This window comes from Sciurus carolinensis, chromosome 2, assembly GCF_902686445.1.
Source record: "Sciurus carolinensis chromosome 2, mSciCar1.2, whole genome shotgun sequence".
NCBI classification, from domain to species: Eukaryota; Metazoa; Chordata; class Mammalia; order Rodentia; family Sciuridae; genus Sciurus; species Sciurus carolinensis.
In genome coordinates, this window is record NC_062214.1 from 6,103,916 (window position 1) to 6,175,749 (window position 71,834).

Sequence of the window (71,834 nt, forward strand, 5' to 3'; positions counted from 1 at the left end):
CTTAACGGACATATATAGAATATACCATCCAACAAAGAACGAATACACTTTCTTCTCAGCAGCACATGGATCCTTTTCTAAAATAGACCATATTTTATGCCACAAAGCTACTGTTAGCAAATACAAGAAGATAGAGATACTACCTTGTACTCTATCAGATCATAATGGATTGAAATTAGAAATAAATGACAGAATAAAAAACAGAAACTTCTCCAATACCTGGAGATTAAATAATACACTATTATATGATGAATGGATAACAGAAGACATCAGGAGGGAAATAAAAAAATTCTTAGAAGTAAACGAGAACAAAGACACATCATATCAAAATCTCTGGGACACTATGAAAGCAGTACTTAGAGGAAGATTTATTTCATGGGGTGCATTCAAAAAAAGAAGTAGAAATCAACAAATAAACGACTTAACACTGCAGCTCAAAGCGCTAGAAAAAGAAGAGCAGACCAATACCAAAAGTAGTAGAAGACAGGAAATAGTTAAAATCAGAGCCGAAATCAACGAAATCGAAACAAAAGAAACAATTGGAAAAATTAACAAAATAAATAGTTGGTTCTTTGAAAAAATAAACAAAATTGACAAACCCTTAGCCACACTAACAAAGAGAAAGAGGGAGAAAACTCAAATTACTAAAATTCGGAATGAACAAGGAAACATCACAACAGACACGACTGAAATACAAAACATAATTAGAAGCTATTTCGAAAATCTATACTCCAACAAAACAGAAAACCTCGAAGACATCAACAAATTTCTAGAGACATATGAATTACCTAAACTGAACGAGGAGGACATACACAACTTAAATAAACCAATTACAAGCAATGAAATAGAAGAGGTCATCAAAAGCCTACCAACAAAGAAAAGTCCAGGACCAGATGGGTTCTCAGCCGAGTTCTACAAAACCTTTAAAGAAGAGCTCATTCCAATACTCCTCAAACTATTCCATGAAATAGAAGAGGAGGGAACCCTCCCAAACTCGTTCTATGAAGCCAATATCACCCTGATACCTAAACCAGACAGAGACACATCGAGGAAAGAAAATTTCAGACCAATATCCTTAATGAACATCGACGCAAAAATTCTCAACAAAATTTTAGCAAATCGCATACAAATATATATTAAAAAGATAGTGCACCACGATCAAGTGGGTTTTATCCCAGGGATGCAAGGTTGGTTCAACATTCGGAAATCAATAAATGTCATTCACCATATCAACAGACTTAAAGTTAAGAATCACATGATTATTTCAATAGATGCAGAAAAAGCATTTGATAAAATACAGCATCCCTTCATGCTCAAAACACTAGAAAAAATTGGGGTAGTGGGAACATTCCTTAACATTATAAAGGCAATCTACGCTAAGCCCATGGCTAATATCATTCTAAATGGTGAAAAACTGAAAGCGTTCCCCCTAAAAACTGGAACAAGGCAGGGATGCCCTCTTTCACCGCTTCTATTCAACATTGTCCTTGAGACTCTAGCCAGAGCAATCAGACAAACCAAAGAAATTAAAGGGATACGAATAGGAAAAGAAGAACTCAAACTATCCCTGTTTGCTGATGACATGATTATATATTTAGAGGAACCTGGAAATTCCACCAGAAAACTTTTAGAACTCATAAGTGAATTCAGTAAAGTAGCAGGTTACAAGATCAATGCTCATAAATCCAATGCATTTTTATACATAAGTGATGAATCTTCAGAAAGAGAAATTAGGAAAACTACCCCATTCACAATAGCATCGAAAAAAATAAATACTTGGGAATCAATCTCACAAAAGAGGTGAAAGACCTCTACAATGAGAACTACAGAACACTAAAGAAAGAAATTAAAGAAAATCTTAGAAGATGGAAAGATCTCCCATGTTCCTGGATAGGCAGAATTAATATTGTCAAAATGGCTATACTACCTAAAGTGCTATACAGATTCAATGCAATTCCAATTAAAATCCCAATGATGTACCTTGCAGAAATAGAGCAAGCAATTATGAAATTCATCTGGAAGAATAAAAAACCTAGAATAGCTAAAGCAATCCTCAGTAGCAAGAGTGAAGCAGGGGGTATTGCAATACCAGATCTTCAACTCTACTACAAAGCAATAGTAACAAAAACGGCATGGTATTGGTACCAAAATAGACAGGTAGATCAATGGTACAGAATAGAGGACATGGACACAAACCCAAATAAATACAATTTTCTCATACTAGACAAAGGTTCCAAAAATATGCAATGGAGAAAAGATAGCCTCTTCAACAAATGGTGCTGGGAAAACTGGAAAACCATATGCAATAGAATGAAATTAAACCCCTATCTCTCACCCTACACAAAACTCAACTCAAAATGGATCAAGGACCTCGGAATCAGACCAGAGACCCTGCATCTTATAGAAGAAAAAGTAGGTCCAAATCTTCAACTTGTTGGCTTAGGATCAGACTTCCTTAACAGGACTCCCATAGCACAAGAAATAAAAGCAAGAATCAACAACTGGGATAGATTCAAACTAAAAAGCTTTCTCTCAGCAAAGGAAAACTATCAGCAATGTGAAGAGAGAGCCTACAGAGTGGGAGAATATCTTTGCCAACCATACCTCAGATAGAGCGCTAGTTTCCAGAAAACTCTACACAAAGAATACAAATAATCCAATCAACAAGTGTGCTAAGGAAATGAACAGACACTTCACAGAAGAAGATGTACAAGTAATCAACAGATATATGAAAAAATGTTCAACATCCCTAGTAATAAGGGAAATGCAAATCAAAACTACCCTAAGATTTCATCTCACCCCAATTAGAATGGCGATTATCAAAAATACAAGCAACAATAGGTGTTGGCGAGGATGTGGTGAGAAAGGAACACTCATACATTGCTGGTGGGGTTGCAAATTAGTGCAGCCACTCTGGAAAGCAGTGTGGAGATTCCTCAGAAAGCTTGGAATGGAAACACCATTTGACCCAGCTATCCCACTCCTTGGCCTATACCCAAAGGACTTAAAATCAGCATACTACAGAGATACAGCCACATCAATGTTCATTGCTGCTCAATTCACCATAGCCAGATTGTGGAACCAACCTAGATGCCCTTAAGTTGATGAATGGATAAAGAAATTGTGGCATATATATACAATGGAATATTACTCCTCAATGAAGAATGATAAAATTATGGCATTTGTAGGCAAATGGACGAAATTGGAGAATATCATGCTAAGTGAGATAAGCCAATCTCAAAAAACTAAAGGACAAATGATCTCGCTGATAAGCGGATGAGGACATATAATGGGAGGTGGGAGGGGTTAGCATTAGGTTTAGGGTTAGGTTTAGGGTTAGGGATAAGGAGAGTGGTAAGAATGAAGGAAAGAAGGACTGTATAGAGGGAAAAGAGGGGTGGGTGGGGTGGGGGGGAAGGGAAAAAAAATAAACATCATTGCCCTATGTAAACGTATGATTACACAAATGGTATGCCTTGACTCTATGTACAAATAGAGAAACAACATGTATCCCATTTGTATACAATAAAAAAATAATAATAATAGATAAATAAAATTTTGTAACAAAAAAAAAAAAAACGCGGAATCTAGACAGAAATTTCACTCAGTGTGAAGTGGGTTCTTCAAAGTTGGAGGGGTGGAGATTGTCGCTGGTCCTGGTGTGTTGGCGCCATCTGGTGGACCTTGAAGACAGTGCGACAACAAAAAGCCATTTGAGCCCCGTTAACAGGCCAGCCTCAGCCCGGAGGTCACTGACCCAGCCTCCCACTATTCTCCTGGCCTCCATGCCTTCACTTCCTAATCCCATCATGCACGTTGCCACCAGAATGACGGTTCTGAGTGGGTCTGTATCTGTTCAGAGCCCTCCCATGGCTCATGATTGTGATGAAATGTCGCCCCTTCTCCTGGCTCGCATCTTTCTAACTCAGGAGCCGGCACATTCTCACTGTGAAGGGTCAGGTGACAAGCGGTCTTTTGGGCTCACAGCGCTGTGGCTATTCCGCTCCACCACAGGCAGCACCTGACCCCTAGACTGGCAGGACCCTACAGCATGCAGAGGCAGGGCTGCTTCCCACACCTCGAGGTCTGGGGTGCCGCTGTGCCTCTGAGCCTGGCCTCCGCACCCCTAATCCCTTTCCGCCTGGCCCTCGCCTCACCTCCAGTTCAGACGTCTTCCATTAAGCCTTCCCTGTCCCTCCTCTCCCCACCCCCACGTTTCCTGCCCTGCTTCTCAATCTCAGCTGTGGAAAATAAACTGCCAACTGCAATTAATGAGGGTGTGTTTTGAGAATCGCCTGTTAAATTCTCTTCTCTGTGAGGACAGGACCCCCTTCAGTGTTTTCCTTCCATGTCTTTTGCTCAATGCATAGTAGGTACTCAGCAAAAGCAGGTGGAATTACTCAATGAAGAGATGAATGGATATGTACATCACATAACTTGGTTCTTTCTAGAAGATTCCGTAGAGAGAAAAACCCCTCATTTTTGCATTCCTGGTTAGAGCCCTTTTAGGGATGCAAATGTGATGTTCTGCTGATTCTGCAGGCATTTGGCCCCTCTGGGTTCTGTTCCTGACACCACTGAGGATGGAAGTCTCTAGCACCCGAGTTTCCTCCCTGAGTGATAGGTGATGGACCATCTCCCTCGACTGTGTCCAGTTCCCTGGGGTGGAGGTCAGTGCCCACATACTGGGTGACTCTCGGCAGCAGGAGCTTGCCGTCCCACAGTTCTGGGGTTGGAAGTGTGGGATGAAGGTGTTGCGGGCTGCGCTCTCTCCGAGGTGTAGGGGAGGTGCCTTCCTGCCTGTCCAGCTCTGGCATCCCCAAAGTGATCGGGGCCGCATTGCCCCAACCCCTCCACCTTCGCTTGTCCGCGTCTCCTCTTACATGTCTTCTGTCCCCTATGAGGACATTAAGGTCCAACCAGATAGTGGAGGATGACCTCCATTAATATCTGAAACTTAATTAAATCTGCAGAGACCCTTTTCTGATAGAGTCACATTACTGGATTCTAGGCAGTGGGATGCAGGCATGTCTTCTTGGGGGGCCGTCACTCAACCCACTACAGACTGGATTTCAAATCTTCTCCTCCTGTTTCTCTTCCTCCTCCTGAACGCTGCTCACCACTGGGAGCTCTGACTGTGCGCCAGCTGCCGCAAGTTGCTTTTCACAAGGACCGGCACCCTGGGTTTCCTAGCCTGGCCGACAGGTGGCACCACGTCTCACCCTCTCACTGAGTTGGCTGAGCTTCCCCCACAGGGTCTCCAGCTGGAGCTCTACACCCCAGGGACACCTCTCCTGCTGCTGTCAGGGAGCCCCAGCAACTCCTGCCTGGGCTGCAGATCCACACTGTCTGCTGCCCTGGTTGCTTTTAGCGGCTGCTTGACTTCACGGCTGACCACGGTTCTGCGGCAGCTTGGAGGGTGCGCTGTGGACGGTGCCCTTGCAGTTGGCATCCCTGCTGCCTCAAAGTGCCCAGATTAGACTCCCAAGTTGGTGGGCTCATCAGGACCACTGAGGCTGGAGGAATGGCCAGCATGAGCCACACAGCCATAGTAGAGCCACCAACCCGCAAGCTCTTGGTAGACCATGAGTTACGCTGGTGTCGTCTCAGTCACCAGGGAACAGAGCCGAGATCCCGCTCCTGCAGTTCTGGAAGAGGGCAACACGCACAAGAGCAGGTAAATACCAGGGCCGCTGGGAAGCGCCGCTCATTACAGAGAGTAAGACAGCGTAACAGGGTGCGGGCGGCTGGGGTGCGGCCCGGAGAAGAGAGGACAGTCACAGGCAAGAGTGGGCGAATCATTCGACCGAGTGGAGACTTGAGGTGGGTGAAGGGTGCTGTGCAGGTGCTCTGGGGGACACAGTGCAGAGACCGTCAGACGGGAGGGCACCCAGCATGTCCCAGGGTCAGCAGGAATGCCAGGAGTCTAGAGCGAAAAGTGCAAAGGCAAGTTGGAATTGGGGGCCAAGGAACTGGGGAGAAGGGCCAGATCAAGTGGGGTCTTCAGGCTACTGTGAAGACTGGCATTCACTCTTTGAGATGGAGGGTGACGTGGTGGCATAGTGTGACTTGGGCCTTAAAAACACCGCTCTTGTGGTTTTGAGAGCAGACTGAAAGGCAGGCAAAGGCAGAGAGCCAGAGAGGAGGCCCGTGCGTCATCCAGTGGCGACCGTGATGGTGCCTCGGGCCTCGAGGCTGGCTGGTGTCCGGGCAGGTCCTGGTGCCGGACCTTAGAGTGGCGTCCACTCCTTATGCCACAGTTCTGTGGCTCAGAGGCCAGCACGGCACAGCTCAGGATCTCGGCCTAGAGTCTCAAGAGGCCAAAACAAGGTGTTGGCAGGGCCACTTCAGAATTCTGGAGGCTCTGGGGGAAGAGCGTTCTTCCAGACTGACTCAGGTGGTTGGCAAATGCGCCCGTGGCTGTGGGCCCAAGACCCCTGCTTCCACGCTGGCTGCCAGGGGAAGCCCCTCAGGTCCTAGAGGGCACCAGCACCCCTTGCCCTGTTTCTCTCCTAAGACGCAGCAGCGTGCAAACCGTCCTCTGTTTCAGATCCCTCTGACTTGGGCACACAGCTTTCCTTCCAGCTGGAGAAAGTTGCCTCTTTCAAGGGCTCTCCCACCTGGATACGCCAGGAAACTGTCTGTGCTAAGGTCCCAACCTTAACTCTATCTGAACATCCCTGTTTTCAGGTGATGTTACATAGGCCCAGGGACTGCATGGGGACACCTTTGAGGACCATTGCTCTGCTGATCACAGAAAAGACTGGACTCGGGGCACATGGGTCAAGCTTCCATTGCTTCCAGAGGATCCCAACTCTCATGTGGAACACCTTCTCTTCCCAGGGAACAGACCTGACTGTTTGGCATCTCAGGAAATGGTGGCCTTGAACTAGCCTCTAAAGATCCTGCTCCTCCCTGTTTCCAGAATACTTGCATCCACTCCCTGTTCGTCTGTGACTGACACAGTAGAAGATTCACCTTCTTCATTTATTCATGCAGTTGTCAAAACTACATTATTTAATTCTGAGATGCATTTTAATATTGTTCTCATTTAAAAGAAATGAACTGACTTGTTCCACACATTCATGGATCAAAAACATCAGATCTCTTTCATTCTTCCAGTTAACGGCAGCAGAATAATATGATCCCCATTTTAGGGAAAGCTGTGGGGAGGGAAGCTGAATAATCACGGTCAGATGTGTTGAGGTTGAACCCACATCCCTGACCTCAAAGCCTGTGTGCTTAACCACTAAAAAACAACCCCTCGGGTTGGGGATATAGCTCAGTTGGTAGAGTGACTGCCTTGCATGCACAAGGCCCTGGGTTCAATCCCCAGCACCACAAGCAAAACAAAACACCCCCTAGAAGCTTCTCTTGCTCCAGCACTTTCGCACGTGATCCTGAGTGACTGAGGTAGAGCTGGGGAGTAAATGAACTCTCCCTCACATCTGCAAGGAAGAGCCTGCAAGCGCATTGCTGGAAGATGAAGCCGAGGGTAGAAAATGAATCATATCACATTTAAACAATTGAGCGTTAGCCTCCAAAAGGCACATTGAGCTCAGCTTGCGTGGGTCTGGCGTCTATCAGAAGCACAGCAGGGGGATTCAGGTGGCTCTGAAGTGCAACAATAGGAAAGTCTTTGTTAAGAACATCGAATGGGAGGGAACAAAATGAGATTCCATCTTCGGGCACGAATGGCTTCTCCTTGTCTCGCCACCCTCTCTGTTCAATGTCATTGTGTGGCTCTGCTGCTCAGCTGCTCTGGAGTCAAAGCCCGAGACATTTCTAAAAGACCTCCAGGTGACTCTGGATTTTGATGAGCCCCACAGTGACCCATCATTATGGCCTTTGATGGGGCTTTGGTGCTTCCTCCCCTGATGATCTCGTGGGTAATCTGTGCAATGAAGGCAGCCGATGCGCCGGGAGGCAACGGGCCTGGATTCAGGGAGTTGGCAGCCCCCGCAGGGCCTTCCATAGGCTGCTCCTGTTTAGGAGGAGCCTGCTGGTGGGCAGATGTTGTAGCATCGATTGGCGCCTGTGTGTGGGACTGTCAGCATTCCTGAGCCGTTCGTCACCAGGAACCCTGAGAGGCTCCTGCTAGAGGTCTGTCTGGATATAAGAATGGAGCTCATGACACTCCCAAAGGCAAGCAGGTATGTCCATATGTGCTAAGTGGACTGAAGGACATGGGTCAGGATGGTTTGCTGTTAGGGGAGCACAGGCTTGGGCTCTCCGTGGCCGCTGGAGCCTGAAGCCTGTCCTGGGGTCCTGGGTTGGCTGCCGAGGCCATCAGCCCTGGATGGGACTCGCCTAGGGCTTGTTTTCTGAGAGCAGGATTATAGCCTCATCCTCTGGGCCTGCCCTTCCTCCTGCCTTAGCCGTGTGCAAACCCATCTCACCCCTCAGGTTAGTCAGCGTGAACCACAGTCCCAGATTCTCGTTTCCATAAGGGAAAGGTCTATGGCGTACACCGGGAGCCCGCGAGGTCCTGGTGCTGTTCAGGTGTGTGGAGGGCGCGCTGGCTAGGCTTCCTCGCCGCCCACTGCCGAGCGGTGCCGTGGGCTCCGTGCCTCTCCTGCAGGAGCAGGGCAGCCCCAGCTTCTCTCTAATGCCAGAGAGTTCCACGTTCCTCTGGATTTTGATGAGCACCACAGTGACCTGTTGTCATCATCACATGCAACACTGAACCCCGGAAGTCTGTTTGTGAAGATGGGGCAGCGAGGAGGATGCTGGGGTTCAGCTGGGTGGGCCACAGGGTTTGACTGGACAAGTTGGTCACATGGCTCCAAGTGTGTGGTGGCTACTGTTTCGGTTTTGACCTCTGATTGGGAGCCCAGATTTTCTGATTCAGAATCATCAGCCTGTTCTAAAGCACAGATTTTGCCATTTGCCTGAACCAGGGACAGAGGAGCAGCGACCTCTGCGTCTGGTCACTCTGCTATGACGGGAGTTGGCTGCGAGGTGGCTCTGACGCAGGGCAGGGTGTGTGGGGAGGGGACCGGGTCTTCTCCTTGACGCAGGGCATCCAGGGCTCAGGAGAGAACCCGGACGCCAGAGGCTGAGCCCGGAGCGGCCCCTGCAGTACCCGGGGCTGCTGGCCACCCTCTGGCCACTGCTCTTCCTCGGCGTCCCGTTCAGTTACTGGCAGAGGTGGGGAGGGCCAGGCTAAGGGTGGTAGAGCCCAGCTTCCTTTGGAGGCCTTAGGCTAGAAATGAAACAGCTCCTGGAACTCCAGCTTTCCCGGTCTTCTGCTCGCTTCCACGCAGACCCACTGGGACGTTTGTGGGGCTCGGGCCTTCGGGGCACACGGAGAAGCAAACACGAAACTGACAGTCAGTCACCAGAGCAGAAACCGAGTTTTTATGTGACCAGGTTAGAGTTACTGAAAAGGGCGGAATTTTATTTCGTGATTTTGGGTGTCTAGATAGTCTGGGGATCACATAATAAAGAAAAAGCAGATGAAATTGATACGTTGAGACCCACTTATTCCACAAAATTTTATTTTTGCCTTCTCTTCAGCCAAACTACTAATTATACCACTGGAATCAAGATCTTCACATGACTTATGTTTTAGTCACAGGAATGATTTACAGTGCTGTTCGAAGTGTGATCCTGTGGGTGTAGACCGAGGAGTGGGATAGCTGGGTCAAAGGGTGGGTCCTTGCCAAGTGTTCTGAGGAATCTCCACACTGCTTTCCAGAGTGGCTGCACCAATTTGCAACCCCACCAGCAATGTAGGAGTGTGTCTTTTCCCCCACATCCTCCCCAACACTTATTATTGCTCGTGTTCTTGATAATTGCCAGTCTGATTGAAGTGAGATGGAATTTCAGTGTAGTTTTAATTTGCATTTCTCTAATTACTAGAGATGATGAACATTTTTTCACATATTTTTTAACAATTCCTATTTCTTCTTCTGTGAAGTGTTTGTGTAGTTACTGATTGTGTTATTTATTTTTCTTGTTTTTTGGAGTTCTTTGTACACTCTGGAAATTAATGTCTTATCTGAGGTGCAGGTGGTAGGGATTTTCTCCTGTTCTGCAGACTCTCTGTTCGTATTCTGGTTGTTTCCTTTGTGAAGAGGCTTTTCAGTTTGATACCATCCCATTTATTGATTCTCGATTTTACTTCCTGTGCTTTAGGAGTCATATGGAGGAGTCACTTAGCTGACAAGATGGAGAGTTGGGCCTGTATTTTCTCCTGGTAGGCACAGGGTCTCTGGTCTAATGCCCAGGTCCTTGATCCACTTAGAGTTGAGTTTTGTGCAGGGTGAGAGATAGGGGTTCAATTTCATTCCATTATATATGGATTTTCACTTTTCCCACACCATTTGTTGAAGAGGCTATCTTTCTCCCATGTATGTTAATTGCACCTTTTTCTAGAATGAGAAAATTTAAAATCAGCATACTACAGTGATGCAGCCACTGTTTCTAGAAGCCCAACTCACAACAGCTAAACTATGGAACCAACCTAGATGTCCTTCAACAGATGAATGGATAAAGAAAATATGGTAAATATACACTATGGAATATTACTCAGCCATAAAGAAAACAAACTATGGCATTTACTGTTAAATAGATGAAACTGGAGACCATCATACTCAGTGAAATAAGTCAATCTGAAAAAAGTAAATGCTGAATGTTCTCTCTGATCTGTGGATACTAACTCAAAACGGGAGGTTGGGGAGGGGAATAACAGAAATCCACTGGATTAGACAAAGGGAAATGAAGAGAAGGGAGGAGGAAGAGGAATAGAAAAGACAGTAGAACTAATCTGATATAACTTTCCTAGCCTTGTATTTTTAAAAAAAATTTGTTATGATTAATTACACATGACAGTAGAATGCGTTTGGACACACTGTACACACGTGGAGCACAACTTCTCACAACTTCTCTGGCTGTATGTGGTGCAGCCACACCAGTAGTGTAATCATACATGCATATAGGGTAATAATGTATATAGGGTAGTCATGTCTGTCTCATTCCACTGTCCTTCCCATCCCCACTGCCCCACCCTTCCCCCTCCCCCTCCCCCCTGCACAATACGAAGTTACTCCATTCTTCCCTACTCTGACCTGCGCCCCGCTATGAATCAACATTCGCTTATCAGAGAAAACATTTGGCCTTTGGTTTTTTGGGATTCTAGCCTACTATTTGAATACACAACCAGGGGAAGTCTGTATCATGTACAACCACAAGAGTGGGATCCTAAATAGATGTACGTATAGTTTACTAAGATAGATTCTACTGCCATGTATAACTAAAAAGAACAAATTAAAAAAATGTAAAAAGAATAAAATTCTGATTGTTTTATCAGTTGACCTCAAAAAAAAAAAAAAAAAAAAAAAGTGTGGTCCTAGACGGCTAGAGGAAGAGACTTATCTCCAACCCATTTCTGGTGGGTGGGATGTCAGGTAAGATAAGTGCTCCCTCTTTGTTTCAGAGCCTACCTTCAACACCGCTTACCAACCACTCACACCCACCCACAGTGCAGGTGGCCTCAAGCCACACTTTGAGGAGCACAGAAAGGTTTAAGAATTTCTTATAAACCGAAGCCTGCAAAATCTGAATATGTTTCATAAAACAATGATGGAAACAAAAATTAAGAATTTCATGCATATTTTAAAAGTCATTTTTCTTCTTAAATATTAAAATTACTCAAAGCAAGAGCGAAATCAAAATCAAAATTATAATCAATGAATATGATAATTTTAAGCAAAATTATTTAAGTAAATTTGAGAATTTAATCTTAGATTTTTTTTATATAAGTACATTTTAAATAGGTATTTTATTTATTTTCATTTTTTGGTGCTGGAATTGGACCCAGGGTCCCCTTACCACTTAGTTATATCCCTAGCCCTTCATATTTTTTTTACTTTGAGACAGGGTCTCACTAAGTTGCTCAGGGCCTCACTAAGTTGCTGAGGTTGGCCTGGAACTTGGGATCCTCCCGCCTCAGCCTCCCAATTTCTGGAAGTATGTCACCACGCCCAGCTTAGATAAGTATTTTTAAACATCTCTTTGCAGTTCTTGGGTTCCATGTGCACCAGTTGCTTTATTAATGATGGTTCCTCACTCATGTTTTGTTTAGACACACACGAGTACACCGTGTACACACACCAGCTGGAGAGTCCTGAGAGTAACATCTTCCAGTAATGCCAGGTATTCTCCTGCCCCACGGGCAGCGCTCAGGCTGCCCTACCGGTTGATGGGGTGACGAGTTGCAAGGTGCCCAGAGAGCTAACGTAGATTCTGCACGTCTGGCAGGGTGTTTCTGGGAGAGGGGAGGCTTTGGATGGAGGACTGAGGGGAGCAGGTGGCAACCCCACTGCAGGTGGGCAGCGGCCAAGCCCGGAGGCCTCCGTGGGGCACAGGAGGAGGAAGGTGGAATTCCTCAAGTTCATTTCCAACGTCTCCCTCGGCTCCTCTACGATCAATTACATCTACCAGTAACGTGCTGTATCCGTGACCTCAGGTGTCGATCTTCGTGACAACCAGGGGGTTGCAGAGGTGACTGAGGCTCGGTCCCAGTGCCTCATGGCGTGGATGCACCGCACGCAAGGTTTGACCAGGCCGTGGAGTCCCCAGAAGCTATTCCTTGGAGAAATTCCCTGTGGCAAAAGACTTGAGGTTCTGGGACTCTCTGTGGGAGAGTCCGTCCCCAACCCATTTCTCGAGTCCCCGTCCCGTGCTCACTCCATCGCAAGCAGCGTCTTGTCCTTGACGTGGGAAGATGGCACACAAAGGGGCTGCGGGGGGCCTGACCCACCAGTCAGCTGTCTGCCACGGGGCCGATCACCGTCCTCGCCAGCCCCGGAGCTCTGTGGGCCAGCTGAGTGTTCCCTGGAGACCTTCAATTTGTTTTGCTCAGAGCAGCCTCACATATTTGACCAACTTTTCTTCTGAGCCTTGGGATTCCTCTTAAAGGCAGAAATATTCATAATGGAGTTTTCTGTTTGGATGAAACCCAGAGGTTTTAGAAAGGAATTTAATGTCTGGCTGAAACACAGCCTTTGGGTCGTCTCCTGGCTCAAGATGCTTCTCCTTGGGGGATGTGCTGTCTCACTGAGCCCACACAGGACGAGAGAATCCTCTGCCACCTCCCAGCCACCGCCGGGCCACTTGTCTGACCCTGGTAGTCGTCTGGAGCAATCCTGGGGATGACAGCCTTTTACTCACTCCCCAGGAGCCTGGGGTGGGCATGGAGGCAGTTGGTGGAGACGTCCACGCAGCGCTGGCCAGGCCCTGGCCAAGTGCGTTTACATCCGCAGGCGCGCTCCTTCCTTAAGAAGAGACTTTGCCAGAGGGGAAAATCCAAGCGCCTGCCTGTGATGCGCTTTCCGCCTCGAGCGGTGGCCTGGGGTTTTTTCAGACTTAGTTGTTCAGCCTCCAAAGGTTTCCTACCAAAAAATGGAGAAAGTATTTGTTGATCCTCTATCAGCAGAAGAGAGGAAATGAGTCTGTGGCATCCGAGGAGGTGCGGAGATAACTTTGTTTCCCGCATTCTAATAGCTCTGTGGTCGGGCTCCTCATTAGGATGTGGAAGCTGAGAGCGGTGGCTGGGGAGTTAATTACTGATCTGAGATAGCTTCAGAAAACATTGTAAGGAACTTGCCCAGCTACAGATAATGACAATAATTGATAGCTGGGAGAAGGTGATTTTGTACAATGGAAACGCTGGCTGTAAACAATAACATCCATCTATTTCCAGAAAGTGAAAGGATTCAGGAGACTTGGCATAGATTATTCTGTCACAGGCAGAAGTACCTCAAGGAGTCACACAGGGCCTCCAAGGGGAGGAGGGGACTTGAGCCAACACCCCACCTTAATCTTGGGTTACCCGAACGGGATAATTTAACCAATCTTTCAGTTCATCTTTCAGGTGTATGTATATACAATGTCAAGTATAATTAGAGCATTTAAAGAATTCTTTAAAATTTTTAAAAATCTTGGCAAGCAGGATCGTAAGGACTTATCTTGGAAAGCTCAGAGGATAAGCCCAGGGCTGCTGTGTCCAGGGGTGCAGGCTGTGTACCGTCCAGCTCCAGAGAGTACCATGCACATAATGAACATTCCCGATTTGTATTTGTTAGGACACATTTTCTGGCAAATGACAGTTAAATAGCTTTGGAAAAGGGGGCCTTTACTGAATTTTCACAAACATGACTTGAGTGCTAGGGGCCACCTTGGTTGTTTGTTTCATCTGCAAAGGGTGGATCTGCAGTGCATTTAAAAAAAAAAAATAAATGGGAAGCTGTGAATCATTTGCTAACATCTCAAAGCCAGACACATTTATGTTAAAACATTTAGATTTCTGGTTTCTGTCAGAAGAGAGGTTTTTGGGCATTTTATTTTGTGCATAAAAATCCATAGCTCCAGTTGGTGTTATAGCTTCCCTTTTTATGGGGACAGGGCTTTCCCGCTGGCCAAAATCCCACCGCACTCTCCTGTGTCCTTGGCAGCGAGGGCCCCTGTCAGTCATTATTTAATACGACACTTGTGCTTCATTTTTCTCATAGAAATAAAAGGAGAGTCATGCCATTCTCCATTCAGGTTTCCTTAAAAAGTTGGAGAACATGGGTGCAAGGGGAGGGCATAGATTCTCCAATAAAAACAAATGTTGAACATTTTTTTTTTTGAAAGTGGGGAACATCACTACGTGTTTACTATGCACAATGTATTGGTATGGAACGAGTAGTACCTGACCCTGGCCGGCATTTGAGCTTTAAACCTCTGCAGGGAGAATCGTGGAAACGGGTTTTAAGGGTCTGAGGGAACACGGGAGGAAGAGGAGAGCTCACCCCCACCGGGAAACGCCCCTCCCACAGCACTGCCAAGGCCACGCCCAGGGCACCAACCCAGGAGTATGGGGTCCAGCCTCCTGTCACGGAGTCCATGTCACTTTGTTTGATGGTGGCCTGCACTGTGACTGCAGGGGCGTTTGCAACGTGCTCTGATTGCCTGGTAGAGGACCTGGGAGCAGGACTTCATAAAAGTCACTGACTGGGCCATCTGCTGGTAACCTTCGCTGCCAGTAGAAGCAGGGACGTGGCCTTTGACAGTGCAGGATGAGGGCACAGGGTCTGCAGGAGAAGGGAACTGCATCACTTGGAATTGACCGGTTGTGAGCAGAGGGACCAGTCTTGGGTAACTTAAGCACAGAAGGAATGTGTTGACATTTTCTGGGGTATTCCTAGTCTAAAAGGAAAGGTGGGACTTTTCCTTTGGACAGCTTGGGCTGCAGGCAGCTCTGTCATCGGATGGCAGCTACGAGTGCTTTAGGACATTGGCTCTCAGGATCACGGGCTCCCACCTGTGTCTGCCTTTGTCACACGACTCAGGATTGGGAGAACTAGAGTCTGATTGGCTTAAGCTGGTGTCACTTACCTGCCTATTGTCCAGAGGAGGGCGGCAAAGCTTGACAGATAGTCTCTGCAGACCACATCACAGCTGGCAGGTGGGTTGGGGTGCCCAGCTGTTCCTCCCTGCTATGACAACCTTGGGGCCATTCTTTGCATCTCTGCAGTCATGCCCAGTAGGTACCTCCTGACTTGGACACAGGGGGAGTGTTCTGGGCAAGTCAGAATGTCCTACTGCTGAGAGATGGCAACCTTTGCTTGGCCCCCTCTGCTCTGTCCCAGTCAAGTCTCATCTTCCTAGTTTGGAAATAATCATTGGCTTTGGAAACCTGCCTTCAGGAATGAAAGAGTAATAATAATACTATTATTTATTGCTTAGTCTGAGCTGGGTACTGTGCTCAGCAGTTTGTATTATTTTGTTTGATCCCCACGTCTGACATAGACATTCTTGTTTTATGTATGGTGCAGGTTGCAACATGGACATTTCGAAGCTGAATAACCTCACATCATTAGCTGATAGAGCTAATCCAAATTCAAATTGGATTGGTCCAAAGCCATGTTCTTAACCCCCAAGGGCCTCCCTCCCACATACTGACTGACAGAGAAGCCTTAAAGCACTGAGCCACATCCCCAGCCATTTTTATTTTTTATTTTGAGACAGAGTCTCTCTAAATTTCTTAGGCCCTCACTAAATTGCTGAGGCTGGCTTTGGACTTGTGATCCTCCTGCCTCAGCCTCAAGAGCTGCTGGGACTAGAGGCGTGCCCCACGATGTCTGGTCACAAGAGGGTTTTTTGGATGCAGCTTGCCTGGGACATTCCAGTTCACTGGAGGCTCAGAATTTTGGTTCTCAAATATAATTATTTCTGTTAATCTACTGGGTGATGGTGTTCTTTTCATACCTGAATGATGAGGACCAAAAGTCTGACTTCTGCCCAACAATGTATCATATCCTCAGTCCTTGTCCTCAGTCCTTGTCCTCAGAAAAGTCTTGACTGCCAGGATTCTGTTGTTCTTCCAAAGCCACGTTTTTAATGAGTCATTCGGGTGGCAGGGTGTATTTTCATGAATCTTCTGTGTCTTCACAAAGACTTTCTCCATTTTGGGGTTATATCCATCCGTCTGTACTTTTGGTAAGATTTTTTGCAAAGATTGTGCTAATAAATAAAAATTTTTGGTTTTGCTTAACAAAAAGAGAAACTGATGCCATTTCCAACTATCTCCATGCTGTTTCCAGGGTTAAATGTTAATGGTTCATGAGGTGCCATCCTGTCTCACTTTGCCAATGGTAGAGAATATATGTGCACCTAGAAGCTGCCCCAATCCAAGAATGCAATGTGGAGTGAAATAAAATATCAGAAGGCTTTAGAATTAAGTAATCATCAGAGTAGGAAAGACGTTTCCTAGTTACTGCTTTATAGGACCAGATGTTTGTCTTCATCTTTGTCTTTCTGGTGGGATGATGAGGGGTCATGATTTCAGGTCATGCTTTCATGAGAATGGTTAGGAAGAGTTTCCCGTTATCTCCTGGGGTCACAGAATATAACATAACCTCAAATACAGTTCCTGCTAGAAATGTATAATAAATACTTAGTTTTCCCCATTAATTACAAATTTTGGGGTCCTTATCTCCAGTGACAACAGATGAGTTTAAATTTTGTCTGATTGGCCCTTTTCTTATGTACCAATCTATCCTTGTCCATTCTTATGTATTTGCCAGGTCTAGATCGCTCACGACCTCTACCCTTTTGGTGCTGTTTGTCTGAACTTTGGCTACTGGGCATCCCTTCTAGTTGCTCAGATGTCCTCTGGACAGGAACCTGTCATTCACTGAATATTTACTTGCTTTCTGGCAGCAGTATGACCTGGATTGAACTTGTCTTCTCTTGCACAAATGAAAATGACTGTCTAGAATGAATTCTGAAAATCAAAATTGTTGGGTCATATGCACCATATTTAATATTTTAGAATATTAAAAAACATCAAATTTCCCTCTGAATTATAGACCCAGTTTTCCGTCCCACTTGTACCACGGATACCAGGTCTTCCTTCATTTTCGTTAGCTCTTGAGATTCTTCAAGTCTAGCAACGTCTCCAGTCAGATGGTACTTAACTACTGTTTCATTTTCCTTTTCTCCAATTAGTAGTGACGTTCAACACATTTTAATATATGCATGCTTGCTACTTGAGGCTTTGATATTTTGTTTTGGTCTGTATTTTCTTTACTCACCTTTTAATGGGGGGCTCCCATCAGTTAAATAAATTCAAATGCGGAATTTGAATTTAGTAGGTTACAAAGCAGCTTGTTCTCCGCGGCGTCCACTGGGTGGCAGTGTTCACCCGCCTAGAGAAAGGGACCATGCCGGGAAGCCGGAAGTCTGCGGCTAATTTCCCAGCCCGCCTCCGGGCCTGCCTTCCCGGTAGCTTCGGCCAAGACATCACAAGATGACGTCATCCTGTAAGCCAGCCAATCTCCTGTGCGTACATATTTTTCTTCGATGAAACTTAAGATGAAAATCTAGCCGATTGCAGGTGCGCCCCTCCTGGTCCCTTTGAACTCCTGAAAATGGCATTTCCATTTTAAATGAGAACCGCGTGCTCCAGGAACTTGGGCGTGATCTGCCCTGGCTTGGACTCTCATCTTGCGGAGAGGAACCTGTCGAGGCTGGGATACAGCACGTGCTTGTCCTGTCTGGGGGCGTGGCAAGTGGTCTGATGTTTCTCTTTTCATCTGCAGGCTGCCTGACGTCAAACTGCCGGAGCTCGGATTTTTGCTCCTTTGATACTGGTTTTTAAAAAGTCACTGTTTTTCAAAGCCTAATCCTTCGTAGAAGTTATCTATTTTTTAAACCTCTTTGACCATAATATGCGTATAAAAGTGCCCACACCAGAGTACAGCTCTGAATTTTATATGTGGAAACACCAAGCAAACAAGCATGGGTGTCAGGACAGAGACCTTGGCCCGTGCCTGCTCCACCCAAAGCTCCCTTCATGCCATCTTGCGGGGCCCTGCTCTAGTCCCAACCAGAGCAGCCGCTGGCTGGCCTGGTGCAGCAGCAGGGCTGTGGCTGGCTCTGCAGTGGGTGATGCGACGCGCGGGGTCCGTGCTGGCTGAGCCTGGCCTCCCCGCCAGAGCCATGCTCCTGAGGTCCCCGAGCCGTCCAGTGGAGCTGTGAGAGATGATTCCCCCACGGCGCCGCTCCCTGGCCTGCGTGGGCAGCGCTTCCTTCCGTTACTCTGCACGTGGTTGGAATCCTAGGCAGAGTGGAGGCCCCAGGGCAGCTTTCCAAAGTGGTTGTGTCTGCAGGCGCTCTGCCCACCAGTCCTGTGGGCTCCAGGTGCTCTGAGTCCTCAGGACCACTTGGCACGTTTGGTCCTTTTCATCTTAATCCTTCTGTGTGCGTAATGTGTGAGGCGTAAAGTGTTTAGTAAGGTCGGTGTTTTGGTGTGGCGATGTTCAAGCTTCAGTTCACTGCCCACCTGCGAAATCAGAGACTCAGCATTTGAAAAAGACATCAGTGTGTGTGTGTGTGTGTGTGTGTGTGTGTGTCTGTCTGTCTGTGGGTGGGGGTGTGGGGGGGGGAGGAATGACTTGGGCATCAGAAGCCTGTTAGCCCAACACCACTGTTCCAGAAAAAGAATAAGTGAAAGTTCACTGAGTTGGAAGACATATTTTTTAAAGCCCCCATCCACATTAGTGAGAAGATAGAAAAGCAACTCTGTATTTTCTTTCCTTCTTAATGTCCAAGATAATTGCCTATTATACAGTGATGGGACCCTGAGACAGTGCATGACAGAGCAGCGTGATGGAGGGGTCAAGGCCACCATGGGGAAGACTCTTTCCAGCTGTCCCAGCTGCAGGGAGGGGCCTGGTGTCACCAGGATTCTCCTGGCTGTTTTCCTGGTTCGGTTGCTGAAGTGCGTGCCAGCTAGCAAGGAGATTCCTAATTCCTGGCAGAGCAGGCAGTCACCAAAGCCCAGAGCGTCCCTGGAGTCATTTCTACCAGAGCTGACTTCTGGCACCAGGTGGCGCCCGTGGCAGTCACAGCTTGGGGACTTGGACCCAAGCTGTGGAACTGCTGCTGCTGGGACCAGAGCAAAACCCCAGCCCACATTTTACGTGACTGGATTTTGCTCTCCCACTTAGTACATCGTGGTGGAGTCTTCAGAGTTCAATTAGAAATGTCATCTGAAGCCAGCGCCCCCGCTTGGCGCCCACAGAGCCTCTGCTGACCTCTAGACGGCATGTTCCAGAGTCCCCCTGAGCCGGGGGGGGGACTGTGTTCCAGAGCACACCTGCCTGGGCAGAGGCTGCTGTGCAAGGGGGCACTGGGGCTGCGCTGCCGAGCACTTGCTATGGTGGGAAGGGACCCAGCAGGGGCGAGGACAAGCAGGTCCTGCCTCTGGAGCTGGCGGGTCCTTGCGGATAGAGGGCACGCACAGAAGACGCAGGCAGGACTCAGCTCGTGGCTTCTGTGCTAACGCCTGGTTGCAGGGCCTGGGGAGCCGCCTGGAGGAGAGAGGCCTGAGCGGCTTGACCCTGCGTCTCAGATGCAGTGGGCGTCTGCTCCACTGGACCCGGGGTGGCCTGTCAGTCACACTGGAAGGAGCCACTTAAGGGCAGTCACACTGAACTCCCAGGGTTGGCTACAGTCCCCAGGAATAAAAAATGTCACCCCAATAAATGCCACATTCCCTCTGTGGACTCAGGCACAGGAATGGAATTGCAGAGGTATCATCCAGATCAAGTTAAGAGGAGACTCCAATTTGTAACTGTGAAAGATGGCTTTAATTTATGGCTCATGGCAAGACTTCTGGAACATTCTTTTGCTCCACTCTTCTCTCTGCTTCTTCCTTATGATCCCTCTGTGATTCTCAGGCCCCTCTCCCCACAACCCTGTCCAGGACCGCCAGCCTTGGTTTCTTTCTCCAACTCTGCTCTTGTCTTTCTGCAGATGTCCTTGAATCAATTCCCTTTGGAGTGGACAGGAGGAGTGAGGCAACGAGAACCGTCTTGGGAGAGATGTAAACGAAGAGTGAACTTGGAATTATTTACATGGACGCTGCACTCTGCTTCCTGAAGTTGACCTTGAAGAGAGACTGAACCCTGTCGGCCCCAAGACTCGTGAACTCTCTGCAGTCCCCCCAGGCTCCCTTCTGAAATCTCTGCACTGTTTCTCACCATCTCCCATCGCCCTTCATGCTCTCTAGGCCCTCAAGTGTCCTAAACATTATCTCTGAGAGAAAAGGGAGGACAAAAGAAGGGACAGGAATGAGGTCCGGTTCTTCCGGGCAGGAATCTAATGAGAACATGTTCTGATGAGGTCGAGTGTGGTCCACTCACTGAGACGTGGGCACAGATGAAGCGGGTTGTGCCTCTGGGGTCCGCTGACCCTTGCTGTCCATCCATGCACTGTAGGAAGAGCGGCCTGGAGATCAGGGGCCACACAGGCCCTCACCGAGTGTTGCTTTTGACATCTGCACCCGTCTCTCTTAGATCCTCGTTGGGTGGAAAAGCCTGTGAAAACAGACACGGCCTTTCCCTTCTGTCTCCTGTGAGCACAGAGTTCTTTCTAAGCCACCTCCAAATAATTGATGACCAATTAAATAGGATAAGGATCAAGCACAGCAGAGACCACCAAATAAGTCGGGAGTTACATGATCCAGATGATTCCTTCTACTCAGGCCACTAGAGAATGATCCACACAGGATATGGCAGTTGAGTAGGATTGAGAAAGAGGAGGTTTGGGGGTGGGGTGACATTGGAGTATGTGCAGAGTACGTGGTGAGCAGACCCTCTTGAAACACAACTGGAAAGATCATAGGAGAACGCTGAACTTGACCCTGAAGGCAAGGTGAGGACTGTGGACTTTGTCCCGAGGGCCATGGAGACCACCACTGTTTTATAGACAGAGGAGAGGCTTTGTCAGGATGCATTTCCTCCTGCTCTTCTCCCCAGCAGTAGGGGAAGGAGGAGGATGCTCAGGACTCTGGACCAAGGGCTCCACTCCAGGCTGCTGGGGCCCCACCCTGGCCTGAGCTGCTCTTGACAAGCAGAGCATGGCTGCCTTCTTATCCACAGTAGGGACCACTTTGAGAACCTACCTCAGAGTTGTGCAGATTAAGCCAACAAATCAGAAAATGGTAAACATTCTCTAAACATACAGCGCTTTGGACCGTGCCTGATGCAGGCTGTCTACTGACAACTGCTGTCTGCCATGTTTATTATTCCCAATGGACAAGGGAAGACAGCCTCTCTCCCTACCTCTCTCTCCTGCGCTGCGGCCCTCCTGTCTCGGGGCAGCTCTTGTTTTCTTCTTTCACTGTTGGATATTTCTCAGGTGCACTTCCTTCTCAGGCATGACCTTCGTTTTCTGCACCTCAATCAAAAGCACCTCATAAATAGGAAGTGCTGACAGTGTTGCTTCTGTTGCATGAGGTCCATAGGTGTTGATTTTTGTCTTGTCCAAGCTGTTCCTTTCTCCTTGGGCTGTAGGATGCCGATGACACCACTCCTTGGTGTTGTTCTGAGGGTTAAGCAAGAACATGTCTGCAGGTGCCTAATAAAACATCTGCAGCCAAGGCCTCCACAGAGGGTCAGACTCCCTGTCTCTCTGGCCCAGGGACTAAGGCCACCTGTCACACCTGTGGCGTCACTCTCCAGGTTGCTTCCACCTTCACCAGGAAATCACCAGCAGATAATCTCTGCGTGTGGATTGTTTCCTTCTTCTCTAGTCAATGTCTTCTTCCTTTAGCTTTTATTATCTCTGTATTAGTTTATTTGAGCTGCTGTAACAAATGCCATAGACTGGGTGGTGTAGACAACAGAAATTAATTTTCTCTTGGTTCTGGAGGTCAGAAGTCCAAGATCCGTTTATAGCAAGGCTGGCTTCCCCGGTGGCCTCTCTCCAGAGCTTGCAGTCTCGTCCTTCTCCCGGGTCGCTCGCATGTTCTTTCTCTGTGCGCACATCTTTGGTGTCTCTCCCTCTTTTTTTAAGGACACTAGTCCTGATGTATTAGGGCTCCTAATTTATGCCCAATTTAAACTTAAGACCATCTTGAAAGGTCCTGTTTCCAATTACAGTCACACTGGGGATTAGGGCTTCAACATGTGAACAAGTTAGTCCTTCCCAAATGCTCCTTTGATCCTCCCTTGCTCTGCAAATCATCTGTGTGCACATAAAGTACAACCACAGTGGCTGTGTGAGATTAGATGAGTATTTAGAAGACACAATTCTCTGTCTCCCTCCTCCATGGGTGGTCTCTTTCCCTGCCTCCTCTTTGTCTTTGGCATGTGACCTGATTTGACCAACGGGAAGTTAGCAGATGTGTGCTTCCAAGGCCAGAGTTGTCCTCTTAGCTGCCACCTTTCCCACAGGCACAACGTGCCCCAGGAGCTCCTCGTCCAAGGAGGGCGAGAGACCTGTGCCCTGCATCCTGAGCCCAGCCAGCAGAGCTCCAGCTGCCTCGCGTATGTGTGAGAGAGGTAAGTGCTCATTGTTAGTTGTCCCTGTGCTTGGGAGTGGCTGTTCTGCCACACTGGCAGCTGACTCATGCAGTCATACTTCCTGGAATCTTACCATCTCCTGGAACCAGTGCATTATCTCATTTAATTTTCATTAAGACTCCGAAGATGTAGATAGGCTCATTTTCTCATTTAATAGACAAGGAAATTGAGACTCCAGAGGTGTAGCAGCCTGCTCAGGGTCCTGCAGTCAGCCAGGCGGATCCCACCCAGGCCAGAGGGATGCCTGTACCGTGAGCTTCGGAGGACAGAGCGGTCCCTTCTTTTACAGCTGGGGCCAGGGTTTCCTGGTTTCTACCGATAGACTGCTCTACAACACAGACAGCCACTCTTTGGAGCATCTTCCTCCAAAAGCCCCGGGGGCAGGGACTAGGGATTCAGTGGCTCTTTTTTAATTGTCTGGACCGGGCTCCTCAGAATCGCTTTCACTGTGAGAGGAGGCGGCACGTGGCAAGCAGCCTGCGAGTGTATTGGTCCCTGGGTCCATGGGATGGTCCCCATCTCTCGCCACCCACCATCTTCGGCAGCTCTCCTGCGCTTGTCTTCTGCACCCAGCTGACCCTCCTCACCATACGGCACTTCTGTGTGTCTTCTCCCTCCTGCTTCCTCTCTCTTGGTCTTTTCCTACCTGTTTGGCTGATTCTTGGTTTGGGGGCATACGGCTGATCAATTAATAGAGGATCTGCAGAATCACAAGTGCAGTTAATACAGGACGGTGTAATTAACTTCTTCAGACTAATTGAAAATTTTCATTTAGAAAGAGCAGCCAAGTGCCTCCTTGCTTGAACGACTTTCTCTCATAAAACAGCCCTCACGAAAAGATTCTTTAATGTGTAGCCATAAACCCGAGACCTCCAAGGCTGCTGCAGAACTTTGGGGAAAGAATGAAGTCATTTCTGTTGTCTGTCTCTTCCCCTCCTGCCTCCCTTAAGCCATCCTTGGAGTTAGGAAACACCCGGCACTGTCTCGGGCTGCTTCTCAAGTACAGAGCAAGATCAGGAGAAGTGGACAGAGGAGAGAGGCTCCCACACCCTGTGCCCTATGATTGGCAGGGTGAAGAGTGCGGCTCTGGGGCGCTCACTTGGCCCCAGGGGGCTGCTTTTGGTGCTGGCCTTTCCTTCTGGGAGGCTCCCTCCCTGCCCTGCCCCTGCTCCTTCTAGGCCCTCCGGGAGGGGCTTCTCCATCCTGACTGCTCATGTGACCCAGATCTGTCCAATCCATGACTACTTCCTGGTCCCAGGATCTGATGGGTTCAGAGATTTGCATGTGGGTTTCCAATGGACCAGCTGAGATCTCTGCTAGAATTGGAGAGCGAGAAGCTCAGTGTCGGCAGGGCTGAGCCACCAGAACATGGCCTTGACCTACTGCGGCCAGCTTGCTGTGGGGAAGGGCAGTCCTACCTGGGAAGCCAACACCTGGAAAGCAGGGTTAAGGGGTAGAAGTCACAAGAGCCATCTGTGGGTCTGGATCCTTCTCTGCTTGAATGAGCCTTGCTTCCTGGACCTTCCACTTAGATGTGCAGGCATAATTAGGACACCTTGTTTTCTCCCAGCCTCTACTGGGTTAGGTTTTGTGTTTTGCAAGTTAAAGAGATTAGTAGAACAATCGTAGAATAAGTATTGACTTTGGGCAGCCAGAGGGGCAGGCTCTGATAATGATCGTGGGGGAGACAGCTTGAGCCACAGCCCCAGGGTGGGAGGATGGCAGGTTCTAGAAGCCCAGTGGGCACAGGATAGTACTGGAGGGCTTTTGGTCCAACCTCAGGGATTCTTAGATTGAGTTTCACTTTTTACTAAGTAAAGTTGTGGGCAGCCAGCAGAGTTTACTTGAAAGTCCAAGACTATGGCTTGAACGACTGGCCCCTTCTGTGCCTCAGTATCCTCACATGTGAAGTGGGGGTGACTGCCATGACTACCTTGTGTGATGTTCTAAGGGCTCCCAGGCCTCCCATCTATGAGGTGCTTAGCTTGGTGCTACCAATGTTGGGCATAATTGCTGTAGGCAGGATTTGCACTAAGAACTGTACTTAGTGGAGAATTAGGACAGTCAGAAGTGACTTGACCACAGGGGTCTCAGCCCATCAGAGTGAGGAGATTTTAGTAAGGGGAAAGTTTGCTCTGTCATGTACTTCTATTAATCACTTGCTTATTCACGCTCCTAATAGTGACAAATCAGTTGAATTTCATGATGGTCACGGCATCAACTGATATTCATTCCAGGCCAGCGCTGTGCACACAGCTCCAGCATGCTTCATCAAAACCGTCCTTTTGGAGAGGTGGGTACAGATGGTTTTAGGTTCGACCAGAGGGCATGGGCTGCAATGAGAAAATTTCGGTGGGTGGCCACAGGGATTCTTGAGGGCAGGAAGACTGGGGTGATGGAAAACCTGTCTGACAGTTTGGAGCAGCAGGGTGGCAGTCTACAGTCTCATTCCGGCAGGCAAACTTGAACTTCAGCTGAATGATAAAGATCACTGCTTAATCCCTGCAAGAACCCCAAGTGGCAGACACGATTATTTTCTCCATTTTGCACTAAGAGGAAAAACGCTTAGACAGGCTGTGGCAGTTTCCCCGGGTGGCACCAGTCACACAAGAGGTGGGCCTGGGATTCACACCGAGGTCTCAGTGACTTCAACTGCTGAGCAAAATGATCTCCGAGTTTGGGTCTTAGCTACCAGAAAAGGCAATGCTGGACCCCTATCTGTCCTTCCTTCAGAAGAGTCCCAATGTCCCTCTGGGAGGACGCTTATGGGTGGTTCTTGCGAGGAGGCAACAGAAGGTTCTAGGGGTTTCACGGTTCCCGAGTCTCAGTGACTGACATCCGGCACTTGTAAAATATCTCTTGGATGAGTAGCTGGTTGACACGGAAGAGGCCGTCACATCTGACAAAAGTTGTGTCTCCGCGACGGCCCGGGAGCCAGAGTGCCAGAGTTCAGGTCCTGGCCTTGTACCTGGTGTGACTCGGTCCCAGAGTCCTGACTTCCCTCAACTTCAGTTTCGTCCTCCGTAAAGTGGAGGAGCCGAAGACGACAGCATCTCTGTGGCATTGGATGAAGTGCGCGCGTCTGGCCGGTCAGCCCAGCAGATGCCCGTTCTGAGCCCGAGCACAGCGTCCTTTCTCTGCCCTCGCTGTGAGTGGTGGAAGGGACCCGGAGCCCCACGGAGGAGGCCTCAGCCACAGTGTCCTGGTGCTCCTTCCCGCTATCTCTTCCCGTCCCCTCAGGTGTGCAGGGAAATGGCAATTTAATTTTAAAATTAGCATTTATCTCTGCCTGTCTACCTAGCCCCATGTCATTATAGCAGCTGTTTCGTGTTTATCTGGAAAAGCTCTTTGGTTAATAATATGCTATTGGATTGCTGTTGAGCGCCGATCGGGAGGCAGCGGAAAACAGCACTAAGTGAAGTAAACATGGCCGCAGCCTTTTCTCTCTGCCTCTCCTGCTGCCTGCGAGGAGCACAGGGCTTCTCTGCTTCTGTCACTCACTCATAAATGGAAGGAGCAGGCAATAAATATCGTGGGGCTGATGGGTTTCCAGGGAGAAAGAGAGGAGGAGACGGCTAGAAAGCCAGGTGGCGTGGGGGCCCCTAAGCTGTGGGCTTCTGGCCCTTCTGCAGCGTGGAGGAGACAGGCTCGCAGCGCAGCCTGAGGAGAGAGGGCACTCCTACCGCACAGAGGTCACGCCCACTGGGGTCTGGCATGTCATGCTGGATGGGACATTTGTAGAATCTGCAAGTGCTGGCTTCTCAGGGTCTGTCCCAACAGTTGAGGCTGATGAATTCAGAGTGGACGGAAATCTTCACAAGGGTCAATGAGGCAGTGACGGAAGCACTGGGTAAGTGGCCCTTTTGTCCTGCATTTGCCACAGATGCACCATATGTTCTGGAAGGATCAGATTCCCTTCTTGGATCTCAGTTTCTACAGATGGCAGCTTGATTCTCAAAAACAATAGCCGACATTTATCAGGTGCTCAGAATGTCCCAGGCATGATTTAAAACCCTCTACTTAATCCCCATTTGATCTCCACAACAAGGAAACCAAAGCACAGCTGTTCAGTGTCAGCTGCAGAGTTGGGCCAGGAGCCTGACCACTGGCTGCAGGCACTGTGACCCCAACCACACGGCCTGCTGCCTTCGCGGTAGGATTGCACATCTGTGCCGATGTGCTGTCTTGTTCCAGGGCTGGGGTGAGGATCCAGCACGCCATTACACACAGCTTGCTGTTTCCCAGAGACACACTCTCAGTCTGCAGTTCTGGGTGGGCTTGCCTGGCTGACTCCCTGGGAGCACCTGTGACTCGGGACTGACCCATGATAGCTCCGCATCCCCTGGTTGCAGGGACTGGTTCAGGGGAGGTCAAGTCACCCAGTAGCTAGATCATGATGTGACTTCAGTCTCAGCAAAGAGGAGCTCTCTGACCCCAGGGCTGTCTCCTTGGCAGGATGCAGGCTTGTGGTCCCGAGAGTCACTGCATTGACAGATGCTGCTCGAGAATAAGGCAAAGAGGACAAAGAACAGAGAGAGAGAGAGAGAGAGAGAAGAGAAGCCGAAGAGATGTCCACTTACTGGTGACATCATTAGAAGCCCTGGATTCTCATAAATTATTTGAGCAACAACCTCCTTTTATGCTCAAGGTAGTTTGAACAAGGCTTTTGCCACTTGAAACTGAAAAATTGTGACTTGCATACGTCCTATCTCTGGACTTGACACAAAAGGGATTTGTTTCTTTTGACACTTATTATTCTCAGAACAGTGCCTTTAAGATATCGATTGCCTTGTGACATTAACTCAGGAGGGGAGAGTATGAAACTAGTGAGAGTGAGACTGTAGAAATGGTAGACTTGGTCAGCCTTGGGTCAGGAGGACCCAGGGAGCTGATAAGCTCATGGGAGGGAGCCCTTCTTCCTGGCCAAACCAGTCAGTGCTGCTGCTAACTGCTCAGGAGCACTTGAGTCAGGATTCTTTGGGCTGAAAGTGATAGAAACAAACTCAGCTTGGCCCCAGCAACACAGGGAGGTTATTGGGTCCACATGTCCGTGGTGTCTTCACCCTCAATCGTCTTTACCTTCCCAAATCTACCTTGCATAAGAGCAGGTTCAGGTTCTGTCAGCTTCCGGCTTCTCAAAGCCACTCTCACTGGGAATGGGGCCTCCCTTCACTCCCCTGTTGTAAGGGCTCTGATTAGCCCTTCTTGGGTCATGTGCCTGACCCTGGGCCAGTCACTCTGCATGAGGTCAGAGGATGCTTACTGACCAGCCTGAGTCACATGTCCACTGTGTGAGGAGGTGGCCTGTGTTAGAGCTGTCCCAGAGATGAGGGAGGGACAGTTTTTAAAATCAAAAGACGAGGGCTGGGGAGATAGCTCAGCTGGTAGAGTGCTTGCCTCGCAAGCACAAGGCCCTGAGTTCGATCCCCAGTACCGCAAAAAAAAACAAAACAAAACAAAACCAAAAGACGAATGTTGCCAAAGGAGAAGAAAGTCAGGAATCTGGGCAGAAAAGACTTGTTATTGGCTGGAAATTTCAGGTCATCCTCTTAATAAATTCTTGGTTGAGGATGTTGAATTCACCACGCTCTACCCAGCAGGACCCCCTTCTTAGCTTGAATAAACTTGGGCCCGATGGAAAGAAATTTAAGACCTTGGGGTGCGGCATCAGTGATGACCAGCCGTCGGCGAGGCTGTTCTTTGGGGACGAGAGTGTTGAAGGGCTCAGTGTCGAGTCTGCCCACTTTATTTTAAGGATGAGCAGTGGAAAGTCCACACCATCGGAAAGCAGGCTGTGCCGCTGCTGGTTTCTGGTCTATCCTTCCTGCGATGCTTTTATTTGTAAATATGAAAATGCATTTTCCCCTTTTAAAATAAAAGTCATCTCACTGTTGATCTGCACTTGCTTCCACTTTCAATATATATCTTATATTTCCTTCCATATTTGAATATAAAGTGCTTATTTATTCCTTTTTTCAGCTTCATAATACTCCATTATGTGGCTAGGCCATGATTAGTTTAACCAGGCCCCTGTAGAGGCGCACAGACTATCTGTAGCTTGCTATTATGAGAAATGACACTGTGGTAAATAACCTTAGGCATTTATTTTTTTGCACATGTGTGAATATGTATGTAAATTTATACATATATCAAAATTCCTAGGAGTAGAGTTTACCACTGAGTTTATAGTTACTCAAGGGTTAATGCATTTGGAATTGTCAAATGTATATGGAAAAGTTGTATCAATTTGCATCCCATGAGCAACAATACCCCACCACCCACCCCAGCCTCATCAAGCCAAAGAGTTTTCAGCGTTTTCCAGGCTGCTTGTCTGGGGAGAAATGGTACCTTACACATCATCTGCCCTTCACTCATACCCAGGGTTCACTATTGTAGTGAGCAAACTTTATAACCACCAAAAGCACCGCCTTGTGATTTGCAAGAGGGAACAAAGAAGGGTGTTAATGAAACTTGGAAGGGAACTGAATTTAGATCTACTGCAAACATAGGAATAATGAAAGCAAACATCAAGATGTTAGAGGCATGGTCAGGAAATTAAAAAGATGAGCTGTAGCTTGGAAAATAAGTAATTAATAAAGAATATTGTTAAGACGGAATCAAAGTGTGACAGATGGGGAGATGGTGACATCCTTGGACTTCACCGGATGAGCCCACATTTTCCTAAGAAGGTGGAATGCATCTCAGACACAGCACGCTTCCAAATAAGCTCCACAAACACTGTTGAGAACCACTGCAAAGCCTGTAGCAGTTTCCTCATCTGTGAAACAGGGTCTGTTCCCAGCAGGGACTTGTGAGCTGGTAGCCTGAGGGCTCAGTGGGAGCACAGCAAAGGCGTGGGGCTTTAGGAACTGGCTGCACAGAGACCTGTGCTTCCTGGAGTGAATGTCGCAGCCACGTCCAAGCCCCTCACGTGCCTGGAACCCTGTGCTCTGGGTTGCTAGGAGTCGCAGGGCGCTCCAGGTGGGTAGCAGAGGAAAGCATTTCTACTTGAACGTTTTTGGCAAATTACCTAGAGACAACCAAGAAGAAAGGGATGTGAGTTTCCGAGCACTTAGTGATCTTTTTCTCCTTTAAATAAATATGCAATTCCATTCTGTTGCTTACTTGATGTTATGTTGTTGATTTTATGTTCTTTTTTTTTTTTTTTTTGCATCTGGTTCCCAAAGACCCAGCCTGCCTTTGATGAATCCCTGTTCCTGTTATGGTCCGAAGACTCAGGAAGAGGCAAAGGGGTCTTCGCTTGTGCAAATGAGTTACAGCAATGAGCAGCAGCTCAAGGGCGTGGGTGCTCACGAGCTCGTTCCTCCCTTCCTTCCCTTCCCCTCGTGTTCTGCCACTTCGCCTCTGCCCTCTGTCCTGCACATGTACGCGGCTCAGTGCTGAAATCCCTGCTGTCATGAATCTTACAGAGTAGATGGGGCAACAGACAAGGAAGCAGCACATAAATAACGCACCCCACGTGGCGTGGGGGGATCGCTGGGCTGGTATGAGGGAGCAAGTTGGGGCGGGATGCTTGAGGTCAGGGGTCTATAAAAGCATTTTTGGAATGGTGACTTTTCAGCTGAGACCTGAGTGCAAGCGGGAGCCAGTCCTGGGGCTGGGAGGAGCGTGCGGGCAGAGGAAGGGGCAAGTGCCAGGTCCCAGGGCAGGGGCTGGTGGGAGGGCAGCTGCTGACTGCAGGGGAGCTGACCATGGCCCTTGGTGGAGCGTCTCTTACTCCAGCATTGTGGAGACCACTGCAGGGCGGGCCTCAGCTGTGGGACAGATGTTAATAGGGAGTTGACAGAAAGCAGGGGTTCGCAGAACTCCCAGGGGCTCCCTTGAACAAGGCATGCCAGGTCACTCTATTTCCTTTCTTGTGATATTTATGAAAGTAAGAGATTAAAGCAATTCTTGTAGACATTGTGGATCGTGTTTATAAAAGCATTTAATGAGATAACTCAGGAGAGTAAAATATGGAGTAGATGATAAGGCCCTGCAGCAAATTTGCACCTGTTTGGACAATAAATTGAGGTCAAGACCCAGCTGGGTTCAGAGAACGCCTGCGTATCAGAGTTCTAGGTGGCCAGTGCTGGCAGCAAAGTCCACACATTCCTTGATAGGATCTGCATGACAAATAAAAATAGGTGCACTTAAGAACACTGCCCTTTAAGACAAGTGTTAATGAAGTGTGGATTTTAATTTTACTTTGTAGGTCAGTCCATATCCACTCATACTTAGTCTTTTAGACATTTTTAAATGGCTATCTTGATTTATCTTAAAAGATAAAAGAGGAAACAAAATTGATTTAATAATATTCTCAGTGGGGAGGCCCGAAGTGAGACCGTAATGACACCACATGAAGGCCCTTCCCCAGGAACAGCGCTCTGGGCTTGTGGAGATCAGGGCGGCTGGCCTCGGGGTGAGGACCTGGTTCTGTTAACTTGCAGAGAGAAGCTCGTGGGAGGTCATCAGATGACTCTCAGGGTGGAGGACCGGAGCCACTGCGGGGTGGCGGGAGCGTGGCCACTGCAGGGGCTTGCAGGGCAGGGAGTCCCGGGAAGACTTGCTCTGGAGGTTTTCCCGCCGGCTCGGCCAGGCTGGCTTGGGCAGGGGCTGCTGCTGGCCCCGCGAGGGCAGGGCACGTTTGAGATGCATCCCACCAACGATCCCTCCATGCTCAGGGTGACTCCTGCAAAGGTCAGGGTGCTCTCCTCAGTCGGCAGAAGGTGTGGGGACAACCACAAGGGACCGTCCCTTGTTGGCATCAACCAGCAGCATTAATACAACTGTGACATCTACACCATCTTCCTGCTTTCCCAGTTCGTATGCGTGCGCACACACGTGTGTTTTGAGTGTGCGTTTTACACGGAGGTGTGGGAGCACTTTCGTGTGCGTCTCTGGCAGTCCTTCCCTGGAGATTGTGTGGTGAATTAAAGGAGCATCGCGACAGGGCCAGAGGCAGTGTTTTGACCTCACGGTGGGCCCTGGGTGGCGCTTCTGAGGTGGGGGAAACCTTAACGTCTCTTCTGTTGCCTGCAAGGACTGTCTGCTTAGCAAATCATGGTTTCTGTTACATGTTCAAAGATACTCTATCCACCTGGGCTCGTGGAGCCCATGAAGAGCTGAGCCCAGAGAGATGCCAGTGAGTGAGTACCGCAGTGGGCTCTGGAGCCAGCTCCCCAGCACCACCTCACACCAGCTGGGTGACCTGGGCCAAGTCATTTTGCCTTCTTAAGCCTCAGTTTCCTGATCTGGGAAATGGGTGTGGCAGGATTACCTTTCTCATGCTGGGTCTGTGTTGAGGGGTGACAGAATGGAGCCTGGCTGAGTAAGTGAGTGTCAGCTGTTAAAGGCAGCAGTGACGGATTTGGAATCAGACAGGGTCTTCCAAAGTGCAAAACAGGTATTGTAGCAGGCCCTATGAGATAATGGAGACAAAGTACTGGCCCAGGACCCCTCACACGGTAGCCCCCGTTGTGCTCTCAGCGTGCCGGCCTTGCTGGTGGCTGACCTGCAGGTGAAGCCTGGAGACCAGCTCAGGCTGTCCTAGCTCCAGAGAAAATGCATGGCGAGAGTTTTCCACAGCGTTTTCATTGCTTCTGTAGAGACTAGAAGAAACAGCATGATGGAGAGAATTTGGAAATTCCAAATGTTTAAATTCTTTCCTTGAAGGAAGAAACTCGAAGGTGGGTGTGGGAGAGCCTTTCCCAAGAGTAGGGTTGGCAAAGCTTTTCCATAAAGAGCCAAAGAATAAGTACTTGAGGCTCTGCAGGTCCATGAGCCTGTGCCTCCAGGGCTCCTCCTGACCCCCTCAGCATGAAGTCAGTCACAGACAATAGGCGACTGGTGAATGTGGCTGTGTTCCAATAAAACTTTATTTACAAAAGCAGTCTTTGGTTCTGATTTGGGCCGTGGGCCACAGTTTCCTAAACTCTGCTTTAGCAACTAAACAAAGAATGCGTTGGTGCCCACTGGGACAAGGCTTTGGGGGTGGAGTTTAACAGTTTAAAGATCACCTTCCTTGATCCATTATTCATGGAGAAGCCTCTAGAGTTTCAAAACATTCAACATCCATGGAAAAATCTTGTCCTTCCACCCAAACTCAAGTGAGAGCTCTGGCATTTCTAATTTTAGATCTGCTCCTGGTATCAGCTGGATCAGTCCCATGTCATTTCTACCCCTTAGGGACAGAGGATGAATCCGGCACAACTCAGGGTCTTCCTTTCTGTGGTCTCCCTCACCCACCCATGCCCTTTCTTCTCTGAAGCACTGGGCACAGCGCCCCTGGTTTCTGGTGCAGTGTTCCTTGCTGGTACCCCCCCCCCCTGCAGTTTTTATCTTCTCACTCTTTGACCACTGCAGAGGGTGCACGTCCTGTCCATCCCAAGATGGTGACTTGGAAAGCAGAGAGCTTTCTGAGCTCTCCCAGGCTAGTTGTCCAATAATAGCTCCCTCCAGTCCTGGGCTCTATTGTGTTTGCTTAACATTTGGTCTTCTGCCAGGTAATTTACCTATAAGCTATGCAGGGAAGAAAAAAGAAACCATCCATCTAAAGTATTCAGATTTTGGCCTTAATTAAAATGCAGAATAAATATGTAAAGGCTAAAGAGCATGAATTATAGATACCGGGGTTTCTATATTAAAATCGGTTTTCATCTGTGAGCACGGGTGTGTGTATCGGGGAGGAAATGTGTATACGAGTCGGTGGAAAGCAATATGATCATGACTGTGTGTGCTTAGCGAGACGGGGATGCAGCTATTGCACGGGAAGGAGTCCTCGCTACCTTTCTCATTTCACTGCCTCCGTGGATTTTTTTCCACCTGATTCTATAAAGGGCTAATCCTGACCCTTGTTATTTAAACTGCCTCACTACAGTTAGAAAAGCTGTAAAAACCCTGGCTCACTTGGCTCCAGGGGCAAAGCCTTTTCCATTCTTGGCGCCCCCTTGAGGAGGCCTCTAGCTGTGAGGGGCGGGGAGCTTTAGGCTGAAGGTCAGGCTCTGGGCTGACCAGAGTTCTGGGCTCATCCACGTGAAAGTTGGTGGCTCTGGGCTTTTCCACTCGGGTCTCAGAGGGAGACGAAGAAGCCCCCAAGAGCTGGAATCTGCTGGCGAGCTGCGCAAGGGCCGGGTTGAACAGAGAAGGAATGCTGAGGCTGGAGGTCACCTGAGTGTCCATTTCATAATTGGGACTTTATTTTTTAGCATTTAAACTTCCTAGTTGGTATTCATTAGCAGTTACATGAGCACATTGTTTTAAGGTACATTGGGAAGAATCATACTGAGAATGATTTGCATTACTCAAGATCTTTGGAAAACAAATGATTTACACGTGCAACTAACAATTATGTTGTAATAAACATGGGTGCCGAATGGTAGCCAAGACAGACAGAAAAGGCCAACTTGTCTAGAAAGCATCCACATTTAGAGAAATTTAGTTTTAGAGAAATGTGGTGCTTTGAAAAAACCCCAAACCCTCAAATGCATGAAATACTCACTCGCAGCCCATGCAGTGGATTCCCGGTTCTCGGGTGACCTCTTGGGGCTGGCGGGCTGCAGGCTGGTGCTGCTTTGGGTCGCCCTGCTGGAGACAGAAGCCCTTTCCTGGGGATTAGGCAGGAAGGAGCTGGAGGGAAGCAGCTTCCCGTGCCCTGCTCATCTCAGACCTGCCTGAGCTGTGATGGAGGCTGAGAAACAGTGTTGTTTTCTCGGGTCGCTTCCAGCAACTTTGTCATATTAGCCTGAAGGTACCGTGGATTTGAGGAAGAGAAAGGAAGGTGGAATCTCGAGGACTGGAAAAGAAGCCCTGTTGCTTTTATGTTCTGGGGTGCCCCGTTAGGGTTTTCTTTCTAACGTGGTATTGGGGTCTCCCTCTGGAGAGCGGCAGGCCGACTGCCTTCTAGGAGCTTGACTGGTGGAAGATTCAGCGCGTCGGGTGAGACACCAGAGGCTGCAGATCCGGAATGCAGGAAACAGGAGAGATCAGCCACCCACAGGCTCCAGAGGCGGTGGGGTGTGGAGCGGAGCCCTGCAGGCTGCAGAGGAATGGGGGACCAAGCTTTTGGGATCCCAGCATCACTGGAACGGATTCCCACAGTCTCCTCACTGATGGGTTTAGAGTGATGGGGTGCCAGCTTCCGGGCCTAGTGTGACTGAGGGACGGTGACTGTGTCGCCTGGGTGCAGTGCAGGCAGGTGTGTGTGTGTGTGTGTGTTGATGGGGGGGGGTCAGGAAGGTGGCATTTAGCCACCCCACGGAAGGTGGTCACGGGGCGGTGGTTGTAGGCGGCCAGTGTCCGGGGCCATCACTTCTGCCCGGGACAGGCCCAGAGCTGGCCCTGTGGAGGGTGACCGAGCCCCGCCTTTGGTAGAGGAAGTTCATCCCACATTCAAATGGACGCCAGCACCACGAGACCCTGAGAATTCACCGTGGACCATTGATGTGAGGCTTCCCTGCTGTCACCCGGAAGAGGTCCCCCAAACCTCCACCTCCGAAGCTGTGGCGCTCTCTGTAGCACCCAGCCAGGAGAGCAGGGATCAGCAGCCCACGGCCCAGGCCAGTCCAGCTGGCACCTGCCCAGGTGTGCAGGACACTGCTGGGCTCGCTCACCTGCAGCCGCCTCTGCTCGCGGGGCGCACCGTGGTCTGCGGTGCCTGCAGTAGTCGCGCCTGGACCCCGCGTCAGACTAGAGGGGGGAAATGAAATCCAACCTGTTTTTCAAAATTTGGAAACGTCAGCATTTGTGGTCATAAGTCTGGGACACCCTCCTCTGCACCCTGCCCCCCTCGCCCCTGCACTATTATCATTCTGTGGCTCGACTGAGTGGCCTACGTCACACCCCTTGACATGGTGGTATTTTAGCAGGAAAAACGATGAATGTGTGTGTTTTTTTCCCTTTCTCTCTTGCTTCTTGAAGCCACATAACAGGTATCATTGTGTGACAGTAACTTCTTCCTCATTATGAAATGAGAGAGGTTGACCTGCTCAGATCCTGTTTGCAAGTAGAGAGCTTGGCTACCTGAGACATGTCAGAGCCTTCACCTGGTTATCAGACTGGCAGATATTTTGACAGATCTCACATGTGGAACTGTTTGTTTACCTGTTCCTCTGCTCAGGTCCCTTCTCCATGCCTCCCCCACTCCCTCGGGGCCCCCTGCTTGGGCTGTCCCCTTAACACTGCAGGCCAAGAATTGAGAAACTTGGAACCTGTCATCAACTGTCCCTGCTTCCCTAGGGAATGAGCTGAACGTTGGGTTCTTACAGGGTTAATTACCATATGTACAAAGGCACAACCACCAGCCCGGGTGGGACACCCTGTGATTTTGCAACAACTGAAACAAACAGCCACCTCTTGATTAGGGCTATGCTCACTGCACGTCCCACCTCAAAGCACAGACAGCTGCAGCATCTTCTAGACGGCCCGTCTGCTGTTCAGAGCAAGCAGGCTTGTTCTTTGGCCATAAGCCTTTGTGGTGACCCAGCCTTGTGATTTTTTGTTTGCAGTTTAGAATTATGTGATCTTCTAAAACCCTTCTCCTTGGTTGGGAATATTTTTTCAAAATCTGTAAAATGAAATCCCTGCAAATAATAACCCGTAGAACTGTGTGCGAAATATATCACATCTTTAGCATCTAGAAGATCCTACAGTTCTGATAACTTTAATTGGCTCCCTGAAGCAAAATTATTCCTGGGATAACCACGGCATATTTCTTAAAACATGGCAGAATTTGGCCTTAGGAAATTTCTTTTAATTCTAATACATCAAAATTACTGGCTGTTTACATAAGAACTATTCTGTAGAGGATTATCTATTTAAGACGTAATTGTGTACTGAGAATGAATTGCAAGCAGAGAGCAGACTCAAAAATCAGACGTTACGTTTAGAGGTCATTCAAGTTCTGTAGCCTCTTATTTACCCGTTTTATTTGTGTGTGAGTGTGTGTGGTTGTTTTTCTGCCCTCTTTCTTCCCTCGGTCCGGAACGCCATGTGTGCGGTGAGACTTGGCCCACGTTTTGAAGAACTTGAAGCTAGGAGGTGGCGGGAGCCGTGTCTGGATGGGAGAGGGAGGCCTAAGCACACGGTGGCAGAGATGGATCTGCTGTTGCAGATTCCTGTGACCTGACCCTGCGGCAGCGATCCCCGCAGCTTCCTTGTGACTGGGGTGCGGGGACCAGAGGAGCAAACCTGTGCCCTGGGTGGATGGAGCGCTCACCTGTGGTCCCAGTCTGCCTCCTTAGCAGGGTCTCCACTTCCCAGCCCAGAGTGGGAAGGAAGGAAGGCCCCTGGGGAGCGGCCCTTGCTGGCCTGCACTGGAGGGCATATGGGCGGAGCTTGGGAGGGGCAGGAGGGAGCAGGTTATGGCAGATGTGACGACCTGATTGGCTCCTGGAAAGTCCGGGTCCCCTGCCGTGATGTCCTCTGGCCCTTGGTGCTTAGAGCTGGAGGTGGTGGTACTTGTCCTTGGTGGATTTTAGTGTTCTGCTCCCCACCCACAGCTCTGGGTTTGGCTTGTAGGAATCCTCCTTCCGGTACTGGGGTTGGGGACAAGTCCCAGAGCCTGCCTTCTGACATGGAAGCTGAGGGCAGGGACCCTCCCCTGCTTCTCTGAGAAAGCCAGAGCGTGATGAAGTTGAGCTCACTCAGGGATCTCAACCCAGACGTTTGTGTCCGGGGACATTTGGCTGTGTCTGGACACGTGTGGCTTGTCACAGTGGGCGGGGGTTACCACTGGCATTGAGTCGGGGCAGCCGCTAAACGTCGGGCAATGCCCAGGAAGGTGCCTGTGGCAGAGAGGAGGCCAACCCCAATGTCCCGGCGCCACAGCCGAGGGGTCCTGGGCTTGGCATTCGGAGGGCACCAGGTAGGAGGGGCCTCTGTGGGGAGGTTCCTTCCAGCTTGGCAACCTGTGGCTGCAGGAGAGCATCCCAACCACCTGTCGCAGATGGTTTCTTTACTTCCTCAGCCTCCTTCCTGGGTCTGCGGCTGTCACGTTGGGCTGACCCAGCACTGTCAACTCCTTCCCCCATTGTCCTCCTCCTTTTAATTGTTTTAGGAACTGGGATTGAACCCAGGGGTGCTTTACCACCCCACCCCCGGTTATTTAGCTTTAGTTTGGGGATAGGGCCTCGCAAAGTTGCCACGGCTGGCTTGAACTTGCCATTCCCCTGCCACGGTCTCTGCGAGCTGGGGTCATAGGCGTGGCCCCTGCGCCCAGCTCAGACATTGTCCTGCAGAGACTCAGTCGGTTGCAGCTGGTCTCTTTTGCTTTGAACTAAACTATAAGTGCTTTACTGGTGCTTTGCAAAAGCAGACTTTATTTTTAAAAATACCGGAACCCTTTCCCTCCCCACCGGTGGATCGGCACGTGGACCTTCATCATACACACGGGAGAGGGGCCGCTGCCGGTGCCTCCCCACCCTCGCCAGTGCCCGAGAGGGGCTCATAGGAGCTCGGGGCTTCGGGAAACCTGTGTGCTGTTATGTCCAAGCATGGAGGCGCCTGTTGGGACCGAGCCAGAGGACTGGCGCCATCCTGGCCCGTCCTTCCTCCTAGGAGGAGTTCCTGTGATTGCTTAGCTGGTGAGCAGTCCCCTGTCCACAGAGGAGCCACTGTGGAGTGAGGGTAGTGGGAGGCTTTCTGGACACGGGGCAGCCTGTGGGCAGACCCAAGCCGTCGAGCCTAGGGGGCGGGCTGGGAGGGGGCAGGCAGAGGGAGGCCTGGCAGGAGGGTGGCGACCAGGAAGGCTCTAAACCTGGGGCCCCAGCCTCAGATGCCCACAGGCCAGCAGGTACATGACCAGTGCGTCAGGAGGGCCTTGGCATGTTGGAGACGTGGGCTGACCTTCACTTCTTCACTAAGCCCACTTCCCTCTGCTGACCCCGGGATAGGTGTCTCTCTCGGTCTGCATTTGATTACTTCTCATAGGAGAAAAATCATACAAGAGTCATGGTAAATGGCAACCCGACTTCAGGGTGGAGGGGCTACAGGGAGTGGTGGGGATTGCGGCCAACTGGAGATGGAATGTCCCATGCCAGGAGAGAACTGCTTTTCCGATTCGGCAAAGGTTGCCGCGGTGGGTATAGAGTCTGGGAGACCCAAGCAGTTTGATTTTAAAGAGAAGCCAAGGATCCCCATTTCCTGTGATTCTCCTTTTTGAAATGGTATGAAGTGGAGAAAGTGCCCCTGGATTATATTTGGTCTGTTGGACACTGGCTTGAGAGCTGTCTCACTGCAGCTGTGTGTCGCCTGCCTCCCATTCTCTCTCCGTCTCCCTGGGTCTGCTCTCTGTCTCTGTGTCTCTCCGCCCCCACGTCCTCCTCTGTCTCCCCGCCCTCTCCTTCATCTTCTCTGCCTCTCTTCATCTTCAGCCCCTGCCAGCTGTCCTTTGGGGACACCTGCTGAGCTCCGACGCACAGCCTGCCCTTGGCCTGAGTAGTCTAATCTCCTTGCCCAGGTATTTACTGCCGTGTTGCTCTTTCCTCACCCCCGATGTTACAGACTTCCTCCTCGTGTTCTTCGGCAGGTACTCTACTTGGCAGTGGAGTGCATCTCGACGTCTCTTACCTTCATGGAGTACGACTTCCGCTCTCTGGTTGTACACCAGGTGGAGTTTCCCTGTTGGGTATTCATATGTGAACACAGGAAAGGGAAGTTCATTTTACTCCATTCCCATCCTCCCTCCCTTCCCTTCATTCCCCTTTGTCTAATCCAGTGAACTTCTATTTTTTCCTCCACCCCCTTTTTGTGTATTAGCATCCAAATATCAGAAAGAACATTCTGCCTTTGGTTTTTTGGGATTGGCTTTATTTCATTTAACATGATTATCTCCAGTTCTATCCATTTACCAGCAAATGCCATAATTTCATTCTTCTTTATGGCTGAGTAATATTCCATTGTGTACATGTACCACATTTTCTTCTCCCATTCACCTGTTGAAGCCTAGGTCGCTTCCATAGCTTGGCTATTGGGAATTGAGTTGCACTCTGTCCTAGTCCACACCCTGCCTTGGCTGTGCAAGCTGACCTTCACTCTAGACTTGAATTGATGACCTTGGAGGAGGAAAGGATGTGCAAAGCCTGGATGTGAAGGTGTTCTGGGGAGAGCCCCAGTGTGGGCAGGTGTGATGGGGGCAGAGGGATGTGGCCCATGTGGAGGCCAGGGGGGCCCAGTGCGTTTGTGCCGTGACTGTTAGTGCTGGCTGCCCAGCTGGACCACGGGGGTGGGTCTGTGTTCCAGTCTGGCAGCAACAAGGAGCTGCTGAGGGGATGGAGCAGGCGGGACAGGCAGAGCCACGTCTTAGGAGAGGTGGCGGCATTCGTGGCGATGTGCAGTGTGGGTAGAGCAGGAGAGACCTGGGCGTGTAAGGAGGGGGCAGCAGAATGGCCGGGCAGGGTCGAGTGACATGCTCAGAGGAACGAAAAGCCACGGGTTCAGGGACCGTGCGGAGTGAGGGGTTGAAATCATGAAGACGACAGGCAGCTTTCACAGCCGCCCAGGCACAGTGGGTGAACACAGGCTGGGTCACCTGTGGTCATCTCGTTGTCTGTGCCTCAGTTTCCCCACCTGTAAAAACATAACTGTAAGACGATTAAATGGGTTAATGTGAATCCAGAGCTTGGACGGTGCCGAGGGTAACGTGCGGGGACTTGGAGTCAGGTGAGCAGAATGTGTGCCTCTTGCTACCTCTTCACCCATCGTCACCGTCCATACAGAGGACTCCCAGCTGGACAGCAGGGCAACCATCTTTTATTCCTGAGGTGCAGAAGAAAACACTGAACTCAGAGAGGTTGGGTAGCTCGCCTGATACCACACGGTAACTGACAGAGCTGACGTGGCACCTGATCTGAATCAGAGATGCAGCAACATCGTTTAAACGGTCGATGCCCAGGGTGGGGGCGGTTTACAGAGGCTCTCTCGGCATCAGCAAGGGGCGCGCCGCCTGCAGCCACTGGAGAGGCGGCTCCTGCACGGCGTGGGCCCGGTAGGTGGTTCAGAAGGGGCCAGAACCGGATCCAGAATTTCCTTTTCTGTGTTTGACTCCAGCAACCGCTGACGGAGAACAGCCCCGGGGAGCTGGTTTCCAGCAGCAGCCATATGACAGCGACCCCCTTAGCTGAGCAGATTTCCCACTGGAGCCTCCACCAACCCCTGGCCCAGTCTGGAGTACAGGAATTTGCAGCAGCTGTTGTTCCCACGTCAGGGAGACTCTGGGCAGGTTCGTCTTCTCCTGGTCCCTGCCCTCGCATTGTGCCCGGGAAGCAGTCACGATGTTGTTTTGAGCCATCTGTAATGTCACTTCCAGTCTGTCAACAGCTCCGGCTTTGTTTAGGTTCGTGATGGGGAAGTGCAAGGCTCTGCCTTAACACGGTTCCCGTGCTGCGCTGGCAACCCAGGGAGGGAACAGCTGCCTCCACGGTAGGAAGAGGGTGTGTGGGGGTAATAGAGAATGGGTGCCTCCTCCACTTTATCGGTGTGTCCTCTTTCCTCCCATGGTGACACACACACACACACACACACACACACACACACACACACACCATGCTACCCTGTGTGTTGAAGTCTCCCCTCTTGCTGGGCTGGGCAGCTAACAGATTCTCTCCTAGAAGTTTCACTTCTGCTCCGAGGCACCCTGAATCTTAAAGCTGTACAGATCTCAGCCTTGGGTGTCAGCTGTCACGCGGGCTCTCTGTAAGTTTCAAAGGTGGCTGACGTTTGCCAGGTAGGTTGTCAGTAGAACATCAAATAGGAGTGCAACAGTAATCCCGCGTGGGCCTGACGTCAGGCAGCGCCGCTCCCGGGGCACCGGGCAGCCCTGTCCTCGAGTCCTGTGACTCGTTTCTGATCAGCCATGGAAAGAGCAAGTGAACCTCGAATAGGGTGAGAAGCAGAATCCTGAGGGTCCTGGAGGCCTTGGGCTGGGTGGGCAGCAGCAGCGTGGAGAGGCAGGTAGGCCAGAACTGAGATGCCTCGGAGGCCCTTTGGCACGGGAGGTGAGGGACTTGGAGGCCATGGTGCCTTGTGGCACTGAGGGAAGCCAGGAGACTGTCCCCGTCTCACCCCTGTGCTGATCCTTCATCTTGTCCTGTGGGCCTAACTCCTAAGTAGACCTAGATCTTGGCCCTCTAGACGTCTGTCCACCACCGCCACCCAGGCCGAGTTGTCTTTTCTCCGGTCCACAGTGGCCTCCAGCTGGTCTCTCCTGCCCATCCAGGTCCACTCTGGCTCGTGCCGATGTGCAGCCAGGGTACTCAAGGCAAATCAGGTTTGCTCCCTGTTGGTTTTAGGCTAAAGGAAAAAATTCTTCGCATGCCCACAGCATCTCTGTCCAGCCATTTCGGCCCCTGCCATGCCCACCCTCAGGGTCCAGCCGGGTTTCCCCAGGGCCAGATCCTACCTGCTGCTGCATATTTAGGATGCGAATGGTGCCACGGACCCAGCCTCTGGTCACCACCTGATGAGCCTTCACAGGCAGCCCAGTTAATTATATCATTCAATAAATGCTGGCTGATGACCTACTATGTGCTGGCACGGCTCCTGGGTGCTGCTAATAGGACTAAAAGAAGACGAACTCCCTCGTGGATCTTCTGTTTTCTCAGCAGAGACACATGTCTGCAGTGTGCTTCGGGTGGTAACTGGGGTGCGGAGAGCGAGGAAGGTGAGAGGCAGGGGGCGAGGAGGGGAGGGTGTGCCCGTGAGGGGCCGAGGACATGTTCTGAGGGGGAGAAAGGACACTGAGCAGGCCTGGGCTGTGGCCTGGGAGCCTCGCCACGTCCACCTGGAGCCTTCCTCTGTTCACGGGCTGAGCGCCTCTTGGGAGCGCTGGTCGCAGCTGCATTCTCACGCACCCTTGTACAGTCCACGGGACGGTCTGTCTCCTGAGAAGACCACCAGCTCTGCGAGGGCGTGGGCTGCCGCCTTCCCATCCTTCCTGCACACCGCTGGGTCCCCAGGGCTTTACTTGGCATCCAGAAGAAGCTCGGCAAATCCCTGCTGCCTGAATTCAGCGTCCTTTAAGGACAGTCCCCAAGCCTGACCAAGACTCACTCCCGCCTGGTCCTCAGAGGACCTGCCGAGGTCAGAGCCCCGGGCTGGGGCCCTGGAGCAGAGCACCCCTCACCCTCCGGGCTGGTTCCCCTGCATCTGCGGCAGGGAGGGGACACAGTGGCTGGAGCTGGGTCAGGCAGGGCATGTGCCAGAGGGTGAGGGCCTGGCCAAGCCACCAGGGGCTCTGTGGCTTTCTCAGGAGGTGGAGGGTGGACAGACAGCCCGCAAGCTCTCGGCTGGTAGGTTGTGTTCAGACTCACCGGCACCCTCGGTCCCAAGGGGAGCGCTCCACTCTGCACCTCCACCCTTCTCCCCATCTGTCCCTGTCAGACGCGGAGCAGGCCAATGGGACTGTGAAAGAGCAAATGTTTTCACAGGCTTCGGGGGCAGCCGTTTCTTTTCCACACGACAGGCAATAATAAATGTCACATAAGTTGCGTCAGTGAGATCAGACAGGGGGACCTGGACCAGGAGGCTCTGAGTAACTTTCCCTTGAAATAAACCACGGAATCAGAATCGTTAATTGCTGGAAGCGATTTGCTCCGTGGCGGGGTTCAAGGAGGGGAGTCACGCTTCGTTCTCTCTCACATGCTTCAAGACGACACTGGCGACATTTCAGGGCAGTTAGCGTGAGTGCAGCCTCTCCTGGATCCTGTGCACTCACCTGTGTCTACGCCACGTGCTGCTGTGTGTGGGAGGAGCAGGCCGCATGCCAGGGCACAAAGCAGCTGGGGAGGGCCCGAGCCTGGCGGATCCCTTACTGCTGACCTGAGACTCCTGCTGAGCACTGTGCCGGGCTCTAGGAGGTGGCCCTACCTCTCTATGCTGCTTCCTTCTTCGTGGGTTTCACCCTCAGGCAGACTCCTATGGTGGCAGCCACTGGACTGGCACCTTGTTGAGGGCAGGAACAGAGCCTTATTTCTTGGGGTACCTCAGTACCACAATGCTCAGAGAGGGCCCACAGGAAACAGGAGATTCAGCCTGGGGCTGTGCAGCCCACGAAGGCACTCTTCTGTTTGACAGTCTTCCGTGATTGGCAGTGAGTGAGCACCTGCATCAAGCCACACCTGAAGTTTGACCTGCATTGAACTTTTCATTTCTATGAACCAATTCAACCCTATTTACTTGGTCTGATCGCTTGATGATTTTCTGAAGCAACCTCAACCCAATTATTACTTCCAGGAAGAAAGGCCCCTAAGCATCCAACACCAGGGCAGCGCAGCCTCTGCCCTTTCCTTACCTGCCTTTCCCTCCTGCCTTTGCCTGCTGTGTCTTCTACAGGCTCAGCTCTGATCTCCTTCCCTTAAAGAAGGGTTAGAACGGGTATCAGCAAACAGTGGCCCTTGGACCAAATCTGGTTTGTTTGCTTGTTTTTTGAAAATAAAGTTTTATTGTCACACAGTGTCCATTTTCTCACTTCTTGCCTGCAGCAACTTCTGTGTTAATAGCAGCAAGCCAAGTAGACTCACCCTGCAAAATGGTGGAGCAGCAGCGCCGGACTGTCAACCATGTGACCTTCATGGGGGATGTGGCCCACCTAAGCACAGAGAGCACTCAGTGGCCTGTACCCGGGGGTGCAGACAGGGTGGGTGGAAGCCCAGCCATGCTGCTAAGTGGGTGGATCGTTTCATCCCCCCGAGCCTCGTTGTTCTTGCTTGCGGAATGGGATGGGAAGAGCTTCCCTTCCACAGGCTTCTGATGGTCACGTTTGACTGCAGAAGAGGCTTGGGCTCCAACAGCTTTTAATATGGAGTCCCCAGACTTTGGAGGAGCTGTTGAATTGGTTTATTGTCTAACTGACAGTTTTTTTCTTGTGGTAAAAAATAATTACCTGAAGATTTAGGCAACGCTGTGGAACGTGACCCGGAACTGATTGTTCTGGTAAGTGCTGCAAAGACGAACGGGCTCCTTGCCTGAGCTTGTCCCTTTTTGTTTTTTTCTCTTCATTTTTTGTAAAACACAAGACAAAAAAAAAAAAAAAAAAGAAAAGTCCTTTCGGCTGGTGGGAAGGTCGTGTAGAACTACTGCAGTACGATAGCAAAAACTCAGAAAAGCTTCCAAATGAAGGAAGCCAAGGCTGGAGGCGGTGGGGGACTGAGACTCTGCTGAGACTGCACGAGGCTTCCTCCCGACGGCGCACGGTCTGCTTCTGCATCTCGTCAAACACAGCTTTATGAAGAGCTCCGTTCTGGGATGTCTTGTTTAGAAGCAAACAACACCAACATCAAAAAAAAAACACAGGACCTCAAATGCCACATTGCAATGGGGACAGCAGCTGCTGCCAGTGCCTCATCCGCTTCTCAGATGTGGAACCCAGAGATGGCGAATGAGTCAGGGTCCAGGCAAGGGCAGTCTGGCCAGAGTCCAGCCTGATCTCCCGCTCTGTTACCCTGGGCAGTTTATTCAGCCTCTCTGAGCTCCATTCCAGGCAGGTGATAAAGCAGCTTCTTGCGGGGGGGATGAGGGTAAAAGAGACAGCATGTGTCCAGTGGCCGGCATGGTGCCAGGTGAGGGCTGTGCAGCGATTTATCAGTTGGCACTTCTGTGTGGTTGGTGACATTATTTTCCCTCCCCTTTATATACCAGCCCAGAAGTGTGTGTGTGTGGGGGGAGTTCACGGTGTTCACTAGTAGGTTGGGCAAGGCAGTTGACAGAACACCGTTTCATCCCTTGACCATCTTTGCAGGTGGAGGCTACTCATCCAGTGTTTTCCCCCAGTGGGAAGCCAGGATCGTATGCTCCTGAGAATCTTGGCTGGGTTCCCGTGAAATTATTTTCTGAAATCGGACTTGCGGGTGTTGTTTCTGAGAACCAGGACTCCCAGGGAGGAAGCCTGCAGAAGCTGGTGTGACCTCTCCCTCTCGCCGATGCCACCCCCTCTCGCTGCTGCTGTGCTCGGGAGGAAGGGGTAGTGGCAGAGGATGTGAGCGCAGAGGCACCTAATGCAGCCAGAGCTTTCTCACAAGGACAGGAATCTGAGGGGAGCGCCTCTCTTGCACAAGCTGTCTGTCCATATTTGTTTTTCCAAAGCCACGTGTAAGAATGGACGCTATTGGAAATGGCCTGTCCAGTTACTTTGGGTTTCAGGAAGCATTTAGGGATGACATCACTGATATTGGGTTGGAAACTGGGGGCTCAGTTCCTAAATCCCAGGTGGTTCTTTGGTGATCCAAGTCACCCCCATAAGGTTCAGGGTTATGCTTGGAAAGACCTTTGTCTGCAACTCGTGCCTTTTTGTGTCTTTTGAAAGAAAGTCTGGAGATCACATGCAGTGTAGGGAGAGCCCTGAGCTTCAGGCCAGGCTGTGGGGTGTCTCTGACTAGGCAGTGCTTTCCTGTCTGATCTGTCCCAGGTCTGTCCCCCCTCATTTCCTCAAGCATCCTACTGGGGGCCCCAGAGAAAAGGACTCTGGTTTCAGGTAAGACTCAGGGTGTTGCTTCCTCTGCCTGTTCCTAGAAATTCATAACCATTTACTGGAGGCTGTGAGTGTCCTGCCTGTATCAACAATCAAGACTGTGGGCTCCGTTTCATGACTTCCTTTCTGTCAACTTGAGTCTAAGGCAGTTATTAAGTATCATGCTTGGGGCATCTTTGGGCAACTTGTTTGTGAAGGGACAGATGGTAAATATTTTGGGGTCACTGTTGCAGATTTTCCACTCTGGCATTGTGTCGGGGAAGTAGCTATAGAAAATAGGTAAATGCAGCTGTTTCCAATATGAGTTTATTTATGAAACCAGGGGTACCTGGATGTGGTCCATGGTCACACGTTGTTTATTTACTCTTTTAGCAGAAAAAAGAATGTGGGCTTAGAAGTCACACTCTGGGCCAAGGGGCTCACCACTACTTAGCTGTGTGACCTTGGGAATCTGCATAACCTCTCCAGGTTTCTTCCCTCCTTGAAAGGTGGCGCTTGAGTGCAGTGTACCTCATAGTTTTGTTTCAGGTGGTTAAGTGACCTATACAAGTAAGCACTGGACAAAGTGCCTTGCATGTAAGAAATGTTTAATAAATGCCAAAGCTGTGTAATTTCATCATAGTGCCCGTATTGTGTTCTGGAGGCCTTGCTGTGGTTTGGACATGGCTTGAGTTTGCCCCCCAGTGGTTCCTGTGCTGGAAGCTTGGTCTGTGATGTGGTAATGCTGGGAATGGCAGGGCGATTAAGAGGCGGGGTCTCCTTCGAGGTGATGAAGTTATTGGAGGCACTGATCTTAGAAGGCATTAATGTCATTCTCTAGGCACCCCACAAGAATGGGTTGGTAGAAACGCAGCAAACTTCGCCCCTGAATCTTTCTGGCTTCCTGTCCTATTTGTCCTTCTCACATGCCCTCTTGCCATGAGGCTGCCCACCATGTTGTGATGTAGCCAGAGGCCCTTACCAGAGGTTGCCACCAACCCTTGAGTTTCCAGAACTGTGAGCTACATAAGCATATTTTCTTTATGAAGTACTCATCCTCAAGTATTTTGTCACAGCAACAGAAAACAGACTCTCAGAGACCTCATGGAAAATCAATGATCAAATGGAAGATTAGGAAAGTTAAGTAACTTGAATTTATTCCAAACTAGGATGAGTTGGGACTAGTTGATTTATCAGAGGGACTCAGTGTGTCCTTGAGAAATGGAAGACAGTATTCACAGGGGAGGTGAAGGGCAGGGGAGGAAAGCATCTATTTACTTTGGACCTGATTACTTTCTTCATTTGTGTCTCAAATACATCTTGATCACTTCCACTTCAAGACATGAGGCTGGTTTCAGAGCCCAGAGTCAGAACAGGGGTGCAGGTTCAGAAGAGCACACTTCTCTTTTGCAGTGTGATGTTGAGCTTGGTTAGCATTGCTGTGAGTGTGCTGGGCTATGTCCCATGTCAGGACCTTGGAATCTGGCTTCTGATCGAGGGACTGGATCTTGGTCTTGATTCTGGAAATATCCTCCACCTAGGTTAGGTCCCTGACTGTGTTTAGGGAAGGGATTGTTATGTAGATAATCAGCCCTTCATACAATCCTCCACCTATTGGGTGATTTGGAGCATAGGAGACACGCAGTAGAAGCTGGTGAAGAGTGTTGAATCCAGCTGTGGTTCAGATCCCACCTGTTACTTTGTCACTGTATAAGTTACTTAGGTCACCTTGCCTCACCTTTCTTACCTGTAAAACACCTACAGGTCTGTGCCTGGTAATAGTAAGAATTAGGTGGAATAGATAATATTTGTAAAGTGTTTATCCCAGGGACTGGCACAGAATAAATGTTCAAAAACAGTAGCTTAAAATCCAGTCTTGGAACAGAAATGTAAAAGTCAGCACAAGCATAAAGGCCCTAAAAATAAAGGCTTCCCAAGGCTAGCAGAGACCTGAAGGGACGTATTGTTTGGTTCCCATTTTCAGCAGAGGTGTCTAATAATTCCAGGGCAGTAGAAGTTACCAAGCCTGATATTGCAAGGAGACCCTTAATCAGTTTCAGTGACCTCTTCCAGCGTCATATAACCTTGACATCCAGCCCCACCACACGGCAGCCCCTAAGGATCTGAGGCCTGACCGGCCTGGATCACTTCAGCACCTCGGACAGAGCTCCAACTGGCGTGGGGGCTCATGAATGTTTGGTGAAAGAACAGAAGAATGTTATTAAGAAAACACACCCTATGGCCAAAGTGAAATTCTTTAATTCTAACTTAGTTTATTTACTCCCTTATGTTTCTTGCCCAACTGGTTAATAACTTTACTATCAAAAATTGGAAGGCAGTAATTTAGAAATCCCTAAGGCTTCCTCTCTTCATGCTAATCTATCCTCAATTCCTTTATCTTGTTCTTTTCTTTGACTCAGTTTTAAGCTCTATTCTTGATAGGCATTGGGCTACATGATTCCACTCAGCTGGAGACTCCTGGGATGATGAGGGTAATAATTCCCAAGCCATTGCAGATAATATGCAAAGCAGAAAATCCCATTATAGGTAATTAGGGAGTCAGCCCAAGATTCTTTAGAAAGTGGCTTGGTCTTGCCTTATGGCCATAAACAACTGAATCTGAATGAAAATTAATTTGAAATAACTTGATTAGTAATTTATATAATTATAAGTTTCCCAGGACTTTGTGCTGCCATTCATTCAACTTGCAGCAGTCGGAACATATTTTACAGGTAACGGGTACTTTGTTTGGAACTATATTAGGATCTCTTCATGCTATTTATGTGGTGTTAATAGTTTTACTATTAAAACTTCATAGTAGTAAATGGAATGAATTAGCTCTGCACAACTCAAATAATAAGTCACTGCTCACTCTCATTTCTGTTTCTTTCCACCCACAGCAATTTTTCAAAACAGAAATAGCTTTTTTATTATGAAAATCCCTCTTATGCATATTGAAAAACTTCAGAAAATCACAAAAGATAGAAATCACCTTTAATTCATCACCTAGAGATGATCATGATAAACATCTTGGAGTAGATCTTTTGGTCTGTCTGTCTCGATGTATCTTATTCCATCTCCTCCTGTATTGAGAAACATAAAACCAACCATGTATTCTGTCTCATGATAGGGTATTTATCACTTAACAATCTTTCCATCGTCAATAAATATAGAACTTTGTCACCATTTTAAATGGCTGCAGAGTAATATTCCATAGTTTATGTATTTCATTTCTATCATTATTTCAAAGTCCTCTCCTCCACACCTCCCACTCCAGCTGCTGCTGGATGGCCACTGTACTTGGAGGCCCTGACCAGCTTTGTGCAGAGACAATTCAGGGACGGTGACCATTTTCTCAGCAAATGTGCTGGGACAACTGGATCCTTACATGAGAAACAGGAGCCTCAATCCTGGCCTCATTTCAAACATAAAAACTAAAGTGACTCACAGAGACTCACATGTCAAATCTGACAGATGCCATTTCTAGGAAAATTAAGAGAAAAAAATTTTTTTGATCTTGGGTCAGGCCAAGATGAGTTAGAATAGACACAGATACAATGGACTGTAAGACAAATAATTGATAAATTGGACTTTGTCAAAATTACAAATGCAATAATGCCTCATGGCATTCTCAGAGAATGAGAAGTTACGCTCCAGGCAGGTAAAAATTAATTGCTAAACAAGTGACTGATAAAGAACTATTGTATATAAAGAACTCTTATGACTCAATTAAAGAAGATAACTCACTCAATATTGGAGAAGGCTTGAGTAGTCATTTCACTGGAGAATCCATATGAATGTCAAATAAGGGCAAGAGAATGTGCTTACTGTCATCTGTCTCTAGAAAAATGCAAGTTACAACCACGTGGGACTCTTCCACATCTGCTAGAGTGACTAGTACTGAAAATACCAGTAGTTTCAAGAGTTGATGAAACAAGAATGGAAGGTGATATGGCTTCTTTAGAAGATGTTGTGGCAGTTCTTAGAAATGAGAACAACACCTGCTACATGACTAAGCAATCTCAGTCCTAGGCATTTTCTCAGAAGAAGCAGAAAGTAGGTGTTCATACCAAGACTTGTACTTGAATCTTCAGAGCAGCTTTGTTCATAGGGACACCAAGATGGAAACCTCGCAGATATTTATGGGTAAACAAGTTGTGTTTCCATACAGTGGAATACTATTAGTCATAAAAATGGCCAACAACGAATGCAAACATGACGGACTTTAAAGGCTTTACCCTAGGTGAGGCAGGCCAAACATAATGGACTTCATATTGCATTATTCCATTTGTTTGAGATTCTAGAAGAGATAAGACTGTATAGACAGATACTTGATTGACAATTGCAAGGGCCCAGGATAGGGGTAGGGATTGTAAAAAGGCATGGATAACCTTTTGGGGGTGATGAGCACTTCATCACGATTTTTCCTGGTGGTTACATGACCATGTACATTTGTGTGAATTCATCTGATTGTACATTTAAAATGACCTAATTGTATTGTAACTTAAACCTCAGTAAAAGGGATAAAAAATGTGGTTTCTGCTCTTATGAAATGATTCACACAAGCTCAGAGGTTCAGGAGTCTAGAATCACCCAATGGGCATTTCTGAGGCAGCAACACTTTAGTAATTGTACCCATCAGAATCCAGTTACCTACTGCCATGAGGATTCTGAACTTTTTGTGTTAACTCATCAAGGGGCAGTGGTCTTGCCAGAAGCATCCCGAGCCAGCTCTCTGCATGGACAGAAGTCATTGGTGACTTAGGCTGTGAGGAGATCCACTCTTTGATTTGGAATCCTATCTAATTTGGTTCATGAAGGACCCCAAGGAGCTGGAAGGGCAGGGTAAATGTCCCTTGACACACTGCCGATGACCACATCGTGCGTCTTCCTCTGGTCTCCACTGTAGGTGAAGTTCATTTTCTTATCGTCGGTCGCCAGTCTCGAGGTAAGCCTTCAGATGTGCATGAAATCTGAGATTGTCAGCGCCCTTGAACTGGGACTTATTTTCCCCTTTCAATTCCCCCTTCAATTTACCCTTTGCATAGCTTGATACACATCAGTGGCACTAAATAAATAAGCCATAATTAATACATATTTGGCTCTTGTACTGTTTATTTTCCTCTTCTGAAGCTCAGATTAGAATATGTACCCCACAGCTTGAATATTTAAATACTAAACCAAAGGGACTTTTCTACCCCCTTCTTTCTCTTGCCTTATAGTTAACTAATTATTTTAACCAGAGGAATGGCATTGTCCCAGACCCCTTCAATTTGGCACCTTGATAATTAGATGACTTAAAAGAAAATACTTGTATAAGTAGCAGTTGTGTGGACAAGTAGCAAATGTACGCTTAAGGAAGCAAGAAAGTTCGTAGGAATATTAATTTTCTCCTGTAGAAGGCTTCCCAAACAGCAGAGGGGTGTTGTCCATGTGCACCAGGTCTTGAACAGACTCAGGAAAAACACCCGTCAACACTTTTTCTAAACTAACTAATATGTAGTTCCAAATATATTGAGTGAGGAAATATTTCTGGTGTGGAAATAGTTCTGAAATACTGTGTAGGGAAGCTTCATGAAAGAACCCTCATAACTTCTGGGATGAGGAGAGGAAGGCAATTGTACATTTGATGTGGTTTCTCAGAACTGAATTATCTATTCAACCCTTTCTATGTGCCAAGAACTCAGTACATTCACGCTACCTGATCTTTACAATAATCTTATAACTTTGAAGTAATGTTATCTCCCTTTTGCAGATGGGGAAACTGAGGCTCATGAAGATTAAATAACTTGCTAAAGTTACAGCAGTAGCAAGTGGAGGATGGAACCTAGGCCCGCCTGGATCCACCTGTGTTTCTTAGCTATTGGTCTCCTGCTTGTCCATAAACTGGTCCTGCAGGAATCGGACACCATTGCCAAATGGCAGTGTTGGGGCTTCACCATTGGAACCAGTGAGAATTTTATTTCCAGCAGCCAAGAGTTGGAGCAGCAGTCAGATAATTAACTTGTCTCCCCTGAAGGAGCTTTGTTCGTGGGACAGTCTTCAAATGGGGCATGAAAAGGCTTGGCAAATTGCAAAAGGAAATAATGCTTCAAAATGAAAAATTGGTGCACATTTATCAATTGTGGGTAACACAAAAGCAGGCGCCATCCATTCCAGACCATTGCTGAAATCAGCTACAAGGAGTCATGCAGGTGATGGGGCTGTTTGCATGCCTGGATTCCGATCTTCTAACGAGGCAGATGCCATTTCCATCTCTGCGTTACCTGGGCCCCAGGTGGACTCCCTCTTTGTTCTATTTCATTCATTCATTCATTCATTCATTCATTCATTCATTCATTCTTACTGTTTTAGTAGTGGCGAAACACTCCAGGGCATCCCAGCAGGGATTTGCAGTGTGCAGCCACGAGCTTTCAAAATGATTTCTTTTAGATCAGTTTGAACATAAAGGCCATTTTTAACATCAAGAGAGAAACCATTAAAAAGGGGTTTGCATCTCTCCCAGATTAAATGTCGTGATAGTGGAGGAGGGCACGGTGTGATATTGAGCTTTGTGGGTGACAGGGTCATGAAAGCCAGCAACGTCCTGGGTTGCCAAAGGAGGAGTAAGTTCCCGAGGTTTATGGGGACTGCTGTTTCCTGTTTGGTTACTTGAGTATCAGATGAACGACTTGAATAATTTATTCTCCCTTTCTTGTTCCACCTCCTCTAAATAGGCCTTCTCATGTCATGGGTAAAGTGGGAGGGATTTAGATCCAAGCCATGAAACTCCATCAGTAGAAAGCAGAGAAGACCATGTGGCTGGGTGTGCCTGTGAATCCAGGGATCTCATTATCAGAGCTGGAGGAAAGGATATTTATGCACAATTCAATAAAGGAAGTCAAAATTGCCTTTAATATCAAAAACACGAAATTAAACACTTTTGCCATTAGTTCAAACACCAAACAACCCAACAATTGCTTTTTCTTAACAAACACACAGACATACAAACAAGCAAACCAAAACCAACAGCCAGCAGCATTCTGAGCGACTTGAAAGAAGAATTCAGCTTTATTCTTTCTTTGGCATCACTGAATTCAGCAAGGACTTATTGAGTGTCTACTATATGGCCAACTCTATGATTTTTTCCTCCTGCCTAGACTCTGCGAGGTTGATCTGAGATTCCCCCCTTGATTGCAGTAACTTCCTCCTCAAAGTTTTGAATGTTGGCATTCTAAGATGCTGTGAACTTGGCAGCTCTTGGCATTATGGCATTATGTTGGATATAAACAGCTTCTTCTCAGGCTGCTATGATCAGAAACCAATAACAAGGTTTTCAATCTACATACAGAAACACATCTTGAAAATCCACATACGTCCGTATACAGATGGGATGAAAGCGATGGACGTGTCGTGGTTCTCAGTCTCCCCTCGCCCTTGTCATCTGGAGGGAAAGGGGTTTTGCTCATAGCCTCCCCCGCAGAGTTCCTTTATCAGGCAGAGTCTGAATAATGGGTGAAGGAAAACCAAAGTGAAAGCCATCAGAGAAGCAACAGGGACAGCCTCAGGAACAAACACGCAAACAAAGTCTGGGGCAAAGTGTGGTGGGGAGGGATCCAGGAGCACGGAGCGCGTTTCCAGGAGAACCCGCAGGAGCCAGCGTTTCCCTGCGGCGGTGAGTGGCATGCCAGACAGAGAGCTTTAAGATGTGCATGAGTAATATCCAAAGTTCTGCCAAGTTCTTTGCAGTTATGTTTTGTTTTCTGTTGCTGCTATTGTTGTGGTTGTTATAATTTTAATGATTTTAATAGATAGGAATGCAGATTGTCAGCCAGGACCACTTGAGCTTCTGGTTAAATCCAGATGTTCACTCATCTATCTATCTGTCCATCCATCCACCCACCCATCCATCCATCTGTCCTCCCATCCCTTCATGTTTCTTTTTGGTTTATTAGCAGTTTTCTGCCTCTTGTGTGTGGAGCATTAAAATGATTCAGACTCTTGGACACGCAGTCTTTTAAATATGAGCATCAATTACGTGGCTTAGGTGATACCCAGATCTTCCACCACCCTCCTTACACTCTCCTGACCTGCAGCTACTTTATCTTCTGAACAAGGGGGGAGGGCATAACTAAAGCACAGTGGCTTCAGTTCCAGGCACAGAGCAGTTCGTGAAGACGTGCAACCGCTAGAGCAGCGTGCTCCTCTAAGGGGCCTGGTGGTCACGGGATCTCCCCCTGCCAGGTGCCCCTGCAGTGCCTTTCCAGACTCCTCTTCTGTTGTGGCCCGTGGAGTCCATGTGGTGATGGGGAGTCACTGACAGCCTGGGCCTGGGTTAGGCTGGGTGTCCTTTTCCACTTAAAAATACCATGGCTTTATAACATGCAAGACATGTTAAATTGCAGATAAAATGGTTTCCCGGGATTAATCGAGGGAACAGGGAACAGTGTGTTGTTTAGCATATTACCTCCATCCACCAGCTCAGCTTTTGACGTTGGACACATTTGATTCATCTGACACTATGGCAGAACCTGCATTTGTATTTATAGATCTCACAGTGAGTTGTTTCCACTGACATTTTATTCATATAATCAGATGTTCAATGGCAGATGTTCAGGGAAGTTTTGAATTTCTTTCCTCACTTGTGAAAAGCAAGGGCATTCCTCTGTTGTACAAATGTTGCAGCGCTCTCTTGACACAGCCGGATGCATGCTAATAGCAATGGGAGGGAGACAGGGTCACCATGGTTGTTGAAGATGGTGCAGGAAATGGCAGGTCAGGGTATGCTAGAGTCTTGGGGTACTCTTAAAGAGCAATCAAGTAGTAAGTTGCCTTAGTTCTGGTAACACCAACTCCCTCAGCTAAGTTGGTGGAGGATTTCTGACATGCCACTTGGGTTGTTGCCTTCTCTAGATTTTAGTTTCTTCAATCATAAATACTAGATTAAGTCTGCCTATATTATTGAAGGACAGATGAAGGTGACCAAGTTGTTGATTAACAGTCTTATGTAAAGCATTAAGCACCATACCCGGTACCTATGACAAGGAAGATGATCGGCAATGACAGAGGTGAGGATGGTACACGGAAGCACCCACTCCTCCAGGTATATGTAAGGATCTAGCGTTGGTACCTGATGGTTGAGCATTGGCTTTGGCTTGACTCCTGGATGTGCCACTTAGCAGTGTGATGTGGCTCACGTGGCTTTATCTCTGTGAGCCCAGTCTCTTATCTGAACAGGCGGGGGTAATGACAGAAGCTCCCTCACAGGGCTTTGTGGGGACTAAGTGGGTTGGTGTGTAAAGGTCTCAGCTGAGTGTCCATCACAGGGGAAGTGCTCAGTAAATAACAGGGGCAGCTGTAAGGTGTAAGCACATTCTCTCTAAATGCAAAGTAACATACACTTTTAGTAAGATTTTCAACAATTTGGAACTGAAAACGCTCACTCTCACCATTCTCTCCAACCACAGTTCCAAGTACAAAATACTTTATAAAGATCCATAGGGAGGAATTTGAAGGTTCCCTGCACAAAGAAATATAAGTGTTTAAGGAGATGGACGTGCTAATTATCCTCATCATTTTACATCACATGTGTGTGTCAAATTATTGCACTGTATCCCATAAACACGTATGATTCAAAAAGAATAAAACAGCAACAATAAAAAACCTAAAACAAAAGATTATTAGCAACTTGGAAAGTCTCCTCATAGACTCTTCCACAGGCACATGAAAGCATTTAAATGACATTTATTTGCTTAGATAAAATTTTATATCACTTACGATTATTTTTGTTGTTCTTCCAAGGGATGGTGCCACACGTATTTCTGCAAACTGCTTCGTTCCCGCACCCTCGATCTTGGTCCTCTTCCTCATCTTTAGCATATAGGAAGCACAACGTGTTTAAGTCAGCTTTTTGCTGCTGTGACCAAAAGACCTGACAAGAACAATTTTAAGGAGGAAAAGTTCACTTAGTGCTCATGGTTTCAGGGGTCTTGGGGCTTGAGGTGAGGCTGAACACCATGGAGGAAGAGTGTGGTGGAGGGAAGCTGCTCAAGACATCATGAGAGAGAGAGAAAGAGAGAGAGAGAGAGAGAGAGAGGGAGGGAGAGGGAGGGAGGGATCCCCTCTCACCACTACAGACAAAATATAAACCCAAGGGCACACCCCAGTGACCACCTCCTCCAGGCACACCCCGTCTGCCTACAGTTACCACTCAGTTAATCCCTATCAGGGAATTAACACACTGATTGGGTTAAGGCTCTCATAACCCAGTCACTTCACTTCTAGTCTTTCTTGTATGAACTTCTGGGGGACACTTCATATCTAAACCATAACACTCCCTGATTTGGAAGATCCTGGCACTATTTCACATGTGAGTTTTGGGGGGACACCTCACATCTCAACTGTAACACAGCACAAAAGCAGCAGCTAGGATAAGAAGTTGGATGGTATTGCTGCTCTTCCATCCTGTGTTTGACTCAGGTATTGGAGAGGTGACAGGCAAGAACCAAGTTTCACTCCTCTCAGCCTCATCAGCATGGATAAGCAGGATGCAGGACAGGGCATGTGTAACAGCTGTCGGAAGGAAGAGCTGCGCAACAGAGGCTGCGCCTCCTCAGTTTGTCTAAACCAAGATGGCGCCACTTCTAAGTAGAGTGTTTAGTGATCGCTCAAATAATGGGAGCTTTAATATGAAAAACCTTTTGGTGTTATTGCCCTGCTGCATACTATTGGAGCATACTGGTTACAGTTCTGCACTTTGAGGAGGTATGACTTTGGGTCAGTTTTTGACTTTGCCACTTACCAGCTGTGTGACCCCTTGAAAGTTACCTAGTCTTTCCAAGCTCCTATCTCTTCGTCTATGAAATGGGCAAAAGGGTAGTTCAGACCTGGGAGAGGGCTGGGAGGCTGATTGGAAGTGATGTGCGTAAAGTAATCAGCATGGCTCTTGGTTGATGGTGGTGTGCAGCACAGGGTGGGCATTCTCTCAGATGAGCATCAAGCCATCTGGGAGCACTGGAGGGGCTGGGAAATGATTTGCTGATAAATTCTATCCAAGGGATGTTTGCTGAACACCCACCAGAGCCCGACACCGTGTCCATTACCAGAGTGGATGGGAAGGTGATTGAGGTCGCTCCTGCTCTCCAGTGGTTCACAGAGTCCTGGGGAAGAGAGCTGAGTGGCCAAGCATAACAAAAGCATCCAACACATTAAGCTGACAAATGGAGGGTATGCATGTGGCAGGTGTGCAGGCAGCATGGTTGTTCTGCACTGAGAGATGGTTCTTTCTCATCTTGTCCCTTCTTTTTTGGACCCATGTCTCCAGCAGCCTCCACCTGCCTTCCGATCCTCTGATGAAGAAGTCAGACACTCCATTTGGCCAATAGCTGTGCTTTGTTGTGCTCTTAGTTATGTCCTATGTTTCATTAGATATTGTTATTATTGTTTGGACCTGAAGAGAACCCAGGGGAGCTCTACTACTGGGCCAAACCACTAGCCCTTTTTAATTTTTATTTTGAGACAGGGTCTTGCCAAGTTGCTCAGGGCCTCAGCCTCCCACGTCACTGGAATTATAGGCATGTACCACCACATCTGGTTATGCTTGAAATAGTTGTCAACACATTAAAAATAATGGGTGTGTTTTACATGGAAGTCTGGGATCTTGTCTTCTGACAGTGGATCAGCTGCAGCTGTCCCCTCTTCTGGGACAGGTGTTCTCTTACCAGGTTCCTGCCTGGCTCATCCCCATCATGCCTGTCACCTGTAGGCTCTGCTTCCATTCTCCACGCTCTCCACTGGCACAGAGGGCTTGCTCACAGGGCCTGCTGGGAGGGACAGCCTGCCCTGGCCCCTTGCCTGGTCAACACTGCCCTCACCCTCCAGGCTCAAGCTGCACATGATCTGGGAGGCCTCACATGAACCACTCGATCATTCTTGATTTCCTCTTGCTCTCCCTCATCCCATGGCATGCCTAGGATGGGGTTGGTGAAGTGTTCCACCTCAGGAGGAAGGAGAATTTATCACTAAAAACGTTTAGGATTTCCAGCAAAAGGTGACAATATAAAGCAGATGATTGACTTTCCAATCCACGACAGACAGAGCACCCACCTTCTGCCAGTGCCTGGGGGAGAGCTCTCCTGGCCTGACCCTGACCTCCAGGATCGCGTCCGACACTCTGCAGGAAGTTCACATGTCTTTACCTAATTGCGTGATTCAGGGCTCTCTCCCACCCTCTGAACTGAGAGTTAGTGCACCACTGTATCTGCCAGGTCTCACGGGAGCCAAGCCCACCGAAGGTGCTCAACAGATCTATTAAATAGATGGACAACTGAGTAGTAGCTTGAGAAATGACACTGCATGATCCATCAAGTTGTCCCGGGAACAGAAAGCCTTTGCATATTTATGTTCTTCCCAGTGAAGATGGGAAGTGTAAAGGTAAATTTCCTCAAGAGGAAATTAGAAATTAGGAGGGAAATGTGCACCCCTGGATCAATATATGGCAAAATTTCAGCTGCGTAACCTTAAAGCCCAAGCAATTAACTTTGTTTGAAAAGGTCGGCGCAGTTGCACTCTCCTCCTTGACAAGCTGAGCTGTCCAGCAGCACTCCGTTCCAATTAGACGTCCCTTTGGCAAAGTTAATCAGAGCCTCGTTTATGCTGTCATACTTCAGGGAGGCGCATCTGTCCTGACTCCGGCCTGCCGGGGGCAGGTAGGGTTTGCTTGACCATTCCTGATACAGCATGGTACTCTTGCCACCACCATCAGAGGAGCTAATGGTAAAAGGGGCTGCTGTGTTTTGGGTGTCTGCTCTGCAAACACTGTGGATTCCTTGATAGATATGACCTTCGAACTTTCCATTACCTGTAAGGTCAATATCACTCAGGTTCTTGTTTCAGGCAGAGGAAACTAAAGCTCAGAGAGGTTGAGCCACTGCTCCAAAGCCACAGTCTGAGACACGGGACCTCTTACTAGTGAAATCTGGATTGTCTGATCCTTCCATGCGTGATCTCTCAGCGTCTGGGCTAGGGGAAGAGGATCCGGGGTTCCAAACTGGCCCGTTAAATTGGATTGTGATCTTATCAGCACACCTGCTGGAGTCACACCCTGGCCTGCCTGTTGGGGGGACGTGAGTGCCCTGCAGTCTTGCTGCAGGCTGTGTGTGTGTGGGTGCAGACGTCTGTGTGTGGCTGGCGGAGAGGAGGAAGGCGTGGGTGGCTGGCACAGCTCTCCTCCTGCTGACACTAGCCTTCTCACCGGAGCATCCGCCTCTCTGACTTTCTGGATGTCTGTGGCTTTGGGATAAAGCAGTGCTAATCAGTAGCCTGGGCTGAAGACATGTGAAAGGAGCCCAGGAGGACTGATGGGGCAGGAATGTGACAGTGTTTGGCGAGACTCTTCAACTCCTCCTCTGCTGTAACAAAAATACCCTAAACTACGGGGCAGGGCCCACGAACTACAAATGCTCATTGCTCACGGTTCTGGAGGCCAAAGGCAAGGTGCCTGCAGATTCAGTGTCGGTGAGGGCTGCTCTTCCAGCTCATAGACGGGGCCTTCCTGCCGGGTGCTCATGTGGTCATAAGGGGCAAGGGACCTCTATGGGGCCTCTTTTGTAAGGACGCCATTGCATTCATGTGGCTGCCACCCTCAGGGACCTGATCACCCCCCAAAGCCCTGCCCCTTAATGACACGGGTTAGGATTTCGACAGATGAATTTTGGATAAACACATTTAGATAAGAGAAGACTCATTGTGAGGAGATTTTGTATTAACATTTAAAGTTAGTCTCCAGAGAATGGGCAGGAAGATGGAAGTTCATGGGTTTGGAGAAGAAAGTGGATTTTGGAACCAATGGGGAACCAAATTTAATCTTGATCACTAGCCCAGTGATCATGAGCAAATTACGTAACCTCTTTGAGTCTGTTTCCTACAGAAAGAGGATCTTGATGTCCTTGTGAGCTTGCTGTGAAGACAAAGATATTGTTGAGAAACCTCTGAAATACTTATTCAGCTTAGACTGTTTGCTAGACACAGAAAGTTACTGCTTTAGACAACTTACAGTTTTCAGTAGAGATGGACCAAAAAAAAAAAAATATGATAAGGTGTATTAAAAGCCATGGTGTGGAAAATAGTGCAGGTTGGTACAAAAGAGGAGCCCCTAGCTCAAATTCAGTGTGTGGATGTGAGGGTGCAAGAGACCTGAAGGCAGGCCAGGAAGGAGCCAGGGCTGACGGCAGACCAACAGCCCAGGGAAGATTTGGAGGTGTGGCTTTCAGGAGAGGGTGTGTTTGATTATCGCCATGATGGCATCCAGCCGTTGGATGGAGATCTCCACAGCGTCTCCTCCAAGGGCCTCAGGTTCAACACCCCTACTGCTCAGTTCTTAACTTCTTCCCTCTCAAGTTGCCCCTTTGGTGGCCCAGTAACTCCAAGTTGCAAGGTCCTACCAGATGTCCTGGTGTCACTTCAACGCTCTCTGCTCTTATATTCCGTGAATCCTGCCAACAATGTCTTCTCAATAAGACCACTCCTTGTCACCTCAAGGGCCACCTCCTGCACAGGACACCACCATTTTACAATGGAATCCTAATGGTCTCCCAGCCTCTACTCCACCCGCTGTGGTCTGTTCTCTGCCAACCGCCCAGGTTAGAAAGGGTCAGTCTGTTGTAGCCTAGCCAGTGGCTGGGCCTCCTGGCTGCCCACTGACCCCTCTCCTCTCCCCAGCCACACTCACTTCCTTGCTGATCCTCGAGTGTGCTGGTCAGCTCCGCTGCAGGCCTCTGCCTTCCCCAACCTGCTGCTCAGCATACTGCTCTCCTGGGTGGACAGTGACCTTACTCCCTCATTTCATCAACCCTTTCTTCAAATGACCACTCTGTCCAAAGGCCCTCCTGGACTTCCTGTGCAGAATGGCCCCTCTGTACCATCCTCATGGCATCCGTGACCACCGGCCCCTGCAGGCCTTATTCATTTTCTCTCTCCTTCCACCCAGCATGAGCTCTGTGGCCACCATTGTATCTGTAACACACAGTTGAACATGGCACATGGATGGGACTGAAGGCACAGGTGTGAGATGGAGCACAAGCCAATCATGTCCACGGACCACGAATTGACCAACTTCTGCCAGGTCAGGTGGATGGTCACCCTTAGAGGCCAGTGCTATGGGCTCTGCCAGAACCACCCAGCCTCCAGCCACAACTGCAGATGCTTGTCTGAGCCACACCCAGGTCCCACAGGAGGACCCTGATATTTGAGGAAGAACACAGGGAAGAGATGATGCTGGCCTATTGGCTGTAGGTCAGTGGACACTCTGAGAGTGGTTTCTTTCTTTTCTTTTTTTCCCCTTTTTTTGGGTACCAGGGATTGAACCCAGGGATGCTTAACCACTGAGCCACATCCCCAGCTCTTTTTTAAAAAAAATTTTTAAAATTTTGAGACAGGGTCTTCCTAAATTGCTTAGGGCCTTGCTAAGTTGCTGAGACTGACTTCAGACTTATGATCCTCCTGCCCCAGTCTCCCAGGTTGCTGGGATTTCAGGTTTGCAACTCTGTCTGGTGGATACTGGCATATCCCAAAGGACACATCCGTGTCCTGGAGAGCAGACGAGATGGTTTGAGTAGGCTTGGAAGAGACTCATTACAGTAGGTATTTCTTTTAATGTGCTACAGCTCCTCAACCATGATTGATGGCTGTTCTAGTTCAGAGCCAGGCGCCAGTGCGATAGAGGAGCAAGTTGTGTCCCAGTGGCCAGCCCAGGGTTACATAAGGAGACAACTGCAGATGCATTACCAGGTGAGTTTTAGCACAAAACAAGATTGAATAACATAATCAGAAAGTTATGCTCTTTTCCATTCTCTTTTCATATTTCTGATTATAGAAGGGAAAGTCTCGTCTGGTGCTTGAACACTTGCCAGTTTCTTTTCATCAAGGAGCCAGTGAGTTACAGCTTAGATTGCGCCACAGCCAAGGCCAGAATCCAGCTTGCTCTCCTTGTCTCATTGTGTCCTACTGGAGGCCAGCAGAGCTGGTTCCCACTGGTTGTGATGTAACCTTTTGATTTGTATGCTCTTATTTAAGTAAGATATTGAGTTGACTTAAATAAATTACATAAACGATAGGAGGCCAGACTGTGACCGATGCAGAAATCAGGAAGGGGGAGCTCAGGGGACGGGCGCTGGGGTGTCTCCTCCCGCTGGTCTGATAGCAGCAAGGTGGGCCCCGCCAGGCCCGGCCACGCTCTGTTTGGGTTGTGCTGCTCGTCTGGGCTCCTGCTCCTGCTCCTGCATCAACTTCCAGTGACTTTGGATCAGGCTCACCAGCCGCTCTCATGCCAACAATTCACCAGCAGCCTGCCCCAGGTCTTTGGGAACCCACAGTGACCCAGTTATTCAAGTCTAAGTGGCCCTCCTGTCAGTATTCAGGGACTCATTAAAACAAAGTTGGAAGGGCCTCAAACGTGGCATACAACGCTGCCCTTTCTAAGAACCGAAATCTGAAGTCAAAGCATGTTTCTGGGAATGTCACCACATGCAGATTCCCCTCTTCTCCTTCCCCTCCCGCGTGCCGTTGTGCATTCAAAAACCTGTCAGGGCAACGTGTGACATCTGGAGGAGACGATCTGCCGTGCCGAGATCCACTGTCATTTCCACCCTCAGAATACCCCTGAGGTGCTGGACAGTGGCTCACTCGAAGGAGCCTGGTGGTTCCTTTGAACCACACAGCTGCCCACGGTGTTGGCGAGTGACACTCGGGACAGCTACTCTGCATAGAAAATGAATGAGGTGATGTCCACTGGGTGCTTCTGGAGTCCTGGTGAACCAACAGCTGCTGTCACCCCGGGGCTGTTGATCGCGTGAAGCAGCGTCTGCGGTCTTTATGGTCTGGTTGGTTTGGCAAAGTGAGGCATTCAGCTGACGGCGGCCAGTGCCCAGCATTTCCTGGCCCCTCACGACACACCGTGTATTTTACTTAAGTTCCTGCACTTGATTCTCATGGCTATTAAAGTGGCATCTGGTGTTGACCCGTCTTGTTGGTGAGGAAGTCCAGGTGCGATCCCTGCGGGACTTGCGAGCAACTGGCTCCGGGCACACCTGGTCTCTCTGCTTGTGCTCCCTGGGGAGATGTGATTTCTATGTCTTAAAAAGCAATTTTAAGATTCCACAACTTAATATCCCAGCTTGGCCACTTTCTAGTGAAGGGTGGTTCTGTGGGCACACTGGCCAGAGGCAGGCGGCCCTCCCGCGGGAGGAACCAGGAGAGGCGTTGGAACACAGAAAGACCCCGAGGTGGGGAAGGGCAGCTCCCTGGGCCGAGATGATGGAGGACACACAGTGGCAGTCCGCACTCTGGGGGGGCCAGGAAAGTCGCGGCTGACCCCTCCTTCCTCTTGCCTCTGACTGTCACCTGGTGCCCAACCCGAGGCCCCCAGGGCTGGATGACACAGCTCCCAGTTCACCTCCCAGGGGAGGTGCAGGGGAGAGTGGCGGGATGGCTTCTGAGGGGTCAAGGGAGAGCAGTCAGTCCTCGCGGGCGACCATGGCCCTGAGAGGCGCATGCACTGCCTGGCCCTCTCGCGGCTCCCTAGTCATGGATGTGGGCCGGGCTCAGCGAGTCCCCACCTGCAACAGGCTGCGACCCAGGCAGCGACCAGGTGTGGTCACCGCGGTACTCGGTGCAGGACGGGAATGGTGCCTCCAATGCACGTGGTGGTTCACAGCACTCAGCTTTCTGCAGGCCACTGCCAGGCGTGGCCCGAGCTCCCGGCTGCTGTGGTAGTGTGGGTAGTGTCCCCCAAGGTTCACGGGTTAAAGGCTTAGTGTCCATGGTGCTGAGGTGGGGCTGTGTGGGAGACCCTTCAGTCACCAGAGTGGGACCTCCAAGGGGATTGTGGGACCCAGGCCTGCCCTCTCTCTGCTTCCTGACTTGTGAGCTAAGTGGCTTGCTCTGCCACAGCCCCTGCTTTGGTGTGCTGCCCTCACCAGAGCCCAAAGCAATGGGACCACCTGATCTTGGACTAGAGCCTCCAGGATTATGAGCCAAAAATGAACCTTTTCTCTTTATAAGTCAGTTGCCTCAGGTATTTCATTATGGCAATGCAAAGCTGACCAACACCCTCACCCTACTGGCCTACCAGCATGCAGCTGGCCTTGTGAACGTGCACCAGCCAAGGAGGCAAGGGAGTCTGCTCACAAGAAAGGAGTCAGACCCTTTTGTAGCCTAATCCTGGCAGTGGCAGACTTTGCCATGTCCCATTGGCTAGAAGGAGGGAATTATACAAGGGCAGGGAGACCAGGAGGTGGGGATGAGTGGGGGCCATCTTAGTGCCTATGAGAGTGACATCCTCTGAAGAGCAAGACAATCATATCAAGATGTAACAGAGCATGACACTTTGGATAAGTCACTGAACACAGAGCCACACACAAGAAAATAGACTCACAAAAGTATAATGGTGTGGGTCATGTGACCCTGTTCACCTGAAGGTGCTTCGCCAGTGAGTACCTCTGAGCACCTACCGAGGACCTCCACGCTGCACAGCACCACGATCCCAGGCTTGCTTGCTCTCTCTGCAAAGCCGGGTCCTCTGGAACGCTCCTTGCTTGAACTCCCTTCCTCCTGACGCCCCCAGTTTGGGTCCTGCGGTTTCCTGGCACCTCCCCTGTCTCCTCGATGGGCTTTCCTCCTCTAGGCTGCCATTGCACCGTCTGTGCAGCCACCCGCTCTTGGCCTGAGCTGCTGTCCAGGCAGTGGCCTGAGCGCGTGGCTTCAGTTGCCACCGCATGTTTCCCCCACGTGCTTCCTGTCCCCGCCTTGACCTTTTCTCCCCAGCCGCCTCTTTGATCTCTCTCAGGTCTTTCAAAGGTCGGTGTCTCCAGTCCTGTTTTCCTGAAGGTGACCCTGCTCATGCGATGTTTGCAGGGCTGCCCTCCGGTATGGCATGGAGGAATCTGGGGAGGAACCTTCTACGCCTTCTCTCCCTCACTGCATGTTCTCCCGTCCCTGGGTCCTGCTGATTTCATTCCAAAGTGACTCTCAAGGCTGTTCACTTTTTTTCTGACTCTTAACCTTTTATTTTGAAATGATTTTACATTTATAGCAAAGTTCCCAAAGCAGCGCCCTCAGCCGACTCCTCCCCAGTACCTGGACAGAGAGCCGCAGGGGAACAGGGCCTCACACGACGCGGCTCTGTCCCCACCAGCAGACCACACCCCAGCTTTGCCCACTGTCCCTCTGAGGTTCTTTTTCAGTCCAGGGACTTCATGCCTCCTTAGTCTACTCTCCTCTGGAAGAGTCCTCTGTCTTTGTTGGTTATGACCTTGAGAATTTTCAAAGGTGTCAAGAATTTTGGAGAGACTTTCACCCACTAATTTCACATCTGCAGATGGGGATCCTTTCCTGTGACCTTATGGCACTGGTGTTTGCCAGTGATGATTCTCTAAATCCATCATTCATTCTTCCATTGTTAATCAATATTGTATCGCAAGGAAAATCCACCGCTTCTCCCTTAGTTACTTGCTTATTTCTTTCCTTTATTTGTATCAGTATATATTCAGGGCTATTGTTCTGAGTTGTGATCCATTAACATCATTATTTATTTTGTTAGCAAAGCTATCCTGGATCTGGCTGCTGGCAGCTACTTGCAGGGGTCCCTTTGTCCTTTTGATGTCTTTTGCCATTTTTTGAGCACATCATTGCTCTCTGTATCCAAAGGATATTCTGGGCCCATCTTTTCCAGCCCCCACTGCATCATCTTTTTGGGTTGACTTGTGTTTGTGCAAATGAAATGTTCAAGTTAAAATCCTGGTGCCCACAAATGTGGCCTTATTTGGAAGTAGGGTCTTCGCAGATGCCATCAAGTTAAGATGGGGTCACACTGGGTCAACGTGGTCCCTGGCTGAATGACTGGTGTTTTCGTGAGGTGAGGGAGATCTGGACACACTCAGAAGGGAGGAGCATGTGCAGATGCAGCCAGAGGAGGCACGTGGAGAGGCCAAGTGGGGATGGATGCAGAGATGGAGTGGTGTGGCCACAGCCGAGGGTCAGCCCCCAGAGCCTGGAAGTCTCTGGAAGGACCCTGGAACCTTCAGGGGGAGCTTGGCCCTACTGACACCTTGACTTCAGCCTCCAGAACTGCAAGGGGATACATTTCTGTTGTTTTAAATCACCCAGCTTGTGGTGCTTTGTTACAGCCACCCTCAAAACCAAATTCAGAGTCAGTTGCTTCCAGAAGCATCCTGGCTCTTTTCACTGGACCGTGGTCTTCTGGTGCCAGGATCTGAGCACCAGCATGGCCTGTGCTTCTGCAGAGCCAGGGGTCTGCTGTGCCCTGCGGGCTGGAGCTGCCCGACCCTTGCCTTGCACTTTGTGGCCTTGTACGTCTTCCTGTGTTGTCCTTATCCCGAATTCGTCTCCACAACCACAGTCTTAGCCACCATCTCTTCCTACCGGGACAAGTGCAGTAGCTTCCTAATTAATCCCCACACCCCACTTCTGATTTCTCCCAATCTAATCTTGATGCTATTGCCAAAATGATCTTGTTGAAAAATAAGATCATTTTGTTCTAGCAGAGTTTCAGATTTACAGGACTATTGCAAAGATAGTAGGAAGAGTTCCCAGGCACCACATATCCAGATTCTATTATTAATATTTTAGACGTGAATAATAATGTAACTGTACATTTTTCACAGTTGGTAAACCATCATCAGTCGTCATTGGACAGAAGTCCACACTTCACTTGGGCTTCCCCGGTTTTTCCTGACGTGCCTTCTCTGTTCCTAGTTCCCCTCCAGCAGACCTCGGGGTGGCAGTCACTCACCTGTGGCCCTCTCGGACAGGGTAGTTTCTCAGACTTTCCGTGTTTGGATGACCTTGACAGTTTTGAGAAGCACTGGTCAGGTGTTCTACAGCGCGTCCTTCAGTTGGGATTTGTCTGCCGTTTTCTGCGATCAGACTGGGGTTATGGGTGTTTGAGAGGAAGACCGCAGGGGTAAAGTTGCTTCTGCTCACCAGCTCTCACAGGCCTGCACAGTTGACGTGATCTATATGACTGTTGACGATGACCCTGACCAGCTGGCCCCAGCTGCCTGTCAGACGTCTGCACTGTAGAGATGCTCCTTCCCCGTCTTCTCCTGTGGCCATTGGAAGGAAACCACCGTGAGCACCTCCCTTCCACCAAGGGAGATGTGCTCTCCCTCCGGGGCGACGAAGCATCCGCATGAGCTATTGGAATTCTGCACAGTAACCTCATCCATTCTTCCCTGTTTATTTATTTATCCAATCATTTTTTAATATCAGCATGGACTCATGGACCCACGGATATTTATTTTCTCCTTGGTTTATAATTTAATACCAGTTTATTATTTTGTTGTTTGAAGCATTCTCATGTTGGTCTTTCAGAGGCGTTTTAGCAGGTTTCTGTGTCCCTTTGACAGACTCCACCAGCGTGTGTGTGTGTGTGCATGCGTGCATGTGTGTTTATGTGTGCATGCATATGCATGTATATGTGCAAGTACATTTCTGTGTGTATGTGTGTGTATGTGTGCACGTGTGTGCGCGTGCGCACGTATGCACTCACACATATGGGGTGCTTCCTTGCTGCCCGGTGCTGCAGACTGACTTCGCATGTACTCTGTCCCAGTCCTGGAATCAGCCGTTTCTCCCCAAACTGATCTAAGAGGAAAACTGATTTGTACTTGGCTCTTGCCAAACCCTGCCTTGACTTGCCTGGCTTTCACTCACCTCCCCGGTTCCACTTGTCTCGCCAGCCCCAACCATTTTGCCCTGCTGCCTTCTGCTCCAGGACTGACACACGCCTGCTGGCCCCTTCCGCAGACATCTTCCTCACCACGCTGCCCAAGTAATGTCTCCTTGTTCTACTTGTCGGCTCCTTGTTCGCTGCCTACAGCCCCCAGGCTGTTCGCCTTTTCCCATCTTCTCCCTTGTAGCGCATGGCACGGTTATCATTTTACATTTATTTATGGGGTTATTTTTCTTAGTCTGTTCACGCTGCTATAACAAAGTGCCTTTGACTGGGTGCCTTATAAACAACAGAAATTTATTGCCTAGTCTGGAAGGCTGGGAAGATCCAGATTAAGGCATCTGGTGAGGGCTCTGTGCCTCCTTTGCATCCTCACATGGCAGAAGCGACACACAGGCTTCCTTTAGCCCCTTGTATAAGGGCATAATTCCATTCATAAGGGCAGAGCCCACAGCACTAGTCACCTCCCCAAAGGTTCCACTGCTAATGCTATCGTGTCACATGGGATTGAGTTTGAGCATGAATTTCGAGGGACACAGACTTTCAGTCATAGCACTGTCTCTCCTCTAGTACCCTGTACTCTCCAGAGAGCAGAGGCTCTGTTCATTTTTGCTTCCTTCAGACTCCTAGATCCTGGGTCAGGAATATAGTGGTGATCGATGAATACTTGAAGAATGAAAGGACACTGCAAATAGTGAATTACTTGATGTTTTCTTTCATTATTTTATTTAGAGCCTAGTAATAGCTGTGCTAAATTCTAGGGAGAGAAAGGTACATGGTGTCCGGTCTCCTTACAGAAATCTAACTTCCTGAACTCAGCCTTACCCCAAACTTTTGTAGAGCATGTGGTACAGTATGGTGCACCATGTGGTATCAGTGCTTGGTGACAGGAAAGTCAAGAGAGTGTCACAGATAGTTCCCATGAAGGCATGCATCACTTAGCACTTCTCCATTCATTCACCAGCCAACCACCCAACCACCATCCAACCAACCTACCCAACCCCAGCCAACCAACCTACCCAACACCAGCCAACCACCCAACATTCCACACAACCAACCCACCCAACCCCAGCCAACCACCCAACATTCCACACAACCAACCCACCCAACCCCAGCCAACCACCCAACATTCCACCCAAACAACCTACCCTACCCCAGCCACCACCCAAAATTCCATACAACCAACCTACCCAACACCAGCCAACCACCCAACCACCACCCAACCAACCTACCCAACCCCACCCAGCCACACAACCACCACCCAACCAACCTACCCAACCCCAGCCACCACCCAAAATTCCACCCAACCAATCTACCCAACCCCAACCAAAACCCAACATTCCACACAACGAACCTTCCCAACTCCAGCCAACCACCCAACCACCACCCAACCAACCTACCCAACACCAGTCAACCACCCAACATTCCACCCAACCAACCCACACAACCCCAGCCAACCACCCAACATTCCACACAACCAACCCACCCAACCCCAGCCAACCACCCAACATTCCACCCAACCAACCTACCCAACCCCAGCCAACCACCCAACATTCCACCCAACCAACCTACCCAACCCCAGCCAACCACCCAACATTCCACCCAACCAACCTACCCAACCCCAGCCAACCACCCAACATTCCACCCAACCAACCTACCCAACCCCAGTCACCACCCAAAATTCCACCCAACCAACCTACCCAATCCCAACCAACAACCCAACATTCCACACAACCAACCTTCCCAACACCAGCCAACCACCCAACCACCACCCAACCAACCTACCCAACCCCACCCAGTCACACAACCACCACCCAACCAACCTACCCAACCCCAACCACCACCCAACATTCCACCACACCAATAGTTCATGAAGCAGCAGGGATTTAGAGGTGGGCAAGACTGGAAGTGAGGACAGAGCAGTGTTTGAAAGTGGTCACCTTCAGAGTTCACAATGTGTATTTTTAACTCATCCAAATCCACCCACAAATGGCGCAGGTCTGTTTCCTGTGTGGCTCGGGCATTTCATACAGAATTTTCTCCCGTCCTCCCTTCCGTCCTCATGGTGCTGTTGCCATTCATTTCCTTTCTTCCTTTGCTGTGATCACCAAGTGCATTGCCACTCCTACAAATACCTGCCTTTTAGATTAAGAACAAAACATCCAAGGGATGTTTATCTTCACTCAATTCTTCTCTTTGTTTTTCTTTTGTGCAAATACGTATTTCTGGCCTATATTATTTTCCTTCCTCCTGAAGAATTTGTGACATTTCTTGCAGGGCAGATTTGTTGATGATGGGGTCTTTCAGTTTTTGTTTACTGAGAAAGGCTATTTCTCTTTACTTTCGAGATATAATTTTACTGGACATAGAATGTGATGTATTTATTTTTATTTTAAAATTTTGCTTTGATACTAAGGATTGACCCCAGGGCCTTGCGCAGGTTCGATGTGCTCTTCCATTGAGCTGTACTGCAAGCCCGGGCATAGAATTTTAGATTGGTGTTTTTAAATTCCAACACTTTAAATGTTTTAACCCAGTCTTTGTTTACTTGCATGCTTTCTGAAGGGAAGTCCACAGTAATTCTTATCTTTGTTCCTTGGTAAGACAGGTTTTTATTTATGCATTTTCCTTGTTCTAGATTCTTTTGAGACTTCCCGTTACCTTGGAATTTCTGCAGGCTGGATATAATATGTCTGTGTGTGTGTGCACTTGGGTGTGTTTTGTGGTTTATCCTAACGTGTTTTCTGGACTTCCTCTCTGTTGGTGTATATCTTTAAATTTGGGAAGTTCTTAGCCATTATTACCTCAAACATTTCTTCTGGACCTTTCTCTCTTTCTTCCCCTTTGGGGTATTCCAACCACAAATACATTACGTCTTTTGTAATTGTCTTTTCCCCCTAATTATTTTCCTCTTTACATGTCAGCTTGGGAGGTTCCCATTGGCCTGTGTCCAAGCCTGCTGACTCTTTCCCCATCACTCATGTCCAGGTCACCTCCTCATTTCCATTGAAAGGTTGTGGTTTCTGGCAGCACGCCGCTTGCATGTTGTCTTCTTTTCCAGCAGAACTTTCTAACTATTCATTGTAGTTGTTTTAAATCCCCTGACTGGTAGTTCCCAGGCGTGTCCTGAGTCTGGCTGACCACGCTTCCCTTGCCTTCTGGCATGTCTTGGAAGTTCGTATTGACCACTGGGCATGCTTCACCAGGTAGCAGGAAGTGAGGCAAGCAGGGCTCCATTGCGAGGATTCATGGCTACCTGGATTGGGGGGTTTGTGTTTACCATTTGCTATGGCTGTAGATGACAGAGGTTTCAGACCCTAGTGTCCTTGCGCTGTCCTTTCCTCTTGAGTATTGAGTAACCTCAGAGCCTCTGGCTTTGCAGCTTTTCCGGCTCTGATGCTCTGTTATTACACTGAGTCCTGTTGCCATGGTGGTAGGTGGTGGTGGTGGTGTTCTATCATCTTGTCATGAAATCTTTCAGAGGGCCTGTGTCCCTGGACTGTGACCTGCCCAAGGGTTTCCTCAATGGGAAGACTTCATGCATCTACCCATGCTCTCTTCCCTGGTGGCAGGGTCTCCAATCTGTATTTTCAGAGTCCTGAGATTTTGTGTCTGCTTCTCTCCCCCATGGGTGAGTCAGGAGACTGAGGGGATAGAAATGAGAGTGTGGCTTTTCCCAGACAGGATTAGGTTTTGGCTACTCTTCCTTCTGGAGGCAACCCTCCATTTTTGTCTGGGTGCTGTCAGGATTCTTTCTTTCTTTCTTTCTTTCTTTCTTTCTTTCTTTCTTTCTTTCTTTCTTTCT

General features: G+C 49.0%; 1 long non-coding RNA gene across 1 annotated transcript; it reads left to right on the forward strand.

The window, feature by feature from the left end:
- The first annotated feature begins 22,711 nt into the window (after window positions 1-22,711).
- On the forward strand, window positions 22,712-32,169 carry LOC124977707 (uncharacterized). The gene is made up of 3 exons (XR_007107243.1): window positions 22,712-22,841; window positions 25,045-25,155; window positions 30,050-32,169. It is a non-coding gene; the product is annotated as an uncharacterized LOC124977707 (long non-coding RNA).
- Window positions 32,170-71,834: the final 39,665 nt, after the last annotated feature.